General features: G+C 38.7%; 2 protein-coding genes and 1 long non-coding RNA gene across 3 annotated transcripts; 2 read left to right on the top strand and 1 right to left on the bottom strand.

Moving 5' to 3' along the window:
• Nucleotides 1–3,930: 3,930 nt before the first annotated feature.
• LOC149847827 (uncharacterized) lies at nt 3,931–4,808 on the bottom strand. The gene is made up of 2 exons (XR_016432447.1): nt 4,665–4,808; nt 3,931–4,557 (listed from the first exon to the last, which is right to left on the bottom strand). It is a non-coding gene; the product is annotated as an uncharacterized LOC149847827 (long non-coding RNA).
• A 3,036-nt stretch (nt 4,809–7,844) lies between these two features.
• On the top strand, nt 7,845–10,780 carry LOC149847826 (putative glucuronosyltransferase PGSIP7). The gene is made up of 4 exons (XM_090009592.1): nt 7,845–8,337; nt 8,435–8,693; nt 8,802–9,003; nt 9,752–10,780. The coding sequence occupies exons 1-4, from the start codon at nt 8,084–8,086 to the stop codon at nt 10,495–10,497; spliced, it is 1,461 nt and encodes a 486-aa protein (XP_089865718.1). The 5' UTR covers nt 7,845–8,083; the 3' UTR covers nt 10,498–10,780.
• Nucleotides 10,781–30,885: 20,105 nt separating this feature from the next.
• LOC149847825 (putative acetyltransferase At3g50280) lies at nt 30,886–34,538 on the top strand. The gene is made up of 2 exons (XM_090009587.1): nt 30,886–31,319; nt 32,979–34,538. The coding sequence occupies exons 1-2, from the start codon at nt 30,888–30,890 to the stop codon at nt 33,867–33,869; spliced, it is 1,323 nt and encodes a 440-aa protein (XP_089865713.1). The 5' UTR covers nt 30,886–30,887; the 3' UTR covers nt 33,870–34,538.
• Nucleotides 34,539–67,888: the final 33,350 nt, after the last annotated feature.

Raw genomic sequence — 67,888 nt, 5'->3', positions numbered from 1 at the left:
ATGACAAAAATCTCATACCAAATATGGTCTTTTACATGTAATTGGGCTTGGATACTCTTAAAATCTTGATATCCGCCTAAAAGAAGAGATGAAAGAAAAAGATTATCTATTGTTTTTTGTAAAGAAAAACTTTATTTAAGGGAGCCGCTTCCTCTTGTTGAAGGTGTGAGAGGAAGAGAGAAAGTTCTGTTACCGTGGATGTAGGCTTTACCAAGCCGAACCACGTTACCCTGGCATGTTATGTTTGGATTCTTCTTGTGTCGTGTGCTTTGTTAATAACCTTTCCCGATTTCGAGTAACTAGGGATGACAGTGGACTGGGGCCGGGGACAAGGTCTCGACTCCGGCCTTGTCTCAAAATTTTTGTCTCCATCCTTGCATAGGTTTTGATTTTAAGCTCCATCCCGAGTTCATTTCCTGTTTCATGTCATCCATTCCCGGTCCAAACGGGGCGAGGTGGGCCTCGTTTTCCCGGTCCTTTCACCGCTGCCACCGTTAGAGGAAGGAGATGATGGAGAGAAGAGAAATGAGAGCTCACACGGATTGTTAGAGAAATGAGAGGAAGGAGATGAAAGATTTAGAAAAGAGTTTTATGTTATGGTTAGGAATATATGTATAAGGGTATAATAGTATTTTTTTTTTAAAAAGATGAGGGATGAAGTGGGGTAAGAGTAAGTCCATCTCTTCACCATTCCTGCAAAGGTTTTGATTCTAACCTTCATCCCCGGACCAATCCTTGTTTCATGTCCTTCATCTCGGGTCCATTCCTTGGTTCATGTGGCCATCCCTATTGCCAATTCAGCAACCCGTGGGTATGAATAAATGCATCCCATGAAATGAGTTTTTAATTGGCTCAGTGATGACATAAAATTTAATAACTAATCGTGTGTGTATATATATAAGAAAATGAAAACCCACCCAATAAAAAACCTTCAAAACCTACACAATAAAGCAACATTTATCAGATTTTCTATTTTTTTTTAAAATTCTGATCTTACAGATGTGTTCAACATTATTGATTTACTAGAAATGAGTACTTATATCAATGCATTTTAGATGAAAAAAATGGTGTTTAGAGCCTTAAAAATTTATGAAATTGTAAGCCATTGATTTTTGAAACCTTATAAAAACATATTCATGCATCATAATCAAATGATCCAAGAACTGATTCCTATAAAAAAGTGCATACATCACACAGGTAAGGTGAGAATTTTGATAAAACAACGAAAATCAGATAAATAATTTTTATTGAGACATTTTCTATTGGGTAGGTTGTCATTCTTCCCTCTCTCTCTCTCTCTATATATATATATATATATATATATATATATATATATATATATATATATATATATATATATATAGGGGCGTAGCTAGGATTCATGTGAGGGGAGGGGAACAGGGGTGTAGCAAAAAAAAAATTTTGGTGTAAAATTTTTTTTGAGATAAAATAAAAATTGGCTACAATTATTAATAAAAATCTATTTCATATGGACAAGTCAAACTATTTGCTGCAGTCAGGGCTGGGCTAGGACTGGGCTACAAAAATGGATAAAAATCTATTTCATATGGAATCAGGGCTGAGCTAGGATGGGCTTTTAATTTTTTTTTTTAACTGGGCTGGGAGGCAGGACTGGGCTGCAGCCCAGTTCTGCCCCCCAGCTCTGACTATATATATATACAGTGGCGGAGCCAAAAGTTTTTTGTTGGGTGGGCAGACTTCGGGTCTTGGGGACAATGCTATGGTCTTGAAGGATGATCCATTTATTCGGACCAGCGGCGGAGTCAGAAATTTTTCGTTGGAGGAACAGTCGTTCGTGGAGAGATAAAACTTAAATAAGCCTTTGAATTAAAATAACAATTGTTACAAACATAAACAACTAAATTTATGAACATAATAAGATGAAACCTTAAATTGTACTTTTAAACTAAAATAAAGATTGTTCACTTAAGAAATGCAAACAACTAAATTCATGAAAATTTTACAACGAGCATCTTCTATTTTTCATATTTTGAAAGAGAAGGAGACATTTGATGTCATCAAAGCATCATTGATCCATTCATCTCCCATTCTATTACGTAGACGACTTTTGATATTGTTTATAGCTGAAAATGCTCTTTCAACACTTGTTGTTGCAACTGACAAAGTTAATGCCAACTTAATCAATAGATACACATGAGAAAATACAATGTGCTTTTGAGTTGCTACCATCATCTCCGCTAGCTATGCTAAAGATTTTAAACTTGAAAACTGGTCACTGTTTCACATTTCTGCAATATATATATATATATATATATATATATATATCCAATTGATTTTCAAGTCTAATTATGTTTACTCTAGAAAAGTCCTTAGGGTAAAGCTCAATAAGACGAATCAACTTATCTTTATTAAAAGCAGAAAAAGAATTCTTTGGACTTAAGCATGCCATTGAAAGGAGGAGCTTTGCATTTGCTTCAATGAAACGATCATTCAACTCTTGAAGTTGCAAATCAATAATAGCATAAAATACATCAATACGATAATGATGCAATGTGGTGATCTTTTCAACCTTACATCTTGGTCATCCTTGAGGTGTATATGAGTCCCCTAGATCAGGAATTAGAATATCAAATTTCTTACAAAATATGGACACTTTTTTTATGAGAGAGTCCCATCCATTATCTCTCAGACCTTGAAGGCACTGTTTTGATGTAGTGATCTCTGGATCTTCCTCTTACATGAAATAATCAGTTTACCTCATCTGAAGTAATGCCAAGTAAGTCCAAACACGATTTTCAGTTTGCAAGTTCTAGCAAGTAATGACAAATCATTAAAAAGATAAAAAAATTATCCAAGTTCTGCACGTTTCAAGAAAATCACATAAGAGAAGCATAAAGCATATTGGACAATTTCTTATGAAAAATCACATAAGAAAAGCATAAAGTAATGACAAATCATTAAATATTCTATTGATTAAGTTCACAATTTTCTTTGATGTGATCCTAAACTGCTATTAATTTCTACTCCATGAGCTAACCTAAATCAACACGAGGAAGGAAAAGAAAAAGGCTTTCCAAACTCTATATAGAAAATGGTTAACAAGAACAATGGTGGAAGTGCACCTTGATAAGCATATACATGGGTAAGATACTTAGTGTTGGTGAACATCTTAGCATTGAGGAGATATTGTTCCTTAAGTTGGATACATCCACCTCACAGCAGTCTCATTGATAGGAGACTGATATTACTGATCTCATGAAAAATCAGACAGATTCAATAATCCACTGCTCCTGCTCCCACCCCACCCAGGAAAAATGCAAGAACAGTAGGAATTGTACATTGTAAAAGAGTACATAATGATCTAAATTTATGAGACACAATATTTAGAACAATTAATATCTCTGCCATAACTTATGCTATGATTCCAGGAATAGGGTGGGTTGTGTCACCGACACCAAGGCTTATCAGCTTTACATCTGGGTACTTACGAAGCAACATGTGTAACCCTGTTTTGGTAAACATCTGCGCTCCTTAGCATAGGACATAACACATTCTGGGCATGCCAAAAGATCCATAAGAAATCAAATGTTACATCAAATCTCAGAAGTAAATACCTTTCGCTATTTCCAATTGCAAGAGCAATTCAAAAACTTGAGATAAATCAAGATGCAGAACTAATTACTTCATAACAATTTCCTGCCTCCCATAGGATTCGGATCCACCCACTTACCTAGTAATTGGGGCAAGTTGGAATGTTTCACTATGCAGCAATGCCATACTCCGGATAAGTGGGTGCAACCAAATGCCCCCATAGAGAAGGCTTCACATCAATTTAAGTAGGACATGAAATGCAAGTGAGGATGCAATTCCTCCCCTTGAACTACTACTATACTAGAAAAAGTCGTGTTAATGTAGACCAAGAAATCATCAGCAAAGGCTCCAGCATCATTATCTTCATGCAGATTTTTTTTGATATTTTGGTTGAAGTTAATCATTCACAATTGAGAACCAGGAAGCCATCACAACCAAAATCACTACGATACGTCAAAACTAAACCATATCGAAGAAAGCCGTAGCAGGCCATATGATAAGGCATAAAACAAATAACACATTGATCTTCTAATACATGCACAAATCGAATCACAACGCGAAGCAATTGCGCAAAAACATTGGTTCTCGAATATACACAAACACTTCCTGATACAATTCCGACCAGTCAACTCACTGCCGACATCGATAGCAATAGTTTTCTCAATAAGGCCTCCGTGGAGAACCCACAACTGCGTGTGAGCCTTGAGGTGTTAAGATTCCGTGCTTTTGCTTCCCCTGATTAGAGCATTCAGCATACCGCATTGAAAAGGGCCAGATTCTACTACAACCCTAAGTTCAACACTCAAGAAGATAAAAAGAAGAGGAAGAAGAAGAAGAACCATTTGAACCCAAAATCTAGAACATCTTCATATATTGATTAACCATACGCATGAGATCCCAAATCTTTATAAGAAGAAACCAACGAAAAACCTTAAACTCACCAACCAAATTGCAGTCGTTCTTACGGAGAACCTCGAATTTCTCCTGAAGAAATCAGAAGCGACGAAAATGAGAGATTGATCAAATAAGAGAACAAAACACACACACATAAACCGATCGGATAACAACAACGATTAGGGTTAAAGGGTTACAGGGAGACTTGCGTGGAGAGAGCCGCGGGGGATCGCAGAGGAGGAAGCAGGGAAGGAAATAGAGAGGACGAGAGGGACCCGGCGGCGGACGAGAGGGGTTTCCCTGTGATCCTACTATTTTAACCCTAATGGGTTCTCGGATCCGGATTGGGTCCAGATCCGACCCGGATCCGGATTGGGTCCAGATCCGCCCACCCATGCCCACCCCTGGCTCCGCCACTATATATATATATATATATATATATATATATATATAGAGAGAGAGAGAGAGAGAGAGAGAGAGAGAGATGCAACCATTAAAATGGCTCCAAGGAATGAGATGGAGATAAGTTTAAAGAAAAGACCTTCAAGAAACACAAATGGACCAAGGCCAGAGAGGGATCGATGGATATAGATAACGTTAGAAAGTCAATATTAATGGTGAAGCTTCCTTTCTCCAGTAACAAAAGAGGTCATCTTAATATGCAAGGCGTTTAGCATGCAGCTCCGCTGCTGATGACCATATCCATCTGAACATTTCTGGAGATGGATTGCACACTCATCTCGAGGAATGTCAAAAAAGGTGGCTGTCAAGCAGGTCGCCACCATGCAGCGACCCTGCATATAACGTGTGCTCACTATAAAAAAGCAGTTTTCGACCCTTTTTGTAATATAAATGAGGAGCCTTCCTAGCGGAGAGTGGATCCTGTCAAAAAACGGCAAAATCTCATTTTTCAAAAAAGTCGCTAGAATTTATTTATTTTTTCATAAATCTCGTGCTTTTTTTTGGCAAAATCTTGGCAATAAAAAATAAATTAAAAATCTAAAAAATATTTTTTATAAGATAATATTAATAAAATTTATTTAAAAATAAAAATACATGTTTTTTTCACAATAAATAGCCATTTAAAACTTAAATATCATGTTTAACTCACGGTATTTATTTTTTATTAATCTCACGATATTTTTAAAATCTTACAGGAAATTATCGTTTTAAACTTTCAACAATTTCTCGCGATATTATCGCGAGATTTTCATAAATCTCACTCTATTTGTCACCATGGTGGGGGTGGGGGGAATTTGTGGTTGTAAACGCTGGGTGAGAGGTGGGTGGGTGCAAGGAACCACATCAAGAAAGCAACGGGTCACGCTCTTACCCAGTGGAATTGGATACAGAATTCCTTCACCTAGGAAGCTTCTTCAAGAGATGCAGATAGCCAGGTGTTCTCGGTTCGCGGTCAAAGGACTTAGTTAGAATACCCAATTTGACAAGGTCACATCATTGCCACAGTCCGTGTGAAGACGCGTTTGATTGCTGGGTGGTTGCACATGGCCTGCAGGGCTCATGCAGTTTCTTAATCTCATGCATTTAGTCAATCGAGCAAAGCTCACAGTACAAGATAACCCATGATTGTATTTGAGCAAAAAGCATGGGCTCCACTCGACTTGGCCATATACACCAGCTAGCGATGCAAATGGGTGGGACACCAGTCCGATCTGATAGGATATGACCTAATCGGATTCAGATGGGATCGGCTAAAATAGAATCCGGATCCAACCAACTTAAAATCCGATGTTTACATGTATTCTGATTCAAATTTTCATTGGAGTAGAACGCAAAATCCAATACCGAGTCCAGATCTGATTATTGATTGGATCTTACTTATCAATTTTACATTGAAAAATTTTGGATCTTATTCGGAACTCAGGTCGGGCTCGTGTATGGTATGAAATCTCACAAACTTTACCCCGGCTGCATATCTTAAAATGACCCTTCCGTTTCGACCCGAATTCTAATCGAGCCTTCTTAACCCTATAGAATTTGGTACGGGTCAAATTACCCGACCCATTAACACCCCTAGATGTACGGTGATGGATGAGCTGATCCGCACTCCTTTTCAAGTATAGAAAGTGCATTGTGACCGTAATGCCAAGTTGCCAACTTGGGGTTATTTCATTAAGCATCAAAAACGTCTCCTCAAGTTTATGGTTATTTACATGTGACTGCCTGTGGTTTTTAAATTTTGTTCCAGGGTGGGTGTACACGGTTTAGAAAGTTCTTCAGTTGATTTAAAGTCATACCGTTTGGTCAAACAAAGCACACAAAAGTATCTTTGATGCTTATGTTTAATAAAATCATAAACCATAACATAAAACTCGATTTTTGCAAAAGTAGACAGAGTTATGAGTCAGTCATATATATATATATATATATAATATTTTTATATATCATATATATATATAATATTTTTATATATCATATAAAATATAATATAAATATTATATATAAAAGTATGATTATACATGTATTAATAAAATTATACATTAAATATATTATATAATGTATTTGTAAAATAGCATAAAATATAAATAGTATATACATATATTTTATATAAAATATAAAGTTGACATGACCCGACTGAGTCTCCAATCACTAAAGTGCCAGCCAAGCGACGAGTCAATTGGGTTTTAAAACCATGCTTTCATGCTCAAAGCCTTCTCCCACCTACTCCAAATGTCAATGCATCCCATGTTCTTTGTCCAAACCAAATGCATTTAAAAGGAAGGAAGCAGTTGAATGCAATAACTCAAATATTTGATGAGTTTTGCAAGTAAATAATAAGTTAGGTAACTGCATGAACCAGACCCGGGTCACACCTAGTAAAATATTATTTTTTTTTATCATTTTTACATTAAAAAATTATGGATCTTAATCAAATTCAGGTCAGACTCAGGTCTCCTATAAAATTTCACAAACTATACTCGGCTCCATATATTAGTGGGACCTTCGGGTTCAGACCCGGGTCTTAATGGGGCTTTCTTATTTATCACCATACCCCAGACCCTATAGGGTTTGGCGGGTCCAGGTAAACCCGACCCACCCCTACTCTCAAGTCTCAATAGATGACTTTTTTGTTTAAACGTTTAAGCAAGGTGGCCTTTTGTAATTTACTTTTTAATTATTAAACAAAAAATTTATAACAGTGAAGTAACTTTTAGCCTATTTACAAGCACACTTAACTTTTGAAATATTATAAATATACGCCTAGCTTTTGAGATTACGTAATATTCGAAAAGTTAGGCTTGATTTCTAAATAGGCTAAAAGTTAGGCATGTTTTTGTAAACTTTTCTTAATAGCCATAAACAAAATTCCTCTGCCTCTATAAATATACTATTTTGTTTTTAACGGTCTCACTCTCTCTCTCATTTTGAGTTTTTCTTCTCTCTGTGTCTCTCCCTATAGTGTTCCTGTGTCCTGATACAGATTCCTACTCCACCTTGCTTTTAATTCCAGTTGTTTATTGCTGCTGCAGCTGCTCTCTCTCTCTGCTGCTTAAGACATATTCTCTCTTAACTTTTCCTCCAAACACTCCTTCACAACGGACACCGCCAGAATCCATCCTCGATAACGCTTTTGTATTCACCCCTCCAACCAACGATGCTGAATCCCGGAGTCATTCTTCTATGGGTGGTCTTCGGAGCACTGACCCTCTGCCTGCCGGAGGGCGCAGCTCCGGCGCCGGTGGCGCACAAGAACGCCTACGCGACGATGATGTACATGGGCACGCCCAGGGACTACGAGTTCTACATCGCTCTGCGCGTCTTGCTCCGCTCCCTCGCGGGCCTGAAGGTCGACGCCGATCTCGTCGTCATCGCCTCGAAGGACGTCCCCGCGAAGTGGGTCAGAGCCATGTGAGTCTTCATCTTTCCCTCCTCCCCAACCTCCCCTTTTGCTCTTTGCCTCTTGTTTTCTAGTGTTGACGAGATTTGGGTTGTGCTTGAAATGCAGGGAGAATGAGGATGGGGCGAGAGTGGTGAGGGTGGAGAACGTGGAGAATCCTTACAGAAACCAAGCTAATTTCGATAAGAGGTTCATGCTCACCCTCAATAAGCTCTACGCTTGGAGTTTGGTGGAATACGAGAGGGTGGTGATGTTGGATTCCGATAATCTCTTCTTGCATAACACGGATGAGTTGTTCCAGTGTGGTCAGTTCTGTGCAGTGTTCATAAACCCCTGTATTTTTCACACAGGGCTCTTTGTTTTGCAGGTTAGTGCTTTTTCTTTTTTGTGGGGTATTTTTTGGTTAGATGGGTGTCCGTTTTTTTGGGGTTATTCAAATTATGGTGATTAAGTTATTTGGGGGTTTTGGTGGCAGCCATCAGAGGAGGTGTTCAACAGGATGCTTCAGCAGCTGAAAGATGGGAGGGATAACCAGGATGGTGCCGACCAGGGGTTCTTGGTTGGGTACTTTGATGATCTCCTTGACCGCCCTATGTTCAAACCCGGTGCAAATGGTACAAAACTCAATGGGTACTTCAGGTTACCCCTCGGTTACCAGATGGATGCTTCTTACTACTGTAAGATCTCATTCATTCCCCCGGTCAAACTCAGTTCTTTTCCGTTTTCCTCGTTTTTTTCTTTAAAATGAGAAGAGATCAACAAAATTATCTGGTTCCTATTGGGAGATGGGATATGTAGGTTTTAATTTAACTTAAATCTCATACAAAAAGATTTCTCCTGATTATGTTTTTGTTTTTAATCCTCAATATGCCAAACTTGAGATCAAAGAAAAATTTCCTTTTGTTCTTTTCCATATATAAAGTTACGATAATCTGCAGTTCTCAGATGCTTGTAGATATTTTCATTGCTTTATATGTCTGACTTGGGGGATAAAAGCATAACTTTAGTATATTCCCTTTGAATTTTACTACGATTAGTTCTATGCATTATGCCTCCACTCATCTGGTAAGTTGATGGGACGTCACAAGTTGGAAACCCAGGGGTGGTGTCACTTGCCCAATACTGTAAGGGCGAAGCTAGGTGAACTCCTACAGTGGGCAGGGAAGACGTCACAAGTTTCAAACCCAGGGATGGTGTCCCTTACCCCTTGCTGCAAGGGCGTAGCTAGGTGTACTCCACAGAGGGCGGGCAAGGGACCTCAAGGGTTTTACCAACTGGAGATCAGCCAATGTGCGATCGGTGATTGAGGGGTTTTTTCTTGGATTATCTAAAAAACAAAAAATCAATCATTAAAGAGTCTTTTTGGAATTTTGTTATCATGTGTAAGTGTTTATGTTCGTGATAAGAAGTCCTCTTTAATGGCAGATTTGAAGCTAAGATGGAGTGTTCCATGTGGTCCAAACAGTGTGATTACATTCCCTAGTGCCCCATGGTTCAAGCCATGGTACTGGTGGTCCTGGCCTATTCTTCCTCTTGGCTTAGCTTGGCACGAGCGGCGTCACACCCTGTTGGGTTATGCAGATGACCTCCCCCACCTCATTGCTCGCACTGCCATCTTCCTCCTCATCTTGACCATGCTCCGTCTCTGCTTGGCTCACATCTGCGTCCGTCATTCCGACAAGGCCAATGCGGCGTTCACGTCGTCACTGTATCCAACTGCCACCAAGTGCATCCTCTTTCTGCTAATCCTAGCTAGCTATTGCATTCCATTCTTTATAATACCCCGGACAGTGCATCCTTTGCTGGGCTGGGCCCTCTACCTAGCAGGCTCATCTGCACTCATGTTGGTGGTGGCCTGTGCTTTCTTCCTCCCATTGCTTCCTGCACTTGCGCCTTCTGTCGTAATAGCCGGCGCCTTGTCTCTGATGGCATACCCTGGATATAGTGATGGTGTTGTTAGAATTCTCACCATTTGGGGTTATTCATTCTTCTGTGCACCATTTTTATGGAGCTCCATTTATAGACTGTTCAGTGGCATTCAGGTCGAGGCCTTGCTTCCTAGTAGAGCGGGAGAATTGCCATTGCCACAATTCATGAAGGTCTATTTAAGGTTTTGGCAACCAAGTACGTCATATTTGAAGAGAAAGGCTGAGGGTCGCTGCTGTTCTTAATTGAAGACTGGAGAACAGAAAATATTTTTTGGAATTGGATCCTAGAGAGAGAAAGGCATTATATAACATGCAGTGGCAAGGCCAACTCTCACTCTGTATATCAGATCTTGTTTTTACATTTCCCAACAATTGGAGGGTTGGTGCTGTTAGTTTTTGATATTAGCATTGCCTTTCCTTGCCAATTGGCTGTTGAATACTCTTCTGCTGTCTATGTTCAATGTTCTCTTTCATTTGTATCATTGTAAGAATGGAATTGATTGTATATCAGATTTTTTTTAGAGTATGTTAAAAAAAGAATGGGATTGATTTCCATAAGAATGGACCAAAGACAAGACTTTCAAGAATGACCCTTTAGGAACAGTCCTTTGAAAAAAAAAAAATCGATGACAGCCGTGTTTATCCACTTCTAGGCGTTGACGTTAACTCAAAGTCACCGATATGAACAAAGTAGGAAGGTAGCCAAGAATGGTCTGAATTCATTGGCCAGAACGTTTTTCTATACAAACTTGGATCATTGGATGTGCTGGGCACACTTTTGCAGTTGACCCACCCACCACCACCATTAAACAGCGTAAAATAGACATCCATTGGTTGGTTCCTGTCAATTTTTAGGATTATGCTGAGAAGCAAAACCACAATGACAGGATTGAAATAGTCGTAGTCCAAAAGGGGAGCCATAAGCAATGTGGGATGCTTGCCTTGTGGCTCAGGTAACCGCACATGCATTGGCCAAATTTCTAAACTAGATGGTACATGACCATCTGAACTAAGGGCAAGTGCGCAAAGTGATTCAGCTAGACAGAGCCCATTCTCAGTGACATCCTTACAGTTTGTCATTTACAATTCAATTTCCAGTTACTTGTCACCTCCAATCCGGGAAATAAGAATATACAAACGACAACCCATATAAAGTTATGAACTGCATACAAACTAGGAATTTCTAGCAATTTTTTTGTGAATCCGACCCCACAGATATGTTCCACTACATGGTCCATTTGTTAGGAATCTTTTGACAAAAACATATGATTTCCTTTGAAGCTTAAATATTTACAAAAGTTCAAGTTGGTTGATTTTAAAGCCCTAAAAAACCCTGCTTACGCCACCTCCTTTTAGGGCGCCTATTACTTCGGCCTTGTGGCAAATAACACATATATCCCTGAGGTGTAATTAAGAGTGTCAACGGATGGGGTCTGGTTGGGACCCAGGTAGAACCAGATTTCCGGGTATGGTATCGGGTTCGGACCTGGATTTAATTGGGTCTATTATAAGAAAAACCATACCAAGAACCGATAAGAATTACATAAACCAAACCCAGAAAAACCATATTTTTTATCATTTTTAATTTAAAAATTTGGGGGTCATAATCGGAAGTCGGGTCGAGTTTGGGTCACGTATAAAATTTCACAAACTATACCCGGGTCTATGTATTAATTTGTTTTTTGGGTCCGAACCTGGGTCTTTTTATTTTTCACCGTACCCGAACCATATAGGGTTTGGTTCGGGTAGACCACACCCCCTAGGTGTAATGGCTATAGCTCAGCAGGTCTCCTGACACAATGCAAATAATAATAAAAAGGTTGATCTAAGTGACTAGGGTAGGGCTGGTAAACGCATTGAGAAACACGTGAGTCGTGACTTGTCTATGTCCAGCATGTGATGAACACGTTCCTGATTGGCTCGTATAGTGGGCGAGGTGAGCCATGAGCAACTCGTTTAGCTTAAATGAGTCAGACCTAAACGCATGGTGTTCAGCTTGTCTCGGCTCCGTTTGGGGTAAGCTGGTATATATATATGAGTAATGAGTTGGTTCTGCCCACTTTCTCGTTTTGCCCCCTCAAAATCGTATGTTTTGGTATTTTTTCTCCCATCTAACACCATATTTGTGATCTATAGGTTTTGTTTAGTGAGATCTGGCTTTTGGATTTCCGAAATCTGACCTGTATACAGGTTTTTTTCGTTGATCCAAAATCAATAGCTATGAGGGTATCAGTTTTTCTTGGCTAATAAAAATATATTTTTTAGTCAAAAGAACATGATCCAAGAGCCAAATCCTAGTAAATCTAGCATGCTAAACACATCTAACGTTTTAGATCTATTATAAAACACTTCAAAACTACGAGGCAGAACAAGAAATGGGGCCTAATATGTTCAGTTCTTTATATATATATTCTAAGTGTAATGTAAATTTTATGTTTAAAAACATGAAATTTTGTTACACAAGTCAGTTTGTGTTTGGAGCTCGTATAATTCAGGGACAAGCTGAGGTTGAGCTCAGCTTAGCTAAACACAAGCACAAGCACAAGCCAAGTCACAAGCTCAGTCCATTGAAAAACGAGCTGATTCAGAACATGCCTTGTGTGGTTCATTCAGCTTCCTTCATCATCATTTGATTACTACACAGACTTACCCATTTAACCAATACTGCCCATCCGACTACGCCAAACCCCTTGGGACTTGGTTGTTGTTTGGTTTATGCTTGAAGACATTGCCCACCATTTTATACAAAATTGCTGATGAAATTTTCGGCCTTGATGTCATTAGATAATCGAGCTTTTTTTTGGAACTTGAGCTTGAGTTAGGCCAGCTTAGGGGCATTTGATTGTGCGAGCTGTAGTGTTCGCCATCTGCGCCATGCACGGGCCCACACAAACGCGAGACACATGGATGGGCGGGACAAATTTGATAAAGCATCCATCTGGGACACTTTTTCGTGTCTGCGAGTGTGTGGCCCTCCCACCTGGAACAGGGCAGGATAGGACAGGACATATACTTAAAAAACAAACAAACAATGTCAATGGTGTTCACCCTCCTTGTCAAGGGCTGTCTGTGGACAGGATAGAATAGGACAGGACAGGATGTCCTTGTCCAGGCCTGTCTGCGAATCAAAAGGTCCAACAATAAGGCTGTCCATGGGTTGTACATGTTCTGGACCAGGGTGGATCCTGACCTGGTTTCTACTTTGAGGTGCTGTCGGCTTATTCAGATCAATAATACTGATAGCATAAACCAGACCTGATTAAATCTGTTTTTTTGTTCTTGTTTTTCTGGGTGTGTTTTTCACATGAAAAAGCAAAGATTCTTTTGAATCCGGGGCTGGTGTGAAAAATTGTACGCCAGACCCAGGTTCACATACTATTCGGATCCTATAGATCCAGTCTGATTACCTGATCAGGCCTATTAAGCATGGGTGAAACAATCCAATCTGGGTTGGAAATGGGTTTTACCGGACCCATTAATTAAATCCTATTAAATTGTGGCTCGATATAAGTTGCAGCCATAGACGCAGACCAAGCCAAAGAACCTTGATCTTCCCATCTATAGGGATGGGCACCAGGCCGAACAACCTGCAGCCCCACCATGGCATGGCCCATTTAAGCTCGAGTCAAAGCCCAGCTGCTTTCGAACCACTGCTCGGCTAGGCCCAAGTGTATCATTCTTCCCTTTTTTTTAAAGCGATTAATCATGTAATTCATCAGAACCAGGCAGAATATCCAAGTCTTAGATTGCCTGCTTCCCAGGCAAGGGAACCTCAAGGGTTTTACCAACGGGAGGTCAGTCAATAAATGTGAGCTTAAAAAAAAAAAGATTACAAGAATGTGAAGGCGTTAAGTCGTGATATTTAATTTGAATATCAAGGGAAATGTCAATAATGCTACCAACCATAGTGGTAGTGGTAGGTAGGGATGTCAACCGGGTCAGGTATGAGCCAACCTCGACTAATATCAGATAAACAAGAAGGTCCGATTAAGAATTCATCAGGTCGAACTCATAGTATCCAACTAATAGATAGAGTCTGATATGGTTTATGAAATTTCATACTAGACTCAAACTCCAATTAAGGTCCACAACATTTTAATATAAAAAAACATAAAGATTATAAAGATATTATATTAATTATAATAGGTTCATTCAAACTCCAGTCTGGACCCTATACCAGCACCTCAAAATCGAATCCAAGTCCAGGCATGACGCGCGCGGTTGGAACCAGGTAGGTTCTATAAACTGGTTTTGGGTGTGTTCATGAATCGTAGGGCATATGCGCTAGAAGAAAGAGTTGAATGAACCCCTATCCTTTGCTTATCCACATGCTTTATCATTTGAGCTATTCCAGCTCCTTCTCCAAGTCACAACATCAACTATGTGGACAAAATCCACCACTATTCTTGACAAATAATTGCCTCATGGTTACACAACTGAATATGGCGATCGATTGTAATCCCCACCCATAACTCTTTAGCCCACCATGCAAGTTTGTGGTTGATAGGATTCTTTTTGTGAGACCCTATAGCCACAATCTGACGCAGTGAAAGTCTATTAGGTGAAACACGAGGACATCCTCTACAAATCATCGAATTTAGATCATGTGAAATCACATTGCACAAAGTGCATGTGCCGCTGAGTTTGACTACGTACCACCCATTTTTCTGACAGGCTGTGTCAAAAAAATCGGTGGTGGTCAGGAGCAGGAGCAGGAGCAGTAGCGGCACATGCACTTTGTGCAATGTGAATGCACTTAATTGATCCAGTCTCACGGATCATCTCTTTCGTACACCATGTACGTGTTTCTTCACTTTTACTTTTTTTCCACAGTACATCTTACTATAAGCAGCACATGCATTTTGTTGTTTGAAAGGCAAGCTGGGGGTTAGGCAGACCCTCACCAATTACTATTCAACGTATCATTGGGGGTTTGAACCGGTAAAGTCCCACCCCATGGAGACGTGCACTGACAGCTCCTACCAACCACGCGGAGCCTCCTTTAGAGAAAGTTCTGCTCGTTTCTTTCCATCCCATCTAAAGCATTCTTCTCACCTTATAACCAAAATGTCTGAGTCATCCATGTACGTAGTTTCTAATAGAATCACCACACACACAAGGATATGCAATTTTAACGTGCATGGTTCTTTCTTTCTTAAAGAACGTACGTCCACAGCTCCCAAACTCTCACCTTTTTCTTCTTTTCTTATCGATTTTCAAGAACACAATACGTGTATATATACAAGGAGGCATTTAAGAGTTTCCTAATCAGCTCTTAAAAAAAAAAACCATAAAAAATGCAAACTTGACCAAGAACTCTTTATCATGATGAGAGTCGTTTTAAAAACCAGTTTCTTGTTTACATATGAAACTTGTTTTCTTTGAGAAACTGATTTGTTATTTACATGTGGAAAAATCGGTTTCCTTAACAGGCCATTTCAAGCTCAGTGGGTTAGGCTGCACACTGAGCTTGTCTCGTAAAAGCTCATAACGAGGGGTAGTGAGTGACTTGGTGAGAATATCAACAACTTGTTCGAGCGATGAAATGTAGAGTACTAGCAATTGACCCTTAACAATTTGATCTCGAACAAAATGAATATCAACTTCAGTATGTTTACTTCAACTATGAAAAACCGGTTGAGCATCAAGGGAGGCGGCATCAACATTATAACACCACAAAACTGGAGTGGGTAACTGTATACCCATCTCTGCAAGGAGGTATTTCAACCAAAGAACTTCAACACCATTAGCAAGAGTACGATATTCAACTTCAATACTGGATCAGGGTACATTCTGTTGCTTTCTCGAGATTTATGGTACGAGATTTTTATCAAGATACATATTTTAACCTTTAATGGATTTGTGATCATCAAGTGATCCAGCCCAATTAGCATCGGTAGCAAGAACAAAAGAGCTTGACTTATGCAATTGAAAGCCAAAGCGTAATGTATGCTTCAAATAATGAAAAATGTGTTGTTGGATCATTTTTCAGATCACACAGTTTCACAATCGTCATCATGATATAAAACACGAAATAAATCAAGAAATACAACAGTGTAAATAACATGATTAATAGATGACCGAAACCGTAACAGGGAGCAAGCATGGCATTTTCCGCATCAGACCAAAATCCAGACGACAACATAAGATTAAACAGATGCATAGAACATAAAGAAAACGACAGGAACATGTTTAGTTTATGTAATAGGCTAAGGCGTACGAAAGTACTCCCCTTAGAGAAGATTCGCACCCACATACTGTGCAAATCAGGGTCCGGCGTCCTTCCCCCAGGATACAATAGCCACGACAAACCGAACGGTGCACTCCGATGGATCGTCCTTCGAAAACAGCCTCTTCGAGCCAAAGTTGCAGAACCACCCTTTCGGAAAAACTCACAGAAAAGAGAGAGAGAGTAACAGGGGAGATGGGAACTCGCCTGTCTCAGCATATCCGTAACCCCACCCCTGACCACGCTTTTATAACCCACGAACGGTTATGAAACGTGGAAGGAGCCCGTTACGGAATCCGAGGGGACATGATCCGTTAACGGACTTCGAAAGATCGAGATCCGTTACGGAATCCGAAGTTCCATAACAGACACAGAATCCGAGGAGTCGTGACCCGTTATCCATTCCCATAACCCATTACCGAAGCCAAAGAAACTTTGGGTAAAAAGATACTTGTCTTGATTGGATATGGCCCTAAAGGGCCAATTACCCGACCCGACCCGGCTCGGCACGACACGACACGACACGACACGGCACGGCGGGCGGGCGCACGCGCGTGTGTGTGTGTGGTGGTCATCCCACTCCCTTGTTCTCAGGAACAAGTGTATGAGTTCCCTAGTTGCTTATAAAGCCCTCAGAAAACTCAAGCAAAAGCAATATGAGACTATTCCACCTCATCAAGACCTCTATCTCTAAACAACCCATTTCTTCTTTGAATTTCTCTCCCTTCTTTCTTACACCTAACATTCCCCCACAAATTCAAAGAATGAAACGAGAGGAAACCAAGGGGCAAAAAGAGACAGTCTGCAACAAGACATATCATGCTTTCAGCAGTGGTACCTTCCGGTTTGAACCACTACCTTAGTTGACTAACTTTACCCCCACAGGAACGAAGTGAACTGAAGTCTTGAACTTGAACCTTTGGTGTAGGAGTGTCCATTAGCAACAACACGATAAAGGTTCTGGTTGTAATCTTTAGGGGCGGCGCGTTAAACGCCATGCGCCCGAATCCTGTTTCATGAGTGACTTCAGGAATAACCCAATTCCTTGAACTGCGGCCACACAGTCACACTCACATAGGTGGGCTTCTCCAAAGATGCACTGCTAACATCTCGCCTAGAAGGCTTTGAACCCATTCAGAGTTTTAACTCTTCCTTAACTTGCAGCTACAGCACCTTTTCAGAGTAAACAGGGGAACAGACACAGATACAAAGTATCATCTTTAATAAGGTGCTATTCAGTTCACCCTACAGCTTGTTATTACCACATTGAACCTACTTTGTGGGATCTCCACTCAGATAGGTTGGGTTGCTACTGTAGATGAACTACTGATGGGTTTCAGTCCCATCCCCTCTCTGGATTTTAGGACTAAAGACTTATCTAGTCCTTTCGTTAATGAATCAGCTGTGTTCTCTTTGGATCCAACATAGTCCACAACAACCACTAACTGAGACACCAGTTCCCTTACAGATTTTATTCTGACTTGGATGTGTCTCCTCTTCTTTTGGTTATATTTTGTGCTTTTAATCTTTGCAATTGTGGCCATATTGTCACAATGCACAGATATTGCAGGAATTGGCTTGCACATTAAAGGAAGTTCCTCAAGAAGTCCCTTTAACCATTCAGCTTCCAATCCTGTAACATCTAAAGCACAGAGTTCAGCCTCAAAAGTAGACCGAGACAAGATGGTCTGCTTTACTGATCTCCAGGCGACTGCGCCGCCACCCAAGGTAAATACATACCCTGTCACACCATAACTGCCAGAGTTCATGGCTATCCAGCTTGCATCACTATATCCCTCAAGAACCGCAGGGAATCTCTTGTAATGCAAACTCAAGAAAATGGTTTCTTTCAAGTATCTAAGTACCCTGTCCAATGCCTTCCAATGAGTGCGATTTGGACAACTTGTGTATCTACTTAACTTTGTCACAGAGAATGAAATATCCGGTCTAGTGCAATTTGCTAGATACATCAAACTTCCAATAATCTGGGAATACCTCAATTGAGACACAGGAACACCAGTCGTATTCTTATGAAGAGGGATAGAAGGGTCATATGGAGTTGCTACAGATCTCCCTTGGTTATAACCAAATTTCACAAGTACTTTCTCGACAAAGTGAGATTGAGAAATGGTTAACCCTTCAGCTGAACGAGTCAGCTTTAAGCCTAAGATCACGCTTGCAACACCCATATCCTTCATATCAAACTTACTACTAAGAAACGACTTTGTCTAATTAACAATTCCCATATTGGAACCAAACAGTAGAATATCATCTACATATAGGCATAAAATAATACAACCATCACTTTTAACTTTACAATAAACACACTTATCAGATTCATTGACAACAAAGCCAAATGATAATATAATATTATCAAACTTCTCATGCCATTGTTTAGGGGCTTGTTTCAGTCCATATAATGACTTAACAAGTCTACAAACTTTATCTTCATTACCAGGAGCCACATAACCCTCATGTTGATCCATATAGATCTCTTCTTCAAGATCGCCATGCAAGAAAGCGGTCTTCACGTCCATTTGATGGACCGAAAGATCATAAATGGAAGCCAGTGCAATAAGCACTCTAATAGTGGTCATCCGGGTAACCGGAGAATAGGTATCAAAATAGTCTATTCCCTCCTTTTATTTGAACCCCTTGGCAACCAGTCTCGCCTTGTACTTGTCAATAGATCCATCTGGTTTCAACTTCTTCTTAAAGATCCACTTGCACCCAATTGTGGAACTACCACGAGGGAGGTCAACCAGTTCCCAAGTACCATTAGAGATAATGGAGTCCATTTCACTCTTGATGGCGTCTTTCCAATGCTTTGCTTCAGGTGAAGCCATTGCATCTCGGAAAGTGGGAGGATCATCTTCGATAAGGTAAGTGATAAAGTCACTTCCCAAATCCTTGGTAATCCTTGGTCTCTTGCTCCTTCTAGGTTCAACCACTTCCTCAGACTCATCGGGTCTAGGATGGGAACAAGATGGTTCTACCCCCACATCTGTCATCATTTCCACATGTTCGGGAATGGAACCAGAAGTTGAAGGTATATCTAAAGAAGACAGATTCTGAGGTACACCAACTTTCATGGGAAATACATCCTCAAAGAATGTAGCTTCTCGAAGCTCTACAATAGAGTTAACATCTATGCCAGATATCTCAGACTTAATTACTAAGAACTTGTAGGCATAGCTGTTCTCTACATAACCCAAAAAGACAACATCTACTGTTTTAGGACCCAGCTTCTTCCTATTGTGCTCTAGGACAAGTACCTTAGCAAGACACTCCCACACTTTAAAGTATTTTAAGCTAGCTTTCCGATTTCTCCAGAGTTCGAAAGGGCTACTATCCTTATGCTTCTGAGGTACTCTATTCAGAATATGGCAAGCCGTATTCAGAGCATCCCCCCACATATAGGTAGGTAATTCAGAACTCCCAAGTAGAGTATTTATCATGTCAGTTAGGGTTCTATTCTTTCTTTCTGCAATCCCATTGGATTGAGAAGAATATGGAGCAGTAAACTCATAAACAATTCCAACAGATTTGCAATATTCATCGAGTTTATTAGAGGTATATTCTCCTCCTCTATCAGACCTCAATCTTTTAAGTTTTCTACCAGTTTGTGTTTCTGCTTCATTCTTAAAGTTAAGAAACTTATCAAAAGCTTCATCTTTTGATTTTAGCAGATACACATAACAGTATTTAGTTCCATCATCTATAAAAGTGATAAAATACTTTTTATGATTTCTAGTTAACACTCCATTAAACTCATAGATATCTGTATGCACCAGATCCAATATTTCAGAATCTCTAACAAACGTATGGAATGGTTTCCTACATTGTTTTGCTTGCACACAAATTTCACATTTTTTAGTTTTATCAATGGAATGTTCAGGAATCATTTTCAAGTTCATCATGCGTTTCACAGAGTTGAAATTCACATGACCTAATCTATTATGTCATAAGTCAGATGATTCTATGTTATAAGCAACATTAGACAATGAGTTAAAAGAAACATCATTTTCTAATTTATCACTGCAAACATGTTCAATACGAATTTTAAATAAACCATCATCTAAATACCCCTTGCCAATAAAAGTTCCAGAATGTAAAATAACAACTTTATTACATTTAAAGTTAAATTCATAACTCTCTCTAACAAGACATGAACCACTAAGAATGTTCCTTCTAACTACAGGCACATGGTGCACTCTGTGTAAAGATAGAACTCGTCCTGAAGGAAACTTTAGATCTACGCGTCCAATTCCTAACACCTTTGCAGCCGTTGAATTGCCCATAGTCACGGATCTGCCTGCAGCAGCCTGGTATGAGACAAAGACAGACTTATCAGCACAGACATGCACATTAGCCCCAGTGTCAACCAGCCACTCAGTTGGCTCATAAACGTGATAGATTTGTGGGATAACAGAAACATACCCAGTACTGGTCCCAACGACCTCAGTCACCATGTTGACTTGAGGCGTTCCTTCTGTGGTCCCATGAGCTTTGGCTTTCTTGGAAGGACATTCCTTAGCCCAGTGCCCAACCTGCCCACAGTTCCAACATGGTTTGTTCTTTGCATTTTTCTGGATTTTGGCCTTAGGTTTAAACTGGTTTTTCATTGCAGATTTCGATTTTTGTCCTTTGCCCTTAAAAGTTCCGGTCATCATGTTCACCTTAGGCGGTTCAGTTGGCATTACGATCTGTTTCTGGCTCCTATGCTCTTCTTCAATGGCAATGGCTACCATAAGATCATCTAGAGTAATTTTTCCTCTACGGTGCTTGAGAGACATACCGAAGTCTACCCAAGACTTAGGAAATTTCTCTACGATGGTCATAACCTGAAACTTCTCAGGAAGTTTTATTTCAGCCTCAGCCAAACTATGGAGCAGTAGCAGAAACTCGTGTGTCTGCTTAGTGACCGACTTGCCTTCTACCATCTGATATTTCAGAAACTTGGCAACAGAGTACTTTTCAAGACCTTGGTCTTCGGTATTGTACTTCTTGTCAAGTTGATCCCATAAACCCTTAGCAGTGGTAGACGAAAAATAGTACACATCGAACAATGTGTTGGACAGAGCCAACAGTATGCAACCACGGCATATACTGTCCTTTTCTTTCCACTCTACAGCCGCAGTAACTGCAGCAGGGTCAGGGTTAGTATCAGACACCGAAGGGCAGTCGACTTCCAGAACATTCAACAGCCCTATCGTAGTGAACCAGATCTTCATGCGTTGCTGCCAACGCTTGAAGTTCTGTCCGGCAAACTTTTCCAGCATACCGGACATGTCCACTTTTGGTACAAACGCAGAAGAAGACGACATGCTTAGAATCTTCTTTAAGACTGTTGGATCATTTTTCAGATCACACAGTTTCACAATCGTCATCATGATATAAAACACGAAATAAATCAAGAAATACAACAGTGTAAATAACATGATTAACAGACGACCGAAACAGTAACAAGGAGCAAGCATGGCATTTTCCGCATCAGACCAAAATCCAGACGACAGTATAAGATTAAACAGATGCATAGAACATAAAGAAAACAACAGGAACATGTTTAGTTTATGTAATAGGCTAAGGCGTACGAAAGTACTCCCCTTAGAGAAGATTCGCCCCCACATACTGTGCAAATCAGGGTAGCCACGACAAACCGAACGGTGCACTCCGGCGGATCGTCCTTCGAAAACAGCCTCTTCGAACCAAAGTTGCAGAACCACCCTTTCGGAAAAACTCACAGGAAAGAGAGAGAGAGAGTAACAGGGGAGATGGGAACTCGCCTGTCTTAGCATATCCGTAACCCCACCTCTGACCACGCTTTTATAACCCACGAACGGTTATGAAACGTAGAAGGAGCCCGTTACGGAATCCGAGGGGACGTGATCCGTTAACGGACTTCGAAAGATCGAGATCCATTACGGAATCCGAAGTTCCATAACGGACACGGAATCCGAGGAGTCGTGACCCATTATCCATTCCCATAACCCATTACCGAAGCCAAAGAAACTTTGGGTAAAAAGATACTTGTCTTGATTGGATATGGCCCTAAAGGGCCAATTACCCGAACCGGCCCGGCACGACACGACACGGCACGGCGGGCGGGCGCGCGGGCGCACGCGCGTGTGTGTGTGTGTGTGGTGGTCATCCCACTCCCTTATTCTCAGGAACAAGTGTATGAGTTTCCTAGTTGCTTATAAAGCCCTCAGAAAACTCAAGCAAAAGCAATATGGGACTATTCCACCTCATCAAGACCTCTATCTCTAAACAACCCATTTCTTCTTTGAATTTCTCTCCCTTCTTTCTTACACCTAACATTTAACACATGGCCAATGTTTTTTTTTAGGATCATGCATAAATTGATAGACCTTATTCATCGAATATGCAACATCAGGTTTCTTCATAGTGGCATAATGTTGGCACCCACTATACTTCAATATAGAGTGGGGTTAGAGAATTGAAGACTGTCACCGAAGAATAACTTGGTATTTGTTGGCATAGGAGAGCAGATCGGCCCGACAACTTGTCATGCATGTTGTATGCAACAAATTAACAATATACTTTCATCGAGGCATGAATAAACCATAAGAATTGTATACAACTTCAATAACAAAGAAGAAAATGTAGTGGACTCAGGTCTTTAATATATAACAAAGGTGTGAGCAATTAAAACACACTAGCAAATGATCAATGTGACTACTGAAATTGTTCGTGACAATAATACCATCAACATAAATCAATATAAAAACAACCAAGGAGGATGACCAAAATATAGATAGTGAGGTATCTATTTTCGAGGCCTAAAATCTCAAAGATAATAAAAAATCACTCAATCATTAGTACTAGGATTGCGAAGCTTGCTTAAGCCCATAAAAAACCTTATAAAGATGACACATAATTAGCTAGGATAGCATGAATCCTTGAGATTACTCGAGATATACATTTTCAGACAAACAATCATGGAGACATGCATTTTTGACATCAAGTTGTTGGATATATCATCTCTGACTAATGGTGAAGGCAAGAGTCATACGGATCACAATGAGTTTTATCACAGGGATACATATATCAAAATAATTAAGGCCTTCTTGTTGGGTGTAGCCCTTGGTCACAAGATGGGCTTTATATCATTCTAATATGCCATCGACTTTTCTCTTAATTTTATATATCTATTTACTATCAATCACATTGTAAGATATACGACGAGGAACCAACTACCAAGTACCATTATGAATAAGAGCATTAAATTCATTTGCCATAGTCGAACACTAATGAGAGTGCTTACTGGCTTAAGTGAAACATGTAGGTTCTTGGTCATGGGCATAGTGAGCTGAGAAGGTAAAAAAAATATGACATATCAAGTATTGAGAAATGTTTTTGGTTTAAGGATGCCAGGTAATCATATGGTGGGCATGAATAAGAAGGGGGAAGGAACATATACTAACTCCGCATTGAGAGGAAAACTCATAGAGAGTAGGGGGAATGAAAAACAGAGTACTCAAGGATATCAGTGGGAGGAGAAACACCATTAGGACTAAGGTCAGAGTCACTTCTGATGGTTACAATCATAAGTACCCTAGATGTAGTTCATCTCAACAACATCCAAATCACCATGGGTGAGATGCCCATCTTTTCGATGGCCTCACCCTTTTCTTGATGATGCCCTATGTCACGAGCCTATTTCTTCAACAGGTCAGTGCATCGCGATGGTCCTTCCTTACTGCCGCAAGTCTATTCGGTCGCTCGCTTGCCATTGCGAAAGTTTTGAGTATAAAAAATGCAAGAGAGCGAAATAGAAGAGAAGAAGATAAATTGCAATCACTTGAAGGTAATCACAATGAGAGTGAACAAAGAAAGCTCAACACATTTACATTCATTCACTATTTTTGCCCGCATGCATCTTACAGTTCAGATCTACGGGCTAACTCTTCAGGGAATTGATCAACCGAAACCAAAATACAAGGGTGGCCCAAAGAAAGTTACAAGTGACTCAATACTTACATCACGACTCAACCAAAGCAAAACAGACTCTAGACACAACTGTATAAAGTACGTCACAAGGGAACATGCTCCCCCTTTCAAATCAAGCGCCCTCGACGCCATCTGTTTCATGGTAAGCCTTGACTTCATCTGAATAACGACTCTTCATCCGGAATGTTGGCTCCACTACAAAAATTCTGTGGATTAGCGATGGACTCTATCCGACGATAATACGTCACAAATTCATCGCCAATTCGTTTAGCGATAGATTGACAACGACTTAGCGATGGATAAAATTCATCGCAATTTTCTGGTCGCTAACTAGCGATAGAATTGATCTGTCGCTACTTCTATCGCTAATTCATGACGGATTAACGAATGTCATGATCCGTTGCTAATCCATCACTAAATAAAGATTGATTTGGTTTTGCGATAGATACATATCTGTCGATAATCCGTCGTTAAAATTTAATGATGAATACGTATCCGTCGCTAAATTCTGTCGCCAATTTATTGACAGATTTCATTTTGTTGCAAAACATCGACTGATTCAGTTTTTGAGACAGATAAATATCCATCCTTAATATGTCGCTAAATTGGCAACAGATATTGGTGACAAATATTGTTCGTCGCTAATCCGTCGCAACTTTTTTTAAAAAAAATAAAAAAGTTTTATTTAAAATATAAATATCAATTTTTTTTCTCTTTATACAATTTATATAGCCTGTGTATAAAAAATAAAGTACACATGAAAAATACATATACAATGCAGGTGAAACCAATTATAAGTGAAACAAATTTAGCAACCCACTATAATCCTCGCCAAGTTCTAATTAGTTACAAGTGAACATATATAAAGAGTTTCGTTTGAAACAACAAATACGTGAAACAAATTCAACACATGAATCTAATCATCGCCAAGATTCAGAGCATCATCCTTTTCATTGTCTCGATCTGCCCCTTCATCCATGCCTCCATCAGCTCCTCTACACTGATCATCTCCAGCATCCTACAAGAGAATCAAAATATTAGTATTGATAAACAAAATATAATGAAATAAATAATATGCAATGCACATAATCTAAGGCAATCAAAGTAACATGACTGAATGACACATAGACTAGCAATAACTTTCATAGTGATGTAATCATGCTTATATGTGTTCTAAGGTTGTCAAAAAACTTTCATAGTGATTCAATCATGCATATATGTGTTATAAGGCAATCAAATAACTTTCATAGTGATGCAATCGTGCTTATATATGTTCTAAGGTTATAAAAAAACTTTCATAGTGCTTCAATCATGCATATATATGTGTTATAAGGCAGTCAAATAACTTTCATAGTGATAAAATGATGCTTATATGTGTTCTAAGGTTGTCAAAAAACTTTCATAATGATTCAATCATGCATATATGTGTTATAAGGCAGTCAAATAACTTTTATAGTGATGCAATCATGCTTATATGTGTTTTAAGGTTGTCAAAAAACTTTCATAGTGATTCAATCATGCATATACGTGTTATAAGGCAGTCAAATAACTTTCATAATGATGAAATCACGCTTATATGTGTTCTAAAGTTGTCAAAAAACTTTCAGTGACAACAAATACTTGTGCAATCCTCACCTGCCAGTAACCTGATCGCAAATCCAACTTCGAAAAGACTTGGGCACTGCCTAATTGATCGAACAAGTCTTCTATCAGTGACAACTGATACTTGTTCTTCACTGTGATTTTGTTCAACGCACGATAATCCACACATAGCCATTTGGAGCAATCATGTTTCACCTGAAAGAGCACAGGGGCGCCAAATGATGCTTTTGAGGAACGAACAATGCCTGCTTCTAACATCTCGTTCAACTGCCTATGCAACTCCTTCAATTCAGTTAGTCCCATGCGATAAAGGACCATAGCAGGGGGCTTTGCTCCCGAGGTCAACTCAATCCTATGGTTGACCTCACGTCTTGGCGGCAGACGCTTCAGTAATTCTGGAGGCATAACTTCGTAAAACTCTGCCAATAGTGGGGTAAGGGTCGACGACACTACTGCTTCCACATTTCCTTTTTTAGTGCGCACAACAACTAAGAATGTCTGCTCTCCCCGCTTGACACCCTTCTTTAATTGCATTGCAGATAGCATTGAAGTTTTGCCTCTAAGAGTGATGCATTGCATCGTGTGCGAAGAGTTCGACCCCATAATTGTCAATCAGTTCACCTTTGGCAGCATCATTACATTCTGGCTGCGAAAAAACTCTATGCCCAAAATCATCAAGGAACACCACCGAGATGTTGGCTTTGTCGACCCAACTTCCAATTTGGCTAGCCACATCCCTTGCTTCACCAAGGATGAGCTTGGCCACAAAGTTCACTGTTTTGATGGTCCTCTGCTTTGGCCCGGGCTTTAAGCCCAACCGCTCCGCCTCCTCCTGCGAGACAAAGTTATGTGTGGCCCCGGAGTCTACTATTGCCATAATAGACTTTCCATTCGTAATGACTTCCAAATACATGAGTTCTTTGCTGACCGATATGCTTTCCACTATACAACTTTTGATCGCAATTATGGTCTGCATGGCCCCTATCCTGGGCTGCACAACCTCAATATCACTACTCTCTGCTTATACAACATTGGTCTATTCGTCGTCCTTCATGAGACACTTTGAACATTGCCTTGCGATATGCCTATCACCATGGAACTAACAAGTCACAACCCGTACTTTATTGTCGTTATTGTACTTCTTAAAATTCTGCTTCTTGTCGAGGTGGTGTTGGGTCGACGCCTCACCCTTATTGTTGCACCGATCATCTTTCTTGCCTCCTTGGTCTGGCTTCTTCTCGACCTTGGTCGATGGAGTGAAGGTCTTGCGCTGAGTATCCACTAAGCGCTCGGTCGTCACATATGCATCTTTCAAAGTCTCAGGATTGCTCTTTTTCACTTCGGACTGTGCCCACGATTGTAGTTCCACAATAAATCAGTTGAGTATGTCTTCATTTGACATATTGGGTACATCCAAAATGAGCTTCTGAAGCATCCTGATGTAATCTATCAAGGCTCCAGCGTGCTTCAATTCCGACACCATCTGATAAGCTTTGCATTATACATTTTGCGGCATAAAGTAGTTTCGTAGCTCAGTTTTGAAGGCCTCAAAAGTATCTATTACACAATGCCCTTTTTTTATGTCGCTACATTTCCTTCTCCACTAGGATATAGCATCTCCGTCGAGCAGAGCTGCTGCAACCTTCACCCTCAGGTCCTCGGCCAGTACATTCTGAATATCCATATAGTCTTCCATCTGGAATAGAAAATTCTCAATGGCCTTGCTGTCTCTGGAACCATTGAACTTTGCTGGTCTTGACACATCTATCTTCAATGGCCTATCACCATTTTCACCATTTAGGGTCACTGTCTGTTGCAACATGCAGTTCTTCAACTGAAGCTCTCCTACTTCAGTCTGCAGGGTGGTCATTGCGTAGTCATCGACGTAACCTCCCCCATCAGCAAGTTCACTTGCTCGTGTAGGCTTGTTACTTCATCGTCCAGTCCTCCGAACAACTCAAATGCATACGAAATCGCTTTATCATACGAAGTCACATCAACCATCAGTCTATTGATAGTCTTGGTCATCTTCTCATGGCCTCGAGGTGAACCCATCTCCTCGGTCTTAACAACTGCCGCACCTTTAGTGCTACGCAAATTGTATTGGGGCGCCATGATGTCTTGCTCACCAATCGCGGTCTATCGACGTGTCTCTCAACACCGACTCTGGAGTCCCTTCCTCAGCTCAAGAATGAGCTCTGGTATCAATTGTTACGAGCCTATTTCTTCAGGCTAGTGCGGCATAACAGTCTTTTATTACCACCGCAAGCCTATCTGGTCGCTCGCTTGCCGCTGCAGAAGCTTTGAGTATATAGAGTGCAAAAGAACGAAAGAGAAGAGAGGGAGAAAAATTGCAATCACTTGAAGGTAATCATAATGAAGGTGAACAAAGAAAGCTCAACGCATTTGTATTCATTCACTATTTTTGCCCGCAAACATTTTATATTTCAGATATACGGGCTAACCCTTTAAGGTATTGATCAACATGAACCAAAGTACAAAGGTGGACCGAAGAAAGTTACAAGTAACTCAACACTTACATCATGATTCAACCAAAGCAAAACAGATCGACTCTAGACACAACCATGCAAAGTAGGTCACAAGGGACCATCCTGAATGACCTATATTAAGGACATCAGATGAGTTTAAACATACTTACAAGAAACAAAATGGATACGAGAAATGACATAAGGTGGAAGTGAGGAAGCTAGCATTAAAAAGTAGTATGAACAAGAAAGTGAGATACAGTTTTGAAGCAATTATGCAAGCACAAAAAAACAAAAAAAAAAAATACACATAAAAAGTAATATGGAGTGCGGGCATAAATAAGGAACGACCTGAACACAGGTATACAACGATGTAAAGACAACACACAAGCTTCTTATGAAAACAATAGTATATTTTAATATGAAAAACATATTAAGTGAAGGGAAAGCAAGAGGGAAGTGACAAGAAGCGACAACAAAAAGTTAAGGAAAGAGAATCAATTTGGGAAAAAAGAAAAACGGGCTTTCTACTAAAAGAAAGTTGATTTCTCTATATTTTGAAGGTGGGTTTCTAAAAGTTTTCTCTTCATTCGGTGAAGCGAGGAGTTTCCTCCTTCGGAAATGAGCTGCTTCTGGGAAAATGAGTTTCTTCGTGTAGCAGGAAGCTTCATATAACTATGTGTTTAAAATAAATGTCATTCAATTTTATGATGATGAACGTCATCTAGGAAAGCTCTTGTGGTTTTAACCTTAGAGGCGTTCTTGACCTGATCCTTAAGTGAAAATCAAGATAAACTTAATGCGAAAGTTTGGGGAGAGCCATCCATGAGCCAATGTTAAAATCAGTTCACCAAGTGACGTTTTTCCAAAAAAAAAAAAAAAAAGGATAAAATTTGTCCTAATCAAATCGGATGTTTTTTCAATAAAATTATTTTAAAGATTGATTTTTTAAATCAATTCATGTTTTTTTATAAATATATATACTTTTTTTTTAAAATAAACATCCAAGTGAATGGATTCAGGCAATGTTGTCAGTATTGTCTGGGGGCCAAAACGTTCAGCTGGTGAATCGGGCTATACCGATTCAGGGTTGAATAATTTTCGAATCACCCAACTTTTAACCATGGAAAGACGCGTGTCAAAATAATATTGAAATAAATTTTAAAAAGTTTAAAAAATATAAAAAAATTTATGTTGGCCATTTTCAGTTTTTTTTTTTTAAATTAGCCGGTTCAAGCCAGTTTCATAATCTGATGATACTATACCTATAGGGCGATTTAGGCCAATTCACACTAGGGATGGTAGTGGACCTGGAGGAAATGGGGCCCTGCCCCGCCTCACCCCATTTGGACAGGGGATGGAGGATATGAAACGGGGATGGAGGTTAAAATCAAAACCCGTGCGGGGATGGAGGCAGGGATGGACTTACGCTTTTCCCCGTCCCGTCCCGTCCTCGATCCCTGCCTTGCCCTGCCCCGTCCCGCCCCCGCCCCCATTTGAACCGGGGATGGCGGACATGAAACGGGAATGGAGGGTTGGATTTTGAGATGGGATAGGAGTAGAGACTTTGTCGGCTGCCCCTGCCCCAGTCCATAGACATCCCTAATTCACACAGAAAACATGAGAATCGGTCCCATTCAAGCCAATTCGATTGACAATCGGCCAATTTTTTTATGGAGGCTGAATTGTCCCCTGTATTGTTTCGGCGAAACGGCGAATGAATTTAAACGTACGCTTGAATCAGCTTGATTCAAATTAATTTTAACAGCATTGGATGATGCTCAAATTCTGTTTGAGAGCTACCATTCATGAATGCCCTTTGACATTTTAAGTGCTTGAATATTATTATTTTTTAAACGCAAGCTGGGGATAGGCAGACCCCCACCAGTTGTGGGTTTGAACCTGGAACGTCCTACGGCAAGGAGACGTGCTTGAATATTATGCTAATTAATCGAGGAAAAACAGTCCGCCATACCATAAATTCTTAATCCTTTCTTTTTAAAAGTGCTTTAAGAAATTTCATTATAATTTAAAGTTGTGGTGGTGTCTACTATCATACAAGACTTAATTGTTTAATGTGCTTTATGAAAGTTCTCCCTGACAAAGTAGGCAAGTGGCAAGATGCCAATATCTTTCCCACTAACTTTTGTGGCCGACAGATCTAATTAACAAGCAAGTGTGTCAAAAAGCCCAGATTCCCACTTTAAATGTGGACTAGCTTTAGCTACCCAGATGAACGGTTAGGATCAACACATATAGAATGGTTAGGGTCCTTCCTCTCCTAGACTTGGCTATAAAACCCTGCAGCAGACCTTGGAATGCTGCTATCGGATGAAAGGAAGATGTCTCAGCCATCCATCCGCCTGGTCTCAACGACCATGATTCATCTACCAAAAGAGGTGGAGAGATCAAAGTGGGAGATGACTGCTTGGGACGTTTCCATGCTCTCTATACCCTACATCCAAATGGGCCTTCTCTTCCTTAAGCCTTCCACCACACCCTTTGATGCCACCGTCCAGATCCTACAGACCTCCCTCTCCAGTTGCCTTGTGCACTTCCCTTTCTTGTCCGGGCGTTTTGCTACTGATCCAGAGACCACCACCTTCCTCGATTGCACCGACTCTGGTGCCCAGTTTGTGGTGGCTGTGGCCGATTGGGTGTGCATCTCCGATCTGCTTTCGCCTGTGGATGTGCCCCCCATGGTCAAGTCCTTCTTCCCTTTGGATGGTGCCATCAGCTACGATGGCCACTCTCTGCCCCTTGTTGCTGTTCAGGTATGTATCATACTCTAGTTGAGATCATAGGAGCGGATAGGCATATGGGCACTTAGCTGCTCTCTCGATTGCTGCTCATCATACTCACAGATATCGCCGATATTGTCATTTTATTATGATATTTCTAAAGTCTGACCCAAAAGTTGTAAAAAAGAATAGCCCCCACCTAGATTAGGGATGGCAGTGGACCGGGCGGGGGCCAGGGACAAGGTCTCCACCCCCACCCCCACCCCGGCCCGTTTCAAAATCTGAACCTTCATCCCCGCACCGGGATGGATTTTAACCTCCATCCCCGTTTCATGTCCTCCATCCTCGGTCCAAACAGGGGTGACGCGGGGCAGGGCCCGTTTCCCCTCGGTCTATAGTTATTCCTTAAATGATTGAGGACGGGACGGGACGGGGAAATGCGGGGATGGGGTGGGGTGGGGCGGGGTGGAGGAGAGCGTAAGTCCATCCCCGCACGGCGATATATTTTAACCTTCATCTCCGCCTTCATCCCCGGGCTGGGCCTGTTGTGCCCGGTCCACTGCCATCCCTAACCGAGATGGGTCTCACAAAATTTTTAAAATGTCATGCAATCACATGACAGCATTGCATGGGGCTCACAACTACATAGTTCCCCAAATGAAATGCTGTCATGTAATTGCTTGTGTCAGTGTCAAATAGGCATGGCACTTAGCCGCTCTCTGGATCCTTGCTCATCATACTCACGGATATCGCCGATATTGTGATTTTATTATGATATTTTCAAAGTCTAGCCCAAAAGTTGTCAAAAAGAATAGCTCCCCCACCTAGATGGGTTTCACAAAAATTTTAAAATGTCATTAGCTTTTTAGATGAACGGCATCAGCGGTTGAAAAATGAATGGTTGAGATTTGCCCAAAACAAAAAAACTTTCAATAGTTCTTGCCTGCCGTTCATTTTGATGATGGACGGGATCCAAGACCTGATCTGCTCGTGTGTTGACAAATCTTGTTCACGAGGTGAATCGTTTTCACAAATGATCCGATAAATTTCAAACGAGTCAAATCAACTTGAATAGATGCATACTTTCAAGTTTGAAAATTAAAAAGTTAAAATTCATAACTTATTGCCATTGGTTCGATACATGTGATACTTTTTTTTTTTTTCTGTTTAAAAAGGACCAATTTATATGAGAGCAATTACTGTCATATTGGCCCAAAGGGGGTTGGCTTAGTGGGGTGGGGCCTTAACTGCTTGTCAGGTAGTCACTGTTCGATTCTAATAGGCGTTGCCCCTCCGGGCAAACCAATGCCTAGCATAGGCCCCTTGGCCAGGTGTCCTAGCCTCGAAGTTTTATGCTTGTCGGCACGACCACCAGGCTGAGCCAATGTGAACAGGTCCTGAAAACGGGTGCGGTTTCTTGGGGTTATAAATAAAAAAAAAATACTGTCATATTGTATATCAAGTTATATTTCATGGGAACCACACGTCTCACTTGATGGGGGGCGTGGATGGGAGGAGTGCATGGGTCCCATTCACGTACCTCACGGTTCCGAGTGATATGTGTTCTGGGGATTGAATTTAACCGACCATTGGATACATATAAATGTTAGTTCAATTTTTTTTTCTTTTTTAATTGAACATTGATCTTGAAGGGTTTGGCTAGCACAACCTGACCAGGCCGGTCCATTTTAGGTGACCGAGTTGGTTGACGGTGTGTTCATCGGCTGCTCCTTCAACCACGTTATGGGAGACGGCGAGTCATTCTGGCAATTTTTCAAGTCTTGGTCCGAGCTTAGTGCAGGGAGTCAAACCATATCCCGAACACCATTGATCGAGCGACCCGCTATCCATCGGGAGTCAGGTCGGATCCTTTTCCATATATCTGAAAATGATACCGAGCGGTTCTCAGCACCACCAATCCGGGTCCGATTCTTCCGCTTCACTGGAGAAGCTGTTGCCCAACTCAAGGCCAAGGCCAACCAACAGTCCAAGCTCGAGAAGGGTGAGATCTCGAGCCTCCAAGCATTGATTGCACTAATGTGGCGGTCTGTGACCCGAGCTCGGAACCTCTTAGTTGACCAGACCACGAGTTGCAGGATGGCAATTAGTAACCGATCCAGACTCGACCCGCCCCTATCGAGCGACTACTTTGGGAATTGCATGGAAGCCCTCGAGGTCAACGCCAAGGTGGGTGAGCTCTTGAACCATGAGATTGGTTGGGCTGGGTCTGCCTTGCACGAGGGCGTGGTGGGCCACACGGACCGTGTAGCGCGGGCCTTTGTGGAAAGGTGGGTCAAAGAGCCATACCTGTACTATGTGAGAATGTTTGAGCCAAGCAGCATTATGGTGGGGAACTCCCCACGGTACGAGATATATGAGATTGACTTTGGATGGGGAACGGCTCTGACCGTGTTTAGTGGGCCAGCTAACAAGTACGATGGAAAGATATCGGCATACCGTGGGAAGAGTGGGAGCGGCAGTATTGATTTGGAAGTCTGCATGCTCCCTCATTTCATGGCTGCTTTGGAGTCGGATGAAGAGTTATTGGATGCACTCTCCCTACACTTAGTGAAGTCTGTCTGATGGTTGAGATATGCAGTGCAAATTATTACATAAAAACGACTTGTGTTTGAAAAAACAGCCACAGTGTGAAATTGCTGCAACCTGGCTTGGCTGGCAAAATATGGTGCTAGTGTTGCTTGATCAGGTGAGGTCCAGTCTCGCCGTGCCAATGGTGTCCCACTGTCATTAATTTGTGACCCATATCCTGAACCAAGATCCAGGGAACAGGGATCTCATCATGCAACATATGATGGAACCCATCATCCGTATCCTAGCCATCCAACCAAGAGATATAGGATTAATATGCATTTTCACTTACAAATGTGGACTAATCGATCGTAGCTGCCCAGAGGCATCGGTTGGACAGCCAATATTGACATAGGATCCTACAGCATCATATGTCGTAGGATAGGATCCTTTCTCAGATCCAGTGAGTCAAATTAAGTACATGTATCTGAATGAAATTCTACGAGAATGCATGGACCAACAGTGGATCAGCAAGTGGCTGGGTAGCCCAATGGGGTACAAGTCACAGGTAGTTGGGACTCATACTTTGAGCTCAGTGACCAAGTGGGCTTAAGGGTGGCCTAGCAAGCAACTGGGCTGGCTTGACCTCGGCCACTCTTAGGGGGTGCTCATCTGGCCAACCTGACCTGACCCTCGTCAATAAGGAACGGCCAGGCCATTTTGATGTCCTGTTCCAGGATGAGCTGGTCCTATAATTGATCCATCTAAGCAGGGTAATCAGGTTGGTTTAAGCCAATCGAAATAAGCTCAAAACCAATCTAAATCATTTGAAAATATTTTAATTATTTTACTTTTGGTATTCTAATGGCTATTGAGTTGGTCAGGTCCACCTGAACGAGGGAGGATCAGGTTTAGTAATCTATGGCACATGCAGGACATATTTCAATAAGAATTTAGATGAATTGAAAGACACAAAATTATTGTCAGTGTGAGTACCATTTTTTTATTTTCATCTAATCACTGCCATGATATTCATTATGGAGGCCCAAAGAGTTCAAGTTCAAAGCAACATGATATGATGCACGAGAACCATGGTACCACACATCACTATTGTTGCCCGTATTAAAGTCTACCGACTAAACATGTGGGGGGTTTAACATCAACCTGTTTTTGTGTAAACAAGTTGCATGTTTTGGCAGTGTGGCCCACTTTATCATACAGTTGGCATACAAACTACCGGTCGTACGATTGGTTTGGGCCTTGTTGATTGCCACCTCCTGCATTAATTATTTTGATATCTACAACCAGAGGATTGATTTTGCTAAAAACGTCCACGTCCTCTATTTCGGCCCTTGTTGGCTCGATTAAAAGAACCTCCATGATTGCTACAATTATTGCGATAGGAGTTCTTTTGCATAAAGTTGACCTCCATATGGGTCAACTTCTCATTGTCGGGTAGTTGGGCCTCGTACAATAAAAGGTTTTGCAATTCGCTCCATTTTTTTAGCCCAGTCCTAGCCCAGCCCTGATTGCAGCAAATAGTTTGATTTGTCCATATGAAATAGATTTTTATTAATAATTGTAGTCATTTTTTATTTTATCTCAAAAAATTTTTTTTTTGGGGCGCTGCCCCCAAACCCACGACTATCGAACCAGTTTTTTTTTCCTACACCCCTGTTTGCCCCCCCCCCCCCACATGAATCCTAGCTACGCCACTGAACACAAGTAGTCACAAATGTGTGGAAGGAAGCATATTCTTGTGACAGGACCCTAAGGAAGTACATCACCATGTCCTTATCTACAATAGGCTTGCCAGCCATGGTCAGGTGGTGACTAAAGGATTTGACCTTTTGGTTCAATAGACTTGTCACCCTTATGCATCATTTGTAGTTGGTCTTTGAACTACATAATCTTTGATCGAGAGTGGGCATCATATCCCTCTCTTAAGGCTTTTAAGATGTTAGAGGAGGTTCTCAATCCGATGACCTATTTGTGCACAGGTTCGATAAGAGACGGGATAATCTAGCACCATAAGGCTTGGTCTCACCTCTTCCATAAGACATACTTATTATTCAAAATTTGAACTTCATCCTGAGTAGTATATTGATTTAGACAAGAGTTTGACCATCTATGAACCCTTCCAAATCATAAGAAATAAGCATATGCATAAAATTGAGACTCCCATAACATATAAATTTGTGCAATTAATTTGGTGAAGAGTAGATACTGTAGAGAGCTAGGAGAGGGAAAGACAAGTGAAGATGGGGCCGAAGAACTTATCTCACACGACGAGGATCCCATTGTAGATTATGCATGTAGCTACAACAAGATAATGCTTCGCTAAGATGACTGGCTAGGCAACAACTCTGATACCATAAAGAAGTTGATTCACACATCAAGAAGAAGATGCACACACTTACACGAGGAGAACACATTTTTAAAATGGCTCGGTCTTCAATGATCTATGTCTACGGTGCTTTATCTCTCTCACTCTTAACATGAGATAGAAGCTCTTCTATTTATAAAAGAAGAGTTATAACATGCGTTGGAGTCTCCCATGTTAGGAGAGTTACAATATGTATTGAGCATCTTCCTTTCAATGTTTCCTTATGGAGTCAAGCTTTTTCATTTTCATAAGATTCTATACTAGAATTGACCTCTCTAGTAGAGTCCATGGACTGGTTACCTTGAGTCATGGGATTCTGGATTGTGGATCGAGCACCTGGATCATGGGTCTTGACAACAACCATGAACAAAAGGTGATAATGTAACACTAAAACTTCATTATGTCTTTCACGTAGTCATTATTCATAGTAACATACTTGCAAAATTATCACAGGTTGTGTTGGATCATTGGTACAATGTCATGACCTATCAACTCATAGGTTCTAGAGTATGAAATGCATGGAGTTTGTAAACATAAAAGTTGAAAAGTTCACTACCAACAGGGGCTCCTCAGTTGCATTTGTATGCAGTTTTTTGCGTCGTTAGCATATTCGTATTCGTTGCATGCATTAGAATTTAATTACATGAGTCAAGTTGCATTCATTAGAAGGTATTTGTTTAGTACAGGCCATACAAAGTTTCGTCGCTTCATATCCCTCATTAAGTTTCGTTAGTTTACTTTTTATGCTTAGTTTAGTCTCAAGTATGCTAGTTGCGTGCATAGGTATTTGGGAATGCATATGTGATCTGTGTTCCTCGTAGACATCACCATCAAGTGGTATCAGAGCGAGGGTTGTTGTGTTTCTTAATTTGGCATGATTTGACGAATTAGGATGCCTAGGGATAGACAAGGACGTGTCGATCATATGGCGCAAGATGAGATCAATGTAACTCGATATTTGCATCAATACAACTATGACTTTCACCAACATATCAAGGCCTTGGAGTTGAGCATAAAGTCCTATGTTTAGCGTAGGCAAGTCAAGAATCTTAAATGGCGTACTGTTGCACTAAAAGGACGATATCTCAAGTCAAAGGACAAGAGTATTTTTTTGTATGAAAGAAAAAAAAGATGTTATTGACGAGGTTCATGAAGAACTGAGTCAGAGTTTTGAGGATGAGTCTATATTTGATAAAGTCAATGATGAACACTCCCATGAAATTGAGGTTGAACTCATCTTTAATAAAGATGTGAGAGAAAATGAGGTTATTCTAACCTCTATCATTTATGTAGAAGAGCTTCATGATGAACCTCTTCACGAAATCCTTGAAGATCCCATCTTCGATGAGTTCAAAGATGCCAGGGAAGAAGGAGAAGGTTCCTATGCCACTCTCCTAGGTGTTGAGCCTTTTATAGGTAATGCAGTTCCCTTTCTCCTTGCACTTGGCCCGAGTCTGAGTAGTTAGGACAACTTGAATGTGTTCGTCCCCAATGATGGAGTTGTTTACCCAATAGACTCATTTCAAGTAGGTCACAAAAACATGATAAATCTGTTATTCATAGTGGTTGGTGTAAACACCCCAAATTTTCCTCATCCATTCTCAAACAACCCTCCTCGTGCAGTGCCAACCCTGTTAGGTCAGTGTAGGAGTCAAACCCTGAGTCAGTTTCAGAAAATCACCATTTTACCAACTTTTATTAGGAAAATTACCATTTTACCCCTAGGTCATCCCAGACCCCAGTCAGTCGAAAGTCAACCAAGCTCATTGGTCAGTTCAGGACAGTTAGAATATCAGTCATCTCAAGCTCATCTGAGCTCACAATAAACAAACCATTTTCATTTCTGACCATTCCTGCCAAACTGGGATCGTTTCTTCAGAAATGAGCTCATTTCTCACTCAAATCCAAACCAATTGTCTCCGAGTCAGTCATTTTCAGTCAGTCATGTTCCCTAGAGTCTAACTTGAGCTCACCAGGAGTTCAAGTGCTCCAGTTTCAGTTCAGAATCATTTTTAAGTGTCCAGGAGCCCATTTTAGTCCATTTCAGCTCTTTCAGATGAAATTGAGCTGAGTTCAACCAATTGAGCTAGTGTTCAAGCTTTGATTTTAGTTAATGTCTGTATTATTGACCTTTTTTTTAGCTCAAAGCCAGCTCAAGTTCGTAATTCACTTCACTCCAGTGACCATTCCGTACCATTTTTCTAAAAATGGCAGCTTTTCTTGAAAATTCAGTCGGAAAGGTCAGTTCAGTCAGTGTCTGGTCAGTTTATTTGAGTTCTGAAACTCTAGAATCCCGCTCATCTTAGTTCAGTCCAGCTCGAACCCCAATTTTCAGTGTCACTCTGACCCAGTAGAGTCCAAAAACCATTTCTTGAGCCACTTTGCAAATTTTATCAGTTTTAATGCTTTTTAAACTGATACAAGTGTTAATCGGGGTTTAAAATCCAAAATTCTTCATTCAGGGACTGCATTTTGCATGTCATTTCTCATCATTTCATATCATTTCTCAGCATTTCATAACATTTCATCACATTTCATTTCATTTTCGAAGTCCAGAACTTCAGTTTTATAAATTTCAATCCAGATCGAGTTTTAAAAGCTTTCAGAAATCAATTTCAAACCCCGGGTTTCCAAAAATTGTCATTTTTACCCTTGGGAATTCTAAATTTGGAAATATTTTCTCGAGAAAAATAATCTGGATTTGTTTCAAACTCAAATTTTTGAATTCTACACTGGATTTGCTTCGCAACGGGGTATTGAACTTTAAAATCCGAGCTCGTTTCAAAAACTGCCAAAAATAGCTCGTTTTGTCTAGAAATCTTATTTGGATTTATTTTCTCGAGAAAAACAATCTGGATTTCTTTCAAAATTAAATTTTCAAATTCTACACTGGATTTGCTTCGCAATGGGGTATTGAACTTCAAAATTCAAGCTCGTTTCAAAAACTGCCAAAAATAGCTCGTTTCATCTGAAAATCTTTTTTGGAAATATTTTCTCGAGAAAAACAATCTGGATTTCTTTTAAAATTAAATTTTTAAATTCTACATGAGATTTGCTTCGCAACAGAGTATTGAACTTCAAAATCCGAGCTTGTTTCAAAAACTGCCAAAAATAGCTCGTTTCGTCTGAAAATTTTCTAAAAGACTATTTTACCCCTCCAATCGTCAAAATGAGTTTGAAAAGTAGAATTTGGACCCGCTCTGAGATGGCCCATCCATTTGCATTTTCTTGTTTTAATTTATAAGAAAAGAAAAAAAATATCTTTTTCTTTATTTTTTTCTTTATTTTATTTTATTTTTTATTATTATTTTATTCTTCCTAAGTGGGACTCACAAGGGGGTCAACCACCCTAGCCCTCAATCCAGCCTACTTCCTTTTTTTTTTCATTTTCTTTTTGTTTTTATTTCTTTTCTTTCCCTCTTTCTTTCTTCTTCCTTTTTCTTTCTTTCTTTCTTTCTTTCCTCCTTTTTCTTTCCTCTCTCTCCACTTACGTAGGCTTCTTTTCCAGCCCCCTCTTTCTTCCTTTTTCCCTCTCCTTTCATCCCCTTTCTTTCCTTTTCTTTCTCCCTTCTCTCTTTCCTTCTTCTCTTCCCTTTCTTTCCTTCTTCCCTTCCTTCCTTCCTTCCTTTCCCTCTTGCCCAGCCACTCACGTATGGCTATTCCTCAAAGCCATATCACCTTATTAAACCCTAGGTATAAAACTATTAAGTCCTAAGTCCAACAAAAAAAAGAAAAGAAAAAAGAAAAAAGAAAAGGAGGCTACAGTTGCTCTCCTCTTAACGCCTATCTCCTCTCCATTCTACCTAAGCTCTCTCTCTCTCTCTCTCTCCCCTTTGCAGCTCCAGCCAGCATCTACCCCTTTGCAACCTCCATTGCTGCACTTTGAGCATTCCTTCCAGCAGTCCAGCAACTTCTTCCAGCCTAGGCAACAACCACCAGAGGGGAGCACCAGCCAGCAGCCACTCCTCTCACTCAGCGCCTCCCTTGCAGCCACTTGCAGCAACCGACCCACTCCATCAAATTTCCAGTTGCAGCCTCCTCCACCTCCAGCTCTGTAGCAAATACCTCCAGCAAGCAAGACCAACCACCACGGCTGTAGCATTGCAGCCACCATAATTGCTTCCTTCAGGTGGTTTCAGCCCAACCTTAGAAGCAGTGGGTCTACTCACCTTTAGCCATCGTCCAACCACCATAAGGCAAGACCCATACACCTTCTCTAAACAGTGACAACCCTCTCTTCAACATCCACTACAACAAAGCAGTAGATTAGCGACGACCACATTCCGTCGCTAATCCGTCGCTAACCATGTTAGCGACGGATTAGCGACAACGCGGCGACATTATGCTTACGTCGCGAATATTTCGACGCTAACTGGCGAGGGAATAATTCCGTCGCCAAGTCCGTCGCTAATTGCGACGGAATAACGAGCGCTATATTCCGTCGCCAATCCGCCTGTACTAAACGGCGACCACGGCGTGGCGACGAATTTAATTCCGTCGCTAAGCCGTCGCTAGATTAATATGAATAGCGACGGAATCATCCGTCGCTAATCCGTCGCAAAAACGAAAAAAAATAAAAAAAAATTATTTAAAAATTAATTACCGAGAACTGTACAATTTATATTTCCTGTACAATTTATATTTCCTGTAAATAAAAAACAAACCACACAAAAAAATTCATATAACAAGTATCTATAATAATTAATCGTTCCACCTTAAAACTAAGAAGTTTAATTATTTATAATTCAACAATTACAATTAGGAAAAATAAAAAAAATAGAACTTCTTCAACACAGTCCTCTAATCATCGCCAAGATTTTGTGCGTCTTCTTGTTCATTGTCTTTATCTGTCCCTTCAGCTCCACTACCCTGATTATCTCTAGCAGCCTACACAAGAAAAGAAGAGTTAGTATTGATAAACAAAATATAATGAAATAAATTACACACTATATGTGATTCTATCATGTGCTCATGTGTGATCTAAGGCAATAAAAAAACTCTATATGTGATTCTATCATGCTCATATGTGTGCTAAGGCAGTCAAAAAATTAAATATGTGATTATAGCATGTTCATATGTGTTCTAAGGCATATAAAAAAACTCTATATGTGATTCTACCATGCTCAGATGTGCTTTAAGGCAGGCAAAAAACTATATATGTGATTCGATCATGCTCGTATGTGTGCTAAGGCAGTAAAAAAATTGAATATGTGAATATAGCATGCTCATATGTGCTCTAAGGCAGGCAAAGCCAAAAATTTTATATGTGATTCTATCATAAATGATATATAACATGTTCATATGTGTTCTAAGGCAGTTAAAAAACTCTATATGTTATTATAGCATGCTCATATGTGTGCTAAGGCAGTCAAAAAACAGAATATGTGATTATAATATGCTCATATGTGTTCTTAGGCAGTAAAAAAACTGAATATGTGATTCTATCATGCTCATATGTGCTCTAAGACAGACAAAAAGTTAAATATATATATATATGATTCTATCATGCTCATATGTGTTCTAAGGCAGTCAAAAAATTGAATATGTGATTATAGCATGTTCATATGTGTTCTAAGGCATATAAAAAAACTCTATATGTGATTCTACCATGCTCAGATGTGCTTTAAGGCAGGCAAAAAACTATATATGTGATTCGATCATGCTCGTATGTGTGCTAACACAGTAAAAAAATTGAATATGTGAATATAGCATGCTCATATGTGCTCTAAGGCAGGCAAAGCAACTTTATATGTGATTCTATCATGCTCATATGTGTGCTAAGGTAGTAAAAAAATTGAATATGTGATTATAGCATGTTCATATGTGTTCTAAGGCATCTAGAAAAACTCTATATGTGATTCTACCATGCTCAGATGTGCTTTAAGACAGTAAAAAAAATTATATATGTGATTATACCTGAGAGGGACCTGGAATCGAAGATCCCCTATCCTGAACAGCGGCCTTGATCTCATTTCGGAGAAAGGGGGCGACGGTGTATTGGAAGTAGTTATTCAGTGATTCATTAATGATCTCGCGTACATCATTACCGGAAAGAATAGTCGGCTGCTTGGAGCTTATGTCGGCGCAAGAAGTCGGTGAGCCGTAACTGGAAAAACCAATAACTGGTGAAGTATTCATATTACTCCCAAACCCGAACACGCGACCTTTTTTGGGTTCACCTGTTGCAGTCACCCATGCTGTAGGATCAAATGATGGATGCTGAGTAGCGTCTTCGCCATATCGCTCTACCATCTGTTGCTCATATGCCTCATACAAAATAATGTTTAAAGTATTCATTAATAATTAATGATAACATTATGATAACTTGCATATATATTGCAATGATTATTAATAGAATTAATACATACCGTTGTCGTTCTCGCCTTCTCAGATACGAAGACTCCCGTGGTCTTCCGTTTATGTGTTTCTACAAACACATCCTTATATGGTACACTGCCTCCTTTTTCTGCTTCCTGCGAAGTTAAATGACAAAAGATTTAGTACACAAATTTGCAACAATACTTATAAAATTAATATTATATATTGATGAGTTACCATTTTCTTTAGGTGGCTCCCAAATGTCTTAGATCCACCTCTGTGTAGATGGGCTTCGGGCATCTTCGATCGATTTTGTGAAGCCTTCGCAGAGCGATTTTTAAATGCATCTCCCGCCCACATATCGCACATTTCATCCCAGTAATCTCTCCTGATAGTAATAGGACCATGGCCCTTCCACAGTAATGGATCATCTACTACGCTAGATGCTTTTTTTGCTGCAGTCTTCATAGTGTGCAGCATGTCTGCAAATCGATTGGTAGCCACCTTCTGCCACACCTTCCCTGCATCATTTTCTTCCACCATAGTTGAAAGCGATTCGAAGCCTACAAATATTTTCAGAAAGTTAGTAGACATTGCTTAAATAAATTAAATATGAAACACATTAACTATGAGGAACAACTGTATACCATGAATGAGGACCACAATCTGTCTAACACCTCCTTTGGGTACTCTTTCCATTGAGCAACTGGTCCTGGTAGATGTTGAAGAAGTGAATTCCTAATCTCCCGTACTACTTCTTGTGGCTCAAACCTCGTGCTGCACATGAATTGTTACACAGTAAATATCAATATAAAATATTTAAAAGATATGCAATAATTGAAAACAAAATACTTACGGTCGATTATCGATATACACTATTCGAATGAGTCTTCTTGTGCCAGCCTGAGAAGACCCTGTTTCCTGTGTTGGCTGTTGACTTGTGCGATCAACTGGTATAGGTGGGTCGTGTACAGGCGCAACATCATCTGTAAAAAAATACATTAAAAATTCTCAGAATGTGCATTTGAACTAATCAAGCATCTAATTAGTTATATGATATACCTATCACAGGAGCCCGTGAAGATGAAGGTTGAGCCTGGCTACTACTGGATGAGCGACCACTATAACCTCCACGAACCATATTCTAACAAATAACATATGTCATACAATACATTCAAATAATTCACATCAAGTATTACAATGCATTCAAGTCATTCACATCAAGCATTGCAATGCATTCAAATAATTCAAATCATTGACATCAAGTATTGCACTAATTCAAATCATTCGTTAATTGCATAAATTATAATACATTCAGATAATTGAAATCATTCACATCAAGTATTACAATGCATTCGAATCATTCGTATCAAGTATTACAATACATTGAAATAAAATTTTTAATCATTCACACCAAGTATTGCAATACAACTCACATCAAGTATTACAATGCATTTAAATAGAGGTTTGTAGTATAAGATTTTGCTCACTAGCTTGAGAATTCTTCCTCGTCACTAGTTTGACTTTCTTCTTCTTCTTCTTCTTCATTGTTTGCCCATCCACTTGGTACATCATTTGGATCACATTCCTCTATGAATGTTTCATCAGCCAATGGAGATATGACATGCATATCATGCGCAACATCGTGACCATAAGCGAAGTCACAGACATCATCTGATTGATAGTAATCACTGTTTTCAGCTAACTCATCTTCCTGTAACTGATCATACTCGGGGTATAGTTTGGATTTCACCTTGCAAACTGCCCACCATTCATTTCTATCTGACTTTTTTATACTCGGATATGAAGTATAATAAACTTGTTGAGCTTGCGAGGCTAATATGAATGGTTTATATGTTCCAAACCTGGATTTATGATTCACCTCCACAATGCCTGAAGCTTTGTCGAGTCTTGTTGCAGTTGGATCAAACCAATGACACTTGAATACCGTAACCCTGTTATTCATGCCTAAGTAAGTCAACTCCATTATTTCCTCTATAACACCGTAGTAATCATGTTCATTTTCACCGTAGCTGCTACCCTTGACACACACGCCACTATTTATCGTTGATTTGTTTATACCGTAGTCTTTTGTATGAAATCGATAACCATTTACGATATACCCGTTGTAGCATTGCACAACTTTGGTCGGACCATTTTCTAAATCACATATTCCTTGATCTTTAACATCACCATTGCGAACCTACGCACAAACATAAACAATGATTGTGATCACGATCAATTAAGTAACTTAGTGTTGTTTATAAGTACAAAATTTATGTTAGCTTCTTTACCAACTGTTTCAACCACTCCACAAACTTAGTTTCACGTTTTTTTTGTACTTCTGCATCAGTGAGATGTGAAACTTCGTTTCGCAACTCTAGATCAAATCGTCTGCAAACCACAAATACTTATATTACCGAGTCATGTATCCACATATAGAACATAAAAGGATTTATAATTGAGTTGCATATACATATACTTACTCGATGTATGGGTCGATCGCTGAGCAATTAAAAAGAATATATATGTGTGCTGCATCTTGCTCTCGATCTGTCAATAGCCTTGATCGGCAACTACCAAATGCATGCCCAAGTGGTTGAAATATCGACAGCTTGTCAGCTACAGTTACTTGTTCTCCATCATCGTTATGAGGCGGGCATGTGTAACGTGTTGAAATATGAGGTTCGAAGTACATAGATGAGAAATTTGAAATCTCTTCTAAAGTGTACGCCTCACAAATAGAGCCTTCTACTCTTGCTTTATTACGAACCTTTTTTTTTAGGTCGAACATGCATCTGACAAGAATATACATTTCAAATTTTAAATATCTGTCATTAAAGAGACAAATATAAAAAAACATATACCTTTCAAATGGGTACATCCATCGATATTGCACAGGGCCACCAACCCTTAGTTCATATGGCAGATGTATGATCAAATGTTCCATAACATCGAAAAATGCTGGCGTAAATATCTTTTCTAACAGACAAACAGTGGTGATGACAGAGTCCTCGAGATTCTTTACATCTGATACAATGACCTCCGATGCGCACAATGTTCTGAAAAATCCGCTCAACTCAGACAATACCCCCATATAGGTTTGTCTAACATATCATGGAATGCTAGGGGTATCAATCGTTGCATAAAGATATGACAATCATGGCTCTTCAACCCATATAACTGTCCATTGTCAATCTTCACAGCCCGAGCAATGTTAGAGACATATCCATCTGGAAATCTCAGTTGTCTCAACCATTGACATACATGTTTTATTTTATCAGGTCCGAGCACGTACTTCGCCTTTGGTTTCAGTACTTTGCCATTATACTCTTTGAGTTCCAATTCTGGTCTTTTACATATTAATTTTAAATCCATACGGGCCTTCGGATTATCCTTCGTTTTTCCTTTAATATTCATTACTGTATTGAACACATTATCAAACACATTTTTCTCTACATGCATCACATCCAAATTATGTCGTATCAATAGGGTCGACCAATACGGTAGTTCCCAAAAAATAGATTTTTTCGTCCAATTGTGTTCCTTCCCAAATCCACGGAAGGATGTAGGACTGCGGGCATCTGTTAATACATCTGGAAAGTATCGCAATCTTCTTAAAATCTCTATGCCAGACAATCTTGAGGATGGACCTTCCATTTCAGTTGTGCCTGCTGTAAATGCATTCTTTTGACGTCGGAACAGATGATCGCTGGGTAGAAATCGACGATGGCAATCAAACCAGCAAGGCTTCCTTCCATGCCTCAATCTAAAAGCTTTGGAATCTTCCATGCAGTACGGACAAGACAACCTCCCATGTGTGCTCCAACCAGATAACATACCATATGCAGAGAAGTCACTGATTGTCCATAGAACAACGACCTTCATGTTGAAATTTTGTTTTTTGTGGGCATCATACGTGGTAACACCGTCATTCCACAGTACTTTTAATTCATCAATCAATGGCCTTAGATATACATCAAGATTTTGGCCAGGTGAGGTCGGACCAGGGATCAACAGAGACAAGAAAAGATTTGGACGTTTCATACACAAGCTTGGTGGAAGGTTGTATGAAGTTACAAATACTGGCCAGCATGAGTATGGAGTTGATCTACCCCCAAATGGATTAAATCCATCTGTACATAGACCGAGTCTAACATTTCGCACTTCCATTGCGAAGTTCTGATGAGTACGATCAAAGTGCTTCCAAGCTTCAGCGTCAACAGGATGCGTGATCTTGTTTTCATCGTGTCGAACTTTATTTGCATGCCATCTCATGTGTTTAGCTGTCTTTGAAGACATATACAATCGCTGCAATCTAGGAGTGATAGGAAAGTAGCGGAGCGACTTGTATGAAACTTCCTTTGATCTTGTGCTACCATTGCCTCTTGTCTTTGGCTTGAACCGAGGATGCCCACATGACGGGCATGATATGTCATTTTCCTGCTCCTTGAAATACAACATGCAGTGATTTGGACAAGCATCAATCTTTTTGTAACCCATACCTAGAGCGTTGACCATAACTTTCGTACGATAGAAATTTTGTGGCAATTTCTCATCTTTAGGCAACATACTCTTCACAATCATGCACAAACGATCAAAATATGATTGACTCAAATTATACTCGGACTTCAAATTCATTAGTTGAAGAACTGCAGACAAGATAGTGTGACTCTCACAATCGTTCCAAAGTGGCTCATCAGCATCTTTAAGTAAATCATAAAATCTATTAGCTGCATCGTTTGGTGATTCTTCATCTACGGCAGTTCTTACATCACTAGAACTCATAGCAGAACCCAGTTCTGTTCCTGCAGCATCAAATATCAAATTCGTATATGGATTATCGTGCACCACATTCACCCGTGCATCAAAATCGTTTCTAAATTCTTCTCCATGAAACGTTCAGTTCTGATAATCACTCACAAAACCCTTCCTGTATAGGTGATGTCTAACGCCATGAGGTTCTACAAATCGATTATTCTTACAAATCTTGCAGGGACACCTAATCCGACCTGTGGGATCTACCGTACTGACACTCGCCGTTGCAAATTCAATAAAACTATCGACACCATCCATATATTCATGCGATAACTCATTGTCCACTATCCTACGGTACATCCATTCACGGTTTGCAGTCATTCTGTCGTATGATGTTACAAATAGTATCCTAACAAATTAAGAAAAAAACAATCAGAATGCTACGATGAAGAAAATATCAAATTTATCATGCAATATAGTATGTCAAACAATAACAAGAATTTTGATGCATGCATTGATAACTTAATATTTTCATGTGCAAACTATTAATGACATGATACAATCATTTGAAGCATGCTTTTATTATAAAATTTCACATGGAAGTCAAAATCAAATTGAAAGTAACTACATGCAAGCATGGATACAATTACATCAAACATTGCAATACATCATAATCATTCATATTAAATAAATGGCAAACATGTACCTGCAGCAAACACACTTCAATATCTCACTAACTACTACCATGCTTAGCATGGAATTCGTACTCCAAAAATAAGAACACTTCCATATTTCTACATTAAAATCATGCTCAGCATGATCTCCGAACTCCAACAAAGCAGTCCTAGATATCAACAACTAAGTGAGTGTGTGAACAATAAAGTGTTGCATTCAATAAATTAAATAACATGTGATACGTTTGCATCACTTACTCACCACGGGTATTTACCCGATTTGCATTGTTTTTGTCATTTACTTACCACAGGTGGCCGAGCACGAGTTGGTTCCGTTGAAAAATCTGCACAAAAACAAAACAAATCAAGTAACAAACAAACTAATCATGAAACAAGATGAAACACTAACTAAAAAAATTAAAACAAATTAAAACAACTCTAACTAATTGAAAGAAGAGAAAAGAAAAATAGTATATATGTTAAGTCAAATCTAACTAGAAGATGCTAATTTAACAAACCAGCTATAACATGTTGAACCAGTCGACTAACATAAAGTCATAGACAATTTCTAATCTGAACTACTTAGCAAAGGAATAGTAAATCAATCAATTAGTTTACTAGAAAAGATGTGAACTCCGTTTAACCACCACTATCATAAAGAATTCAAATAGCTCTAATCTAACTAACTGATTGTGAGAGCATTAAATACCAATCTATCTAAGAAAAATATAATTATAAAAGACTAATAGATTGAAATACTCTAACTAACCAGATTTCAAGAAAACAAATTGAAGTAAAACTAACTACCAGTAGACATTAACAAACTAACAAATTGAACAACATGGACAACTTGTATATATACATTACAAAAAAAATTTCAACTTAAAATCCATATGGACAACATATATGCAAACTACACTTAAAACCATATGGACATCTTATATACACATATTACAAACTTTTTTTCAAGCTAATCACATGGACAACATAGGGATCACATAATAACTTTTTTTTTTTTTTTAAAAGAGATCACATGGGCAGCATAGGTATCCATAACAAAAATTCTTTTCAAAACAGATCACATAGGCAACGTAGGTATCTCATAACAAATTTTTTTTCTTCAAACAAACACATAGGCAACATAGTATTCCTACTAAAGATTTTTTTTTTAAACTGATTTACATAGGCAGCATATGCATTAAAAAACAGATTTTTTTGAAACCAATTCACATAGACAGCATAATATATCTCATAACAGATTGTTTTTTTCAAAAGCAATACACATCAGCAGCATGTTATTCCTACTACAGATTTTATTTTTCAAACGATTCATATAGGCAGCATAGGCATTCAAAAACAGATTTTTTTTTGACAAGTCACTTAGGCAGCATAACGCAGGGGGTCGACCCCCCCTGCCGGAAAGCACGGCAGGGGGTAAAACCCCCTGCCTTTCCAGCAGGGAAGGGGGTTAAACCCCCTGCCGGAAAGGCAGTTCCGGCATGGGGGGTTGACCCCCTGCCGTGCCTTTACGGCAGGGGTGTCGACCCCCTGCGTTTCCGGCAGGGGGTCGACCCCCCCTGCCGGAAACGCAGGGGGTCGACCCCCCCTGCCGGAAAGCACGGCAGGGGGTGAAACCCCCTGCGTTTCCGGCAGGGAAGGGGCGTACCCCCTGCATTTAGAAGAAGAAGAAGAAGAAGAAGAAGAAGAAGAAGAAGAAGAAGAAGAAGAAGAAGAAGAAGAAGAAGAAGAATATTACCTGCGCGTCGCCGGACGGTGGCGGGAGGTTGACGGGGAGCGGCAGCTGGCGAGCGGTGGACGGGGAGCGGCGGCTGGCGAGCGGCGGCGGCCGGACGGTGGCGAGAGCCGACGGGCGGCGGGAGGGAGCAATACAGCGAAACAGGGAAAAGAGAAAGAGGGATGGGATTAGGGATTTACGCGACATTTAGCGACGGCTTAGCGACGGAATTTTTCCGTCGCTAAGCCGTCGCAAAACCAAAATACCAAAAAAGCGACGGAATATATTCTGTCGCTAAGTCGTCGCTAATTAGCGACGGATTAGCGACGACAGAGTTCCCTCTCTAAATCCGTCGCTAAAATGGTGTTCTTGTAATAAAAAGTAGCGACAAAAACATGCAGTCGCTAATCCGTCGCTAAGTAGCGACAGATTAGCGATAAAAGTCATTTCCTCGCTAATCCGTCGCGAATTAGCGACAGATTCTATCTCTAGCTAATCTGTCGCTAAGTAGCGACGGAAAAAATCCGTCGCTAATTTCCGTCGCTAATTAACAATTTTCTTGTAGTGATCCTCAATAGCAGTCGTTGCTGCCATAGCTTGAAGCAACCCTTTCCATCGCTCGAAGCACTCCATTCCAGCTGTCATCGCTCTCCTTCCTTGGTGCCAGACGACTCCTATCATACCAGCAACCCGTCCTTCTTGCCTTCATCAACAATAGCCTTCTTCTTCGGTCGATCCCAACTTTTCCAAGGTAAGTTCAGGCTTTGTTATTTGTTCATTTTTATTTCTTGGTAGAGTTGATGTGAATTCAGTCACCACACTGGTTTCATGGCTAGAATGACTCGTTTTACAAGCATGTAATGGATGATCCGGGCTGAATAAGGGAAATCCGTCCGATACATGGACTGGATCTTCCCTTTTCACAACAACATCAAACATAAGAGTTCATGTATCCCTGATCCTCTCTTATTTTATTATTTATTTTCATACATTCTAGGCATTACATTTAGTCTATTTCATCGTTTTATGCATGTTCCATTAGTTCAATAAAGAATATCGGGTAAGTTGTAAAGTTTGATTCTAGGTGCGAAGTCCAATCACTATTTTACATAAATTTGTTCATCAATAAATTCTAAATTTTTTGTTGAGAATGCCTCTATTTATCTGTAATCTACTTTCAAAAATTTGATTCAATTTGGGTTTCAGAACCTTCTCAAACAAATCAAATTCCAAACTGAGATTTTGCATTTCTGGAATTTTCATTTTCTGCTTTAGCAGACAAGAACCTCCGACACGACCCTCATGAGAGATTCGGATTGTCCTTCAAAAATCACAGTGGATTCATGATTGAATCTACTAATGATCTGCAAATTTTTAAGTTTTTCTAGTTAGTTTTACTCTCTGTAAAAAATCGGATTTCTCAGACCTTTGGGAAAATCTCGATTTTCTTTCATCAGGGTATAGACAGCCTAATGCACCGAGTTCGCCTAATCTGTAGCCCGTCTGAAAAAACTTTCAACACAAAAGTTGTTTCTAACATGTTTTCCTGTCATTTACCAAAATTTGGGGATTTTTGGAACTGTTTCAATATTTGTCCCAAAATTTTATTTTCTGTCTAAGAGATTTCAATATCCCAAAATTCCCGATATTTAGGTCTCTTATAACAGTGTGACCTTTTCCAAACCGTAATCCAAATCCCAATGATGTCAAAACATCAATTTTTTTCCTATTTGTCGGGGACATTTTCCCACAATTTAAGACCTTTTCCCATCTTTTTACAAATTTTCCCACATTTTCTACCAAAACCTATCTGTTTCCCCTAAATCCTAGAGTCGCCGGATTCCGATTCGACTTGCCGGAGTGGCACTGCTCCGACCATAGGTCAAAACCAGAAAGTGTAAAAGGAAAAAATCCTTTCTTTACTGTCCTCTGTGACCCCATAAAATTTGGGAAATTTTTATGGAAATTTGATATCCGAAATCTCATTTAGAATAAGCATTTTAGGCAAAATTTTGATTTTTTTTGGATTTTAGCTATTTTCCATATTAAGAAAATACAAAAATTAGATTTTCGAGTTACATTCTGTTTCTAGGGTTAGTTTAAGTGTCCATGCCAAATTTTACTTAATTCCAAGTTCATTTGATTTACATGTTAGTTTATCTTTAAATTTAGAAGTGAAAATCAGGCGAAAATCAAGTTAAATTTGATATTTTATGATATTTTCGTCATTTTAAGGGTTTTATCATGTACATGAGCATGTATATCCATATTAGGATTAATTTCAATGTCATTTTCATTTCACATTTTTCATTTTTGCAAAGTTTATTTCAGAAAACCCTAGTTTCAAGGCCATAGTCTTGTTATCGGGGGTATTTTGGTCATTTTGACGTAAATTTCGAAATTTCAATTTCTAATTCTCCAAAAGTTCATGCATATCATCATATTTTATCATATTATGTTTGATTTATTTCATTTGATTTTCAAAATTCCAAAATTTACAAAAATTCTTTCAGAAAACCCTGTCATCAGGGGTATTTTGGTCATTTTGACCCCAATTTCGAATTTTCAAGTTTATTTTCGAAATTTATTCATTATTTGTCATGTTTATATCAATGGGGGTATGATTTTGGGTTTATATCTAAATAATATCTGATAATTTCCCATATTTTTGGATAAATTCAGAAAAACCTACATTTTTGTGTTAACCTTGTTTTTTAGTTTTGCAGAAACATTCAAGAAGAAGATTTAGCTTTTATTTCTTTTTATTTCAATTCAATATAAAAATCAATGTAATATTTGCAATAAGAGTTACTTTTCTGCTTAGAATAGGGCTGCATTGCATATAGTTTAATTTCTGCAAAATTCCAATATCTGATATATGATCCATGTGTATTTATTTCAAATCCACTATGGTTTACACAAATGGCACGTGCACAAGCTTTTATGGAGTTTATAAACTCGATGAGATTCGTATTTATGGCCATAGTCAGAATTCGAAGAAAACCAAGATTTATGATCTTTATATCAGCCACATTCAGCCTACACTCTTAGGCTAACTTCAAAATGCACTGCATTTCTCAAAGTTTTAAAAGGATTTCCCAATTCCTAAATGAAATTTCCTTTTCAAATTCATATTCATTCATTTATATAATTCAAATTGCATTATTTTCAAATTCATTTTCCAATTTCAATTTCAGAAAAATCAATTTTCTCAAGGATTTACCAAGTCTTTCTCAGAATTGGATTTTCCCAGAATTCTAAATTTTCAAATGAGATTTCAAAGTATTTCCCAAGTTCAAATCAAGATTTTTCTATGTTTTTAACATTCTCAAATTTCAAAATCCCAAGTTTTCAGAAATCCATTTTCTCAGAATTCCCGTTTTCCTGAGAAATCATTTTCCCTTTCAGAAATCCCTTTTCTAATGAACTTCCTGATTTTCTCAGAATTTTCAAATCCATTTCCTCAGAAAAGCAATTCCAAATTTCAAAATCAATTTTCTAAAGTTCAAATTTTCTTGAGAAATCACTTTCCAATGCAAATTTCTGATTTCCAATGAAATTCAATGATTTTCTCAAGAATTCAATTTTCAAGTACTTTTCCAATGAATTTTCAAGCATATTTCAATTTTCCAAAGCAAACATCATGTTCCTCAAACTTGCATTAATTTCAAAATTTCATAGCACAAGCCTGATTCTCTGTGCATTCTAGAAAAAATAGAGCATAATTTAGATATTGAGTTAAGTTAAAGCACATAATTGATCCTTGGTTCAATTACCCTTGGTAAAGGCGCCAGGAACGGTTGAACCTCGTACCGACAGGCGGATCCCATTCTACGGAATTTTCTCGCAAATTATTAAAACGGAGGCGAGTAATTTTCAAAACCATTTTCAAAACTTTGGTCGAGTTTGACTCGCGAAATTCGTTTCTCTCTCGCAAGGGAGGGGAAAATTTTTGCGATGATAGCAGTTGGGTTGACAAATGTTCATTTGAGCATGAAGGTAGGAAAAACATGGTAGGACCCTCTATAGACTTACCCACTCCATCGTCCACACCTAAGCATAGCCCAATAAACCCACCTTTTTTTATCTTAGCTAGACCCATACTTGTTAAGTTTATCATAGTTGTTCATAGTTTTCAAGGTTTAGTTTCATTTTATCATAGTTTTTTTTGTCATATGGTTGTTCATCATATTGATTGTATAAAAAAAATATTTTCAATGGACACCAAAATCAAGTGGATTATTTGAACTGTTGAATTTTAATTTGTGTTCTACCTCTGTTTCAGCACCCATTAATCCTGATTATATGTTTGAATTCCCATTTAATGTTTTTAACAAAAAATCATTTTGTTCTTTTGTTATGTTGATAAATTTTTTTCAGTTGATGATTTAAATTTTTCTAATAGGTTGTTAGTCTTATCTTAAGAACTGCATGATAATTGTTATTTTGTTCTCCATGCTATTATTATTAAGAATGCCTACAGATTGAATCTACCTTCCCACTATGATACAACTAACATATTTCATGTTAAATTTATTTTTAGGTACCAAAGAGATTTATCGAGCAAGGTATAGGCTTCGAGGATGATGCTTTTTGACCCCTGGGAGAACTGATATAGCACACCTGGGCAAATTCGAGTCTGGTCACTTGAACCCAACTCATGCAAAGCCTGAGGAGTTCAGAACTTTATTTTTTAGCAGATTAAATTTATTTTACATATTTTTATTTTTTTATTTTAAGTAGGTTTAGTTTTAATGGCTGATAGAATTTATTTTGTCCATTGGTGGGTGTTGCAGGTATTCTGGGTAGTTATTCAAATTTTATTTTATTTTAATTTTTTATGGCTTAAAAACCAGCCAAGTTGGATCCAACCTTGGGCGGGTCTAGATCTAGCTAACCACAGGTTGGATCCAATTGACCTAGCTAGGGGCACTCATGTGCCTCCCACCCATTCAACCCAAGACCATTATTGGGTGTCTTGGGCAGCTTAATAAAAGCAAAAAACGAGTCTCTCTCACTCTCTCTCTCTCCCTCAACATTTCCCTTCCTCCCTCTTTTTTCCTGTTTTTGTTGCATTAAAAAGAACACGAGGTGGGGCTCCCTTGGGTAGTGGTGTGAAGACCAAGAAGGAGCTCTTCTCTCTCCCTATTTGGTGTTTAAAACCCCAATTCTAAGCGGGTTTGACCATTTTGTTGTTGTTTGAAAAAATTCCCCTTGTAAAACCCCTGCGAGAAGAAGATGATGCTGGAGGAGCCCTCCATCTCTCTCTCTCTCATTGGTGACCTCATGAAGGAGCTGTTGTATGATAAGGTGACTCTTGGTCCAGCTGGAGCTGCGTTGCGTGAAGGTTTTGATTGACGTTCATCGCGGGAGTTAAGAAATCTCAAACCTTCTAGCCGACAACCCTTCTTTCTATTTATTATTTTCCTATTTTGCTTATTGCATGAACTTGTTAAACTAATTTAAATATTTGATGTTGTGAATGGGGTTTGTTTAGATTGAATTGAACCATTAATGTTGTGTGTGGAACTGGAACTTTAGTTTCATAGATAGCTATATTCCATTTTTTGTTGATTTCTAATTTTTGATTGGAGATTGTTATGCGTAAGAATGATAAAATTGCATTTTGTTGATTAAATCAAATTTATATATATGTTGATTTTTTGTATCTCTGTTTGAAATTGAATATATATGTGTTTCACAAATTTTTGTGTTACCAATTTTAAGGAAAAATGCTGTCAAAATTTCGTGTTTGCCTAGGTTGTGCTTGCATGTATTTTTCTGCATCATTAGCATATCTGCGTTCGTTGGATGCATTAGAATTTAACTGCGTAGGACAAGGCATATTCTTTAAAAGGTATTTATTTAGTATAGGTTGTGTAAAGTTTCGTTGTTTTCTATCCCTCGTTAGGTTCAATTAGTTTAATGTTTAGGCTTAGTTTAGTGTTGAGTACGCTAGCTGTGTATGCAGGTATTTGAGAACATGTTTGTAACCCGTGTCCCTTAGAGGTGTCGCCATCAATTGTAGACCCAATTACTGGCCAATAAAAACATGAAAATTAATGAATCAACTTTTTATAAGGAAGGTTATATGCTAACAAACGAGAAATTTATTAACTATTCTAAATAATGCCAAAATTTAAATATAAAAAGAATATTTTCATACCAACCTATTATTTTAATTTGAAATAAAAATATATTATGATATATTATAGTCAAAATGTATCAAATTCAATGACTTCTTCAGTATTATTCATCAGAATTGGGCTTCACACTACACTGAAAGAGGGTAGTAGTGACAGACAAGGAGGTATAAAAAGAATATTTCTATACCAACTAATCATTTCATTAAAAAGATTATATGCTAAAAAACAAGAAATTTATTAACTATTCTAAATAATTCCAAAATTTAAATAAAAAAAAAAAATATTCATACCAATCATTCATTTTAGTTTGAAATAAAAAAACATCAATGATATTATCCTGAACCAATCTTTTGTAATGGGGCATGTGCAGTGCAGAGCTTTACTGAGTGAAAAATGCATCGAGTTTAAGAATGCACGGTGTGCGTTGGCTTGATCGGTGGCGTGCGTTGGTAGCATGGCACATGATAGGCAACAATATCATCGTTAGTGCATTGTTGTATGATGACACAAACATAGAACATTGTTTGGTTAAGTAGTGTCAGCGGATCAGAGGATGTTTCTTTTAGAGATTTGGTTAAGGACCTCTCAGCTTGCAAGTCCCATGCGTAATGGTTGGACGTACGAGAGTAGGTGTGAGTTAGGGCTAGTTCTCCTAGGGATCACATTAGGTGATTCCAATTGAGTATGGTGACTCGGGGCTAGGCGAGTGAATGCCTAGGCAACAATGAATGAGTTTGGGTGGTGCTCTTCGCGATGATATTCAATCATCAACTGGTCTTCGGATTGAGAGTCACAAGGTCTTGTTCCTTCAGTAGCAAGGTTTTGCTATGTCGTACGCATGAAGCCGTAATACGCTCCATGGCACGTAAGGCTAAGGCATGTTTCTGCCCCTTTTAGAAGTGATAACTGGTATGGGGCGGCTATGACTAAGCAACATGAACTACATAGAATACATATTTAAAAATGCGCTCGAACAGCTTCCGCTAGGCAGCTGTGCACGACCAATGATAAAGATTCAGCACATGAAAAAGTGTTGGTACACAGCCTTTGGTCGTTAGGATGGCCAGATTGGGCAGCTTGGAGCATCGCGGGTTTGTGAAACATTCTATACCCTTGATAGAGCGATAAAAAGGCTTGCAATGGTAAAAAAGGATCGTCGCACCGCTATGGCTTATAGAAAAAATAAGCCCATGTCAAATTGGACTTAGAGCAAAAAGATTCACAGAGACCTTGTTGTTCATAGAGTGTGACATTGAAGAGGACAATGATGATTTATCTTGGTTACTTAAATTTTGGCAGCTGAAGTATTGTTGATCAAGCACAAAAGCAAGATATTGACAGGATGGTATGTGACATCTTGACCATGGTAAGTAGAAGTGTAAGGTTGTTGTTCAATTGGCTAAGAGAACGTAGATCGGTCGTGTTAAAGGTTGCGACGATGGTGATGTAAACCAAAGCAAGTTGAGTAGGCTGAAGAAAAAGAGTAAATCAAAGATAAGTACAAAGGAAAACTATCATATCAGTGAAGACTGTGTTCTTACCTGTACCAGCATTATCGAGGACGACAATGGTTTTGGGTGAGAGAGAATATCCCAGACCAATCTTTTGGAATGGGGCATGTGCAGTAAGAAGCTCTACTGAGTGAAAAATGCATCGAGTGTAAGAACGCGCGGTGTGCGTTGGCTTGATCGGTGACATGCGGTGGTAGCATGGCACACAATAGGCAACAATATCGTCGTTAGTGTATTGCTGTATGGCGACACATACATGGAGCGTTGTTTGGTTAAGCAGTGCCAGCGGATCAGAGGATGTTGCCTTTGAAGATTTGGTTAAGAACCTCTCAGCTTGTAGGCTCCACGCATAGCGGTTCGTCGATGCATGAGGGTGCGTGTGGGTTATGGCTAATTTCCCCAGGGATCACATTGAAAAAATATCTGGTGATCAACAAAAAAAATTAGAAAAATTATATATTAGAGGCTTATTGAAAAAATTATATATATCAGGTGATCAACAAAAAAACAAAGAGGATATTCTGTGGCCAGATTTGCATTTTGTAGAGAGCTTTCTTTCCTTCAGCATCACCAGTACAAAAAAAAGTGCTTTAGCCCATTAATATCTGCCGCTATACCATTGGTAAAAGTGCTTAGCCACAGTAATGTAAATGCCGGTGTTGCTAATGCACAAATACTGAAGTTAAATAGTTAACGCTGCTATTAATTTCCTTTGGTACGACATCAATCAGGGGGTCCACTTTTCTGGCAGTTGGTAATTTGTGCTAGTATATGTCATATTCAGTAGTGGCGCTCTGTCAACTACTGCTAGTTTAAGTCCAAAACTCCCTACACTTCTTTCCTGGACTTTTTTGTTGTGCTCAGACTGGAAATAACGCTAAAACAATACTGATAGCACCTTTCTGCTTAAAAAGGCTGAACACTTTCACCTATACCAGTAATTGCTAATGCCGGTATTTCATTTTTTTTTTATTAATCTTACAACGGTACAACACTAAATTAAAATATGATATCGAAACCTAAAGACCTGAAATAATATGTGACCAATTACAAGAAAACATATAATCAATTCATTATCAGAAAACTATAGTCAAATTCAATACATATCAGTTTGTTTAAAAACGTTGTCTTTCAATACAAAGAATAGGTAGTCCTATCAGACTTTGTAGCCTCCGTCTTACAGGAACATCTACATCTTATGTTTTCTGGAATTCATGTACATATTGGAGCAAAAAAGAGTAACTCATCCCCATGCCCATATATACAAGCGTCTTTGAGACCAGCTTCTCCACACTTGCATAAAGGGATCTTTTCATCATCAGAAAAAACCTGAAGGACATGAGAAACAGGTCAAATTTATTATGATGTACAATATGTTCTCATTTAATCAAGATAACCAATGAAACATATAATGGTGATATCATTGATATGTTTTTCCCTTAATCAGCCCCTTATTTTTTTGTAGTTCATATTTCACCTTGCGCCCTTTAGTAATCTCCACCACCTGTATAATGAAAAGAAAAGTAAAAATTCCCTTTTATCGTGAACAAACTCCTCATATTTAGATAATAAATCGAAATGACAAATGGTTTGAAGCACTAACACAATTGAAAACTGTAGGGGCCCCAGGTCCTATGCTTAGCATAAAAATGAAAAGATTGAGTAGCAAGTTGTTGAAAAAAAGCATGAAGATAAATTTGGAGCTAATTGAAGAAAGCAAACATACATGATACAATTGAATATGGATCAAATCACTGAAAGTTCATTTAGAAAAATTTTGATTACATGAATAAAGATGCTATTGAACAGCAAACGGGATAGTGTTCACCTTGCTGCAGAGCCTGCTCAATGCTAAAGAGCTGCTATTTACAAAAACCATGACAGAGACTGAAGATAGGATATTCTTGACCTAAATATGGCATCATAAATCAATCTTATTCTCCAAACAGAAGTCTAAGAATTTCCACCTAAACTAATTGAAATCCCTTTTGAGGTCTACCTTTAAGATGAGCACCTGGTGTTTCTCCTTGATGATTGAGCAGATCATTTTGTTTGAAATAATGCCAGAGGTTTGGATGTTCCTCCACAGGACAAAACCTTGCTGATCTGAAAAGATGACAGTTAAATTTCATCAATTGTTCCTTGAGAACCTTTGTGATAATCTTGAAGGTGATACCTAAAAGCAAGATTGGTCTGAATAGAGAATATATCCCACTGACAACCCCACAGGAATTACAGAAAGGATCAATCTAAGGAGCTGAGTGTAAATTAGCTTGTAAACCATGTGAATGAGAAGCGGGAGAAAGGAATATCATCAAATGAGAAGAATAAAAAAAAAATGCTCAGTATCTCCGGATGCATATTGCATTCCTTAGCAAAGACAAAAGGAACAATTCCTTGAGGTATTGCAGCCTGTTATGAAGGTAGGGTGGTATTGACAAACACCTATGAAGGTAAGTGGTATTGATTACACCCTCATTAAGTATTATCTCTGCTCCCAAACAAGCCTAAATTGAACCTGCCTTACTTTTCTTGTCGTTGGTAAACCAAGGCTATAAATCTTTGTTGGCATTTACAATTTACTGTTAGTAAATATGTAAGTTCTTACAGTGAAAGTTTAAATGTGAGTAAAACTAGTGCATAAAGCTTGCAAACCAATAAATAGTTGCATTAAAGGTGCAACATGAAAAAAAACTAATCACTAAAATCTAGGATGGGTCAAAGTTACCACAAATAACGGTAGTAAATATATAATGCCACAAAAAGGAATACATGTCATGGCATTAGCTAAGCTAATATGAGTAAAAGCAGAGTTGTCAGTCGAGGAAGTGGGAGCGGGAAGCGAGAAGCACGGGACGACTTAGGAGCGAACCAACAAGCATCTTGGAAGCGACCTAGGAAGCGTCTAAGAAGCAACCTAGGAAGCGTCTCGAAAGCGACCTAAGAAGTGAAGAAGGAAGCAACATAGGATTCGAGTGAGAAGCGAAAGGAAAGCGAATAAGAATCGAAAGGAAAGCGAAAATGTAATTATATTTTTTATTTTATTAAAAAATAAGATTTATGTCATCATTGACAAAATAAAACATATATATAGACAATAAATAATATAAGTTGTAATTATCTAACAAATGCATCATATTGCAACTGTCAAGCATTTAAAAAATCATACATCAAGCGAAGATCATAATTTACATTCTTGTTGCAACCATTTAACAAATGCATGCAAGCACTAAATAATGCATTAATAAAATAAATAAATTTGATTAAAAAGTATACCTTTTTCAACGAAAGAATCAAATGACTTATTATTTGATATTGTGATTGTTGCAAATCTTATCATCTCCGCAACATAGAAAATGAGAAATCAATAAACTCAAAGATTACATAGAGATATGGTTAAATTTTTAAGCTATAAAGTTCAAAACTCTAAACTTAAAATTAACATAATCTACTACTTCACTTCATCATGCAAGATTCAAAATAAAAGTATATCAAAAAAATATTACAAGACCATGACAAAAAAGTAACATAAAAGTTTTTAAGTTAGACTACTCCAACTACATCATCAAAAAAATAATTAATAAATCAAGAGTTCATTAATTTGTCATCTTTATCTTCCCCTTCAAGTCACCAATAGATCACAAACTTTCTGCATCATCATGTGCTTCTTGTCCTCCACGACCATGTCTTCTGCTCCTTCCTCCATTTTCTATAATGAACACGTTAAAAAATTAAAATGTTCAAAAACCATAATTTAAAATATAAAAAATACAATATCAACATACCTTGCCTAGGTCTTCTGCTAAAGAAACGATCAATCTGACCTTGAGGAGCTGATGGTCGCTCTTGTATATCTGCAGTTCTACTAGCTCTGTTGGATTGATTTGTATCATCTTCAACTTCATTTCTATGTATGATTATTGGAGGCAATGAAGCTCTTGGTTGTGCATCTTTATATTTGGATTTGGAAATAGTGATTGATTATTGTGCACTATCATCCAAATCTCTCTAATGCATGTCCTCTAATCTCAACGTATTTTCTTATACAATAGAAAGTTCTGGATTGATATCCCATTTTCGACTAGGTCCTTCTTTGTAGCGATTGTTGCACCTTTTTATAACAAGAATATAAAATATGAATGATAATAAATAATCAATGATAGAAAAAGAGAAAAAAAATACCAAAACAAAAGTACAACATGATTTAATCATACTTGTTAATCAATCGAAGATTGGAATAAATATACACCAAGGTATCAGCACGATCTTCATTGAGCCTATTTCTTTTAACATTGTGAATGTAACTATAGGTACTCTACACTCTTTTTACAGAAGATGTGCTAATAGGTTGAGATAAAACCTTAATGGCTAATACTCTCAACTTAGGTGTATCAACACCATAAAAATGCCACCAATTAAGCACCAACATTGTAGGATTCAATGCATCTATTCTTGCTGCATTTCGGCTAAATCTTTCACTTCTTGACATAAAAACCACAAGTTGTGACCTATAAAGTGTAGAGAGCTCTTCTTTTCTAGCAAATATCACTTCAAGCGCGAGCATTGCACCATCTAAGATATCATTATCCTTTTCTACAAAAAAATTGTTTAGTAACTATAACAAGAAAATGCAAATAAAATAAAAAAAATAATTAAATCAATAAACTTTAAACTTTATTAAATAGATAAAATAAAATGTTTACTAGGAGAAACTCGTTTGACTCCTCTTGCTGTTGGGATCTTGAGATACTCTGACTCGTAAAATTTTGGAGTAAGCATGTGGGCCAGACTGTGGAGAGGCACATTCATTCTATCCCATCTATTTGAGACAATCTTATAAAATTTTTTATACAAATCTGATTGTTCTTTTAGATTGTCTTTGATTTCCCTCAACATGTTGTCCATGCCTTCATACACTTCACTAATTATAGGGCCTTCCTGATCACAAAATTTAATCATCTTATAGATGAGTTTTGTAATCAATAATGCTAAACAAACAAAATTCCAATATTCTTCATCAAGAACAATTGTTTCTGTTGTAACAACCCTTTTTTTCATAGTTTCATCCGTGCATGATTGCTTCCATTCACTTTATTTATCTAAAATTATTTTGAGCCCCAAGCTCTCCCTCACATCAAGCAAACACTTTAATGTAGTATAATGTGAAGCAAACATTATTTTTGCAATCTTTATTAACTCTAATTTTTCATTGCTTCTAAAGATTGCTAGTGCTTTTGAATGATTTGTAATATACTTCACAATTTCTTTACTCTGCAAATATGTTTCTCTTAACCAATGAAACTCATGTGTCAAATCCTTGAAGGTCAAATTAAGTATATGCACAACACAAGGTGACCAACAAATATACTTATACATTTGTTTTAATTCTTCACCTGCTAATTTGCAATTTGTTGCATTGTCTATAATTACTTGCACTACATTCGAAGGCCCCACAAGTTTAAATCCCATCTTCAAAAACTCAGAAATGTTTGCAGTTGACTGTTGCTCATTAAAAAAATTACTTGCATGTAAGAACATCGAGCCAAAACAGTTTGAGGCAAGTATATTTATCAAGTGTTTGTTCTTAATATTTGTCCAACCGTATGAGACAATGGAAACTCCAAACTCCTCAAACTTTTCTCGAAATTCATTTAACTCTCTATGAACACACGCTTTCTCATTGTCAAACAACGTTGTTCGTGCTTTTTCATATAATAGGGGTTTATATCCAAGCAATTTACTAACTGCAGATATCATCTCTTCTCAATATGGTGATTAAAGCACATTGAAAGGTATGCCATTTGCACAAAAAAATCTGATAATTTTGTGATCTACATCATCTCTTTCTACCTTTTTAAAGGTATCACGAATATCAACTATTTTTCAGCTTCCACTAGATGATGTAGTCATACTAATAGGCTTCTTCAGATTATCAATTCTTGATCTCCTCAACTCAAATGCACTTGATAAAATCTCTACTCGGCGAACTTGCCTCTTAATTTTTTTTGCCAATTCAGCATTTTTTGCAACTATAGAACAAAAGGCAATCCCAACACTTTGTTCCTTTGAAGATCCCATGAGATGTGCAAAAACTCGAGTATATGAAACATGATAAATATTTTTGTAGTGCCTGCACATAAAAACCTGGGTTCCACCTTGCTTTCCTTGCCTACTCTTCTTTTGTTTCAATATATGGCACCATAGCACTATTATTTTATGCATGCTAGGTGGTTCATCATCTTGGTCATCTTCAGAATAGTTGTCATCCAAGTCATATTCTTCTTCATCTTCCTCATCAAAACAATTTTTGTTTCTGTCCTCGAACTAATATGGACAAGTAAAAGACCTCTTGCCCTTCCCAACACCACTAGATGATTCATGCTCCAAATTGTACAAAGAATCATCATCGTCATCATAATTATCGTGATCATAGCTTGGGATGGTCATTAATGAAACAAAGAACATGCAAATATACCTACATCATAAAAGCATAAGAATCAGCCTAAAACACTTAAAAAAAGCTATTATTAACATCAAATGATGGAGAGTGAAGAACACAAATCATTACTCATAATTTACCAATTACTAAAACAAATAAATAAACATCATTTAAGGAGGTGAAAGATCTATGATTCTATAATATACTATGATAAAACAGACAAAATTTAAAAAAAAAGAAAGTTCTTTCAAAAGTTTGCATTTATGAAAAAATGTTAAAGAAAGCTAACATAACAATGAAGAAAAACAAAATTCATATTGGCCGACTATTTTTAGCAATAATGACATTTATTTAAAATTTTAAACAACTAGCTGCAACATACTAGTTGCCCCACTCTTCTGATAGAGCAAATGAGTCGAGCCTGGGTGTGCCCACGCTCGGTATATCAAAGAATTCATACTTAATAAGGATGATAAGCTCAATCATGCTTGGTATACATTTTGTATAATATGTTTTTATATTATAACTCATATATTTTTATAATATGAATTCAAGAATTTTCCTATAATATATTTTTTATATATTAATTTATACTTATAAGTATCTCTTTTGTTTCTTTTATCATGCTTGGTACACTTGGTCAACATGTAAGTTCAGAATTCACATAAAGCAAAGTCACTTCAAGAGATCAAGGAGAGAATGGAAGTTTGCAAGATCAAACAATATAATGAAACCATAAGACAACTTGTGGAGGCAGAACATGTTTTTCATTGACTTTGAAATTGAAAACAATAAATCAATAATTCATATATATCCAACAGTAAAAGAATAATAAAAGTGATCCAGTCAATCTGATCAGGATTCAAGCACTCGTCAAAATGACTTAAAACCTACAAGAATGATAAAAAAAAATACTGCATTATCCCTTATTCCTAATACATAATTACACCAATACTCTACATGAATATGTCAATTTGAGAAAAATTAAGAAGCAAAAGGTTGATTAAAGATGACTATTCCACATATGACATGAAATATGCAAATCCTGACTCCGGATATTACCATGAACAAACTTTACCATGTAATTTAGCCATACTATTCATTTACCGATGCACAACTTTTCACTCTTCAAGAATTAATACAAACAATTTCAATGTGCTTGTTCTTTCCATGCTATATTAGAATGATGGAGACATAACATAGCACGGTTTTCATAATACAACAAAAACTCATGTGCTGATGGCATGATACCCATTTGCAGTACCTGCTGCTACAACATGTCACAGGGATACTCCAACTTAATCCCATATCATGTCCCATTGTAATAGAAAATTTCATAAAAATGGTACCCTGGTAGCATAAAAACTCTAAGGGCTTACCACCGAGGTGGTATCCCATGTGGTAAACGGGTTCTCTGCCAAGCTAAAAGCTGGAATCCCTATGCCTCGTGGGGCTTAAGAGATGGTTAGGGTCTGCGACTCTGCCTAACCCCAGCTTGCTTTAAAAAAAACAAAAGAAAAAAAAACTCTGAAGAGTCTGAACGAGAGTCACCATGCTTGTCTTGTGAAGGGGTTGCAATCGTGCAATGAGCGTGAGAGAAGAGATGGAGAGAGTGAGAGGAGAGCGTACTTGAACATAAGGGGGGGAGGAAAAAAAATCGGAGTTGTGGGAGATGGAGAGAAGAGATGAGAGAAGAGATGGAGGGAAAATGGATATGCGTACCTAAATATCCCCATCATCGAAAAAGGTTACCGGTCGGTGGCCAAAATCCTGAGAGAGAGAGAGAGAGGGAGGAAGAGAGAGACTCGAAAGAGGCGTGAAAAAAAAACCCTAAAGCCTCTTTTATGTTTTTTTTTTCACGAGTTTTTTAAAATTCTTATTTTGCCCTTAATAAAAAAACTCTTTCTTTTAAAAAAAAAGGGCAAAATAGTAATAAAGGTCACTCATACCCCATTAAAGAGGTACACGTACCACTTTAAAGGGGTACGCGTATCCCATTAAAGGGGTATGTGTACCCCTTTAAAGGGGTATGCACTTCCTAATACTTAAGTGCGCTTCCCCATGCATTTCGAAAGCATCACATTTCATGCTTTCGAAGCACGTATCGGGGAAGCGCGCTTCCCCTTAACTCTGAGTAAAAGTGTGGAGACGTGAAAATAGTGTCAGTTCATGTTGTATTGCTACTGAAGAAACTATAAATCTTGGCAGTAAATCGCAACTGCAAGTAAACCATGGCACTACCAACGTTTTCCATTTTAGTGCCAGAAAAATTGCCTGGTTCTACTATTGTACTAACATTTGATTTTTAATGCAGCTGAACATATATATAAAAGCCACAAAAACTCGTTAATGCGAGTAATTAGGTGCCACTTAATTCAGACATCACCCTTTTCCACAATATCTAAGGTTCATTATCTGCAAGATAAACCTTTTTAAAATTTTCAACAACAAAATTATCTATACCTTTTTTGCATGAGGTTGAATGGAAGGATGTGCCAGAATCCAAGATTCAATAGGGCTCTCAACACTCAGAATTAGGGCATGAAGAATTGCTTCTGTTGTTGTTGCATTAACATATTCTTCATTATGCTTCTGATTTTATTTTTTAAGCACCCTACAGTCTCTCTCTAGGTGTCATTTCTTCTCATAGTTTTAACAACTAGGTCACTCCTGTTTATTTCGAGGTTTAGACTGACTCCTTCTCACATACTTAGACCTATCACGATCTGGCCATATTGATTTTTTTTCCTCTACCTTCAATGTTCAAGGCAGAACCCGTGATTCTCTTCTGCGAATATCTTTACTTAGAATTAGATTGCGGATTTCATCTAACTTTAACTTGTTTGAACCAAAAGAACTTCTCATAGCTGTCAAAGTCGGACCTAAACTTTCTGGTAGAGAGAACAACAAAATCAATATCCAAACTTCATCTTCAAAGTTGATATCAACCAAACTCAACTGACTCGTAATGACATTGAATTCGTTGATATGGTCTGCGACAAAGGCACCTTCGACCAACTTCATCTTAAACGAATGACACATGAAAAATACCTTATTCGACACTGATGTTTTGTCGTACATGTTTGAGAGCACCTTCTTCAGACTAGCTGTGGTCTTCTCATTCTTGATGTTGAATGCGACATTTTTGGCCAATGTCAATTGTGCTACTCCCAGCTTCTGTCTATCCAATAGATCCTAATCTTCTTGTTTCATATATGCTAGCTTGATTAAAAAAAGAAGCTGATGCAACTTCTTTTAATATAGCTAGTCTTCAATCTGCATCTTCTAAAAACCAAAGTCCTTGCCATAAAATATGCCAATCTTCACATTTCTTTCATCTGCTGTCGTCGCTCCCATTCTTCTCTTTAAATCAAGACTCTGATACCAGTTGTTAGGGAACGACTCTTCGACCTACCGATGGATCAAAGAAACAAGCATGAAAAAATAAAAAAAAGAAAACAACCACACACGGAAACAAGGATTTTACATGGTTCGGTAAAAACTGCCTACGTCTACGATCGAACTGAGCTTTGTTTTTTTTATTGATTAGGATACACAATACATAGGAGGATGCCTCCTTGAAAAGGAGGAGTATACTAATTTTAGTGTTGCTGGATACAACAAAGACTAAGGTAAAATTACATAACTACACTACAAAATTTAAGATTTATATCAAGGTAGGAAAGTGGCTCCGCACTCCAACAAGAGCCTTCAACCAACCACCGGTTTCTTGTTCTCTTTGGAACCAAACCTCTTGGCATTACCATTTCTGCTCTGTTCTAGTTGCATCATTCAACACTTCAACTAGAACACAATGCTCTCAGGTGACAGAATCGGTAGATGGGATATTCATCGATTGCTTCTTCAACTATACCTTGGGTGGCGTGAGACTTGTGGTACTTGCAGGTCACACTGGCGAGGCATGGGATAGAGAACCTTTAGTGCTCTGCAACAACATGGTTGAACCTTATTTTGTTATTGTATCAAGCTCCCCAAGGTTTAAGATATGTGGGATTTTGGGTGGGGGGCGCACGTTTCATGGGGTTGGCTGGAAGGGCTAATGGGAAGATGTCTGCTTTACAAGGCAATGAGGGACCTGGCAGCAT

The sequence above is a fragment of the Nuphar pumila genome, chromosome 1 (assembly GCF_984573655.1).
Source record: "Nuphar pumila chromosome 1, dmNupPumi1.hap1.1, whole genome shotgun sequence".
Classification (NCBI taxonomy): domain Eukaryota; kingdom Viridiplantae; phylum Streptophyta; class Magnoliopsida; order Nymphaeales; family Nymphaeaceae; genus Nuphar; species Nuphar pumila.
This window is presented reverse-complemented; position numbering and strand designations above follow the sequence as displayed.

What these genes read in the sequence shown, in the direction of transcription:
- LOC149847826 (XM_090009592.1), top strand. Translation starts at nt 8,084, where the DNA reads ATGCTGAATCCCGGAGTCATTCTTCTATGGGTGGTCTTCGGAGCACTG. An exon ending in GCGAAGTGGGTCAGAGCCAT is followed by an intron (nt 8,338 to 8,434) that starts GTGAGTCTTCAT and finishes CTTGAAATGCAG; the next exon opens with GGAGAATGAGGATGGGGCGA. An exon ending in CAGGGCTCTTTGTTTTGCAG is followed by an intron (nt 8,694 to 8,801) that starts GTTAGTGCTTTT and finishes TTTTGGTGGCAG; the next exon opens with CCATCAGAGGAGGTGTTCAA.
- LOC149847825 (XM_090009587.1), top strand. Translation starts at nt 30,888, where the DNA reads ATGTCTCAGCCATCCATCCGCCTGGTCTCAACGACCATGATTCATCTA. An exon ending in TGCCCCTTGTTGCTGTTCAG is followed by an intron (nt 31,320 to 32,978) that starts GTATGTATCATA and finishes GGTCCATTTTAG; the next exon opens with GTGACCGAGTTGGTTGACGG.